The 72,089-nt window shown below is 39.9% G+C and overlaps 1 protein-coding gene and 1 long non-coding RNA gene across 2 annotated transcripts in view; one reads left to right on the forward strand and one right to left on the reverse strand.

Annotated features, from left to right (window-relative positions):
• The first annotated feature begins 8,564 nt into the window (after positions 1-8,564).
• KCNK1 (potassium two pore domain channel subfamily K member 1) lies at positions 8,565-41,964 on the forward strand. Its single transcript, XM_017817592.1, has 3 exons — positions 8,565-9,076; positions 35,964-36,359; positions 39,847-41,964. The coding sequence occupies exons 1-3, from the start codon at positions 8,722-8,724 to the stop codon at positions 40,104-40,106; spliced, it is 1,011 nt and encodes a 336-aa protein (XP_017673081.1). The 5' UTR covers positions 8,565-8,721; the 3' UTR covers positions 40,107-41,964.
• Positions 41,965-70,416: 28,452 nt separating this feature from the next.
• LOC108498657 overlaps positions 70,417-72,089 on the reverse strand; it is a 22,771-nt gene continuing 21,098 nt past the window's right edge. The window contains exon 4 of the long non-coding RNA XR_001875255.1: positions 70,417-70,846. This is a non-coding gene — a long non-coding RNA (uncharacterized LOC108498657). The remainder of the gene's footprint in view (positions 70,847-72,089) is intronic.

Here is a 72,089-nt window from a genome sequence, read left to right on the forward strand (position 1 = left end):
AGCAAGAAAAACAGATTCTGGTGGTGAGGGTGGTGGTGGGGTGATGTTGTTTTTAAATTGCTTCATGCATTTCTAAAAGTACAGGGGGGAAAACTTTCAGGTTTTTAACGGAGGTTCTTCTGGATAGACTTATATTTTAAGCCTTTTTTTTAATAGCCTGTAGGCCAGACAGCTTTTATATTTCTATATCCGTCAAATGCTGTAAGAGTGTACAGTGCACTCTGACAGAAGTGGATAAAACAATAATAATATTGTATTACGTTAAAAATTAATCAACCCAATAGTATAAAATCTCAAAGTTGTCTTACTTCACAGAAGTTATTCTCTTGTCCTGTGATATTCTTTCTATCTTAGCGTATCTTTTCAGGGGAGAGTGTAGAATTTGGGCCTGCTAAAATTGTATTTTTCTTAAACTTTAAGATATCTGACGACAGAAGATTTGAGAAGGTGACTTGGGCTGAGTGACAAAATCATTCTTTTGTACTTCTGATAGGTTTTTGGGTTGATTGAAAATCAGTGGGTGATAATAGGACTCAAACTCAATTTTGATTGATGAGTCAGATGACACAGTTGAGAAAAGTAGGACACTGCAGCTTATGCTCCCTCTAAGTGGATAAAAATAAAGGACTAAATTTTCAAAAGATTCAGGTCACTGAAATAGGCTTTGGTATTCATTATAGCAGGTGCATGTGGCAATAGTACCCATGGGCTGTTCCAGACATTGGTTCAACAAGGCAACGAATTGCACTTATTAAAATTTAACACTGTTGAGGCAGAAGGTGTGTCTGGAAAATGAACCTATCCAAACGGCATAGCCAGGTGGGAGTATCACAAATTAGATGGTTTTGTCTGTGTTTCCTCATCAGTGAAGAGTAACTCCTGCTGACTTCACTGTGATAATGTGGGCCTTCAGCTATGAGGAACAGATGCTGTGGCTGAGGGTTCCTGGTTCAGTATGTTGGTTTATGGTGCATTCCCAGTGAAGAACTATTATGCCTCAGAGCTATCAGGACTGACCACTGAAAGAGGTGGATTTGATCAGCAGGAACGATGAGGGAAGGGTGTCTGTTTCAAAGCTCACCCCCCACCAAGGGCTGGCTGTAAAGCCTGTGCCCAGGGAAGAGGGTTCCCTGGGTTCTCCCTCCTGCTAGGACAGTTGTAGGAAAGTAATGGAGCTTATGCCTCCCTACAGTTAAACATTAAACTCCTTTAAACTGTAGGATTCAATCAGCACAGGAAATACCCAAGGTCAGACACAAGGGTTGTTTTCAGGTATGTCTGAGTTTCTGGGTTAGAGTGTATTTTATGTATTAGAGACTGCAAAGATGGGTCTCTCATTAGAATTTAAAATCTCTAGGAGTCTAGAGCCCCGGAAATCCAAGTTGCTGTACATCCTAGCTATCAGCTATCGCTGCAGCAGGAAACAGATTCTTTCCCAGGGCTGCAACCCTACTTCTTCCAAGGTCCCTTACTTCATGGGCTGCATCTAGGCAGCATCTGATAGTCACCCCAAGAACTTGCCCTGTATAATCCATGTGCAGGCATCCACATCCACCACCAGACTTCCCTGCTTTAGCAAAGTATCTTGGCCCGGAGGCAATGTGTAGTTTCCACAAGGACTCAGATGGGCCAGGATCATTGCAGGTATCCAGACGTTCACTGTTACAAATGACAACTTCAAAAACACCTCCAGTCTCTGAAGTCCAACTGCCCAAGGCAGAGCCAAAGAGCAGACAGTGTCTGGACCAGGCTCCAGCACACTGACCCCAGTGCATGCAGTCCAGGTGTGTACACTGTTCTGTCTGAACTCACAGCCCAGGGCAGAGAGGCCTCAGAGAGCAGTGCTGTGCTGTGTACACATGCTGGTACGCAAGAACATGAAGTCAAATGGAGCTGAAGCTGAAAGCTATTTTGACAAGTTAATGTGACCATTCTGTGAATGGACAAGAGGGGTGTGTGGGCTGTCAGTGAGAATGTCACCACTGCTGGGTCCAAGTTTTTGTCTGCCACTGTAATACAAGTTCAACTCAGCTTGTGCATTAAATTGATTATACAAGTACACAAATTCTACAGAAATACAAACTGAATTAAAACAGGCTAAAGGACCTACCAATACTCCTCAATGACTGGGACTGGTCCTCAGTTAACCAAAATCAGAAACCACGGAAATATAGCCTAACTACTGGAAAAAGTTATTACAGAGAGGCAATTTAGTGTGTAATCCTTTCTGGGGCTGTGTGTGTTTAGAAAGTGACCCAGAGAAAGACGGTAGGCTTTGCAGACACTATCATTTCCTGAGTGCCCAAGAACCATCTCAGAGACAAAGCCAAGATTGGTCCCAGAGCTGGTAAGATCAGGAGGAACACCAAGACACCCACAGCTGTTTGAGTCCACCTCAGTTACTGCCTTATTTCCCATCATAGCCATCTTTAACAGCAGGCTGCCAAGCAGGGGGAAGAAGTACAAAAAATTCTACAGAGAAGATGGAAGACATATAAAATATTCTGTGAAGCCTTATTTTCAGTAAAAAGTATTAAGTATATTAACCATTTTTCTTCTTTTGGGCACTTTGAACAAGAGGTTAAAAAGACCAGTTCTGCTGGGTGACTGTCACAGGATTTAGGAGGGCAAGGTCACTTTATTTAAAACAACAAATTTTATTTAATGTAATGTTCCAATAAGGTCATGTTGACATCCTGAATTCTCTGAGCTATTACATTCCTTTAGCGTTAACACAATCCTACAAATCACAGGTAATTACCTTTCTACACAGATATGACTCAATATAATAGTGAGAACTTTGAGGAAGCATGTTATATATAAGATTATATAAAAACATACACTCATATACATGGATGCATGTATTTATGTACATATATGCAGCCCTCATCCCCACTGGACTGATACTTCTTAGAGCAACCATGTGCCTTTTTGGATAATGTCATTGGCTAAACCCGATGGCAAGTATACACAAAATTAATTTTTCCATGACACAAAACGATTATCTTAATAAAAAAGTTGTCTATCAGTTATTCTACCTAGATACCAAGATCATTGGTTAAATATGAATACCTATTGCAACTCTAAGGAAAATCACATTTACATCAAACAAAGATGACTCACTCAAGAAAGAAATTGTGCCTGATCATGCATATAAACTTCCTTGATTCTAAACACTACTACTTCATGACGTAAACCTTCCCCTAAATATAGCTCCAAAACAGGCACATTCATTCCTTCACTATTACAGATCAGTGGTCTTAACCTTTGTGGACAGTGTTGCACCATTAAGTTAACAGCATAAAATGATTTTTTGTTAGGAAACCACAAAATCTCAAGCCTTCACCCCTCCATCTCAAGTAGAATTCAGCCAGGCAGGATGTTGGAAATGGCATAAACATGGACAAAGATTTCACTCTTTTTCTTCCACAGCAATATTTCTATCCTCATCAGTTTGCTTGCTGATAATTTTCAAAGACCTAAATATTCCATACTAAATAAATAACCTATACTCTCCTATTGCATCTCCATCCTTCTGTCACATTAAGATGGAATGAATCCCCTCTTCAAAGATTACATCTTTTTTCTATAAATTCAAGCTGTGTTGTTTCAAATTCTATAAGATTTACATTATTTGACCCAAAACTAGATTATTTCATTTAGCCAAAATAGAACACCTTACCCACAGCAAACAGAACACATGGCAACCCATCTGACTGCTTCTCAACATAACTACATTTGTGTCAGTATCTGTGAGGATGTGATTCTTAAAACTTCATATCCTGCCTGCCCACAGGGCCATGACATTCAATCAGAGCTAGCCAACTTTATGTTAACTTCTGCAAAAGCTCACAAATTGAGTGTTCAGAAACAATTGCTCAAATATATTTACTTCTATAACAGGAAATGTATTATGTCCCAGCTTTCATTTAACAGATAGAGCAAATCTTGAAGGGTTCTACTTCTCCTCAGTTTCATTTTAAAAAATATTCAGTGGAACAGTTAAATGTGGCAGAAGCACTAATGGAAGTGAATTCAGAGAATCTTACATTTATGGCTCTCTTTCTTCATTTACACATAATTTAGGACTGATCAGTCAGACTTTAGACTTGTAACCACTGAATTCATACTCACACCAAATTTGAAGAAAAAATACTGAAGGACCAATCAGTTTCCTATTGCTAGTCAATAGTCAGCTGTCAGGGTGACACAGGTTTGATACTGTCTCATGTTCTCCCCACGTAACTGTTTATTGCCTCCCACACTGTCCTGGTTCATCCCACTGTTCCTCAACACCACCTCCTCTGTTCTCTGAACTCATGCTGTAGGTATGCCAGAGCAGAACAGGTTTGTCAGGACAAGTATTGCCTGGTAACTGATTTTATTTACTCACTTCTTGCGATTTATGCTCTTTAATATAATAACAGGAAGGACATTTTCTTCCAAGACTGATGTAAAAATTTTTGTGATTTGGCCATGACACTACTCATTTGGGAAAAAAAAAAAGGAAAATAAATAATCCTTTCAGTCAGCTTGAAACTTCTTGTGTATATGAGTCACTTTCAGGGTTTCCTTTGGTGCTGAAAATATTTTACAGTCTTGATATTAGCAACACTGCTAAACATGGGTGTTTTCCTTTTCCTCAGACTCATTCCTGCTCACAGACTGGAGCTCAGTGATTACAGCAGCCGAACCCCAGTGTCAAATCTCCTCTTTGGCATATGCCACTCAGCATAGGCTAGTCTCTGGGCGCTGAAGCACTGTTGTGAACTATTCTTGCTTTTCACTGAAGCTACTATTTTTATCTATTTTCATTTTCATTCACTGGACAGAAGACTAGAGTACAGTGGTCCCCCTCTCTGGTCCCTGTCTGCCACCAGGCTGCCCTCTTCCTCTAGCCACCATCTCCTTGTCTTCCAGTGTTTCAAGCCCCTCAGCATTTTATTGGAAATGTGTCAGTATAAAGATTCTTTTAGTTAACCAAAAATCTCAGAGGAAAACAGACTTGCCATGAACACAAAACCTTTTTACTCCAATTTCACTTCTAACAGAAAATGTCTGTGATTTACACAGTTCTCAGAGGGCCTTACACTTCTCATGTACAAGAGAGGATTTTCTCAGCCTCTGGACTATGCTACAGAAGCTGCTAGCTGAGGGATGTGATAGGGGAGTTGTCCTGTGTCCCTAGGAAGCAGAGTTAGAGAGACTAATAACTTTCTCTGTGGTTTTCTAGCACCCCGGGGCACAACTGTGGTTTCTGTCTCAGTTCAGTGGTGGATTAGAGTGTCTGTCTTCTCTTCTACCCTTGCAGACAGGCAACCTGTACTTGCATTTTCTGTAGCTCAGAGGGGAGTTGTGCAATAGAGAGCACCAGTATCTACCAATAGTGGGTTTCTTCACTCTACTTGCAGCTGGACTTCTCCAGCAGTTACTGAGCCTAGCTGGTGGAATGATGTGATGATGTGGTATACTTTATTAATAAACAGGATTCATGTTTTGTTGAGAGGGACGATCACAGTAGAATGAAACTTCTGCTGGGAAAAGACTGGTCTGTAACAGTCTCCTCCACAACTTCAGTCACTCCCTGCTGAAGCATGTTGGGACTTTCTGTTATATAGTACATAACACTGAATTCAGTACATTGAATCCTTGATTAGCCTGATCCTTGACAAGCAAAACAATGTGAAAATGGTTATAGCAAACTCTGGACTTAAACTGGAATGACATAATTACATTACATAGGATATTATCTATAACACGAAATGTATTATGTAAATACAATCACTTGAAGTCAGAAAAACTGAATATTAAGACACCTTTCTGCACACCTATCCCAAAGAAATCTGTAATTAAATTACCAGGTATGTTAAAGGCTTTGAGTTAAACATGAACATTAATAATGGTGGCTAAAACTCAGACCGTTTAGATGTTTGCTTTGGAAGCAAGAACTTGAATGCTTTGGTGACACAGCTGTGATGCTCTGCCATTGTTTCCCTCAGCCCACGCCTCCAAAAAATTGTGGGGGGAAATATCAAGTTAGAAGAGTAGTGAAGGCTCTATTCAGCAGAGTCCTCTTTTCTCTCATCCCAGCAAGCCTCTAAGTGTGAGCGGCTTCTAAAAATGGAGAATGAGTGATTCATAAAAATGGAAAACTGAAGGAGGCTGGTAAATAAAACTGTTCAGCTACCCAGCTACAGTTTCCTATGACCACTGAAGTGAGGTGTGTTCTTAGGCAAATATTTTCTAACCTTTAAACAAATATTTAGGTTGAAGGTTGGGAAAATACTGTTTTATAGCAAAGATATGACCATTCTCTATCACGAATGCAACTGTACCTACCAGATGTTGAAATAAATTAAAAATTGTATTATGAAACCTACCATAGCTAGTACATTTGATCAAAATGGATCCCAGTATGTCACATGTACTGTTTTAAATGTTTTTTCTATTAGAGATAGAAGTACTCAGTCATTTGGAATTTGAGGGGACAAGTGACTAACTAATTGGATGGAGTTAGTTAAGCATACCAAATCAATCAATGAGGTTCCTTGACCTGTTTTTCTGTAACAATGTTTAAATTCATGCTGCCTTAGTGCAATGCAATCAAACATTTGTTTGGAATACTCCCTTCCAAAGCTTGTCTGCATTACACTCTCAGACAGTATAATCAATTTTTATTGCTATTGACTGAAATTGCCTTTTTCCTACACATCACTAGTTTATATTATAAAAATACACTGGTGCTGATGAAAGGTGCTAAAGTGGTGATGTAGGGATGTGACATCTCTGCCTCTGTCTGTCCTTTTGTCAATTAACTTCTGGATATACAGCATGCATTTTCTTCAGCTCCTCATTTCAAGCCCTTGCCCTAATTTAATTATGCTGCACTTCCGTTGGGTGCTACAATTTCTACATAAAAATAGTTTGGAACCATTTGCAACAGTCGAGGAGTTCAGCCACGGGGGAAAACTTTACCTGTATACTAAAACACCCAAGTGTCCACAGTGCCCCCTCCCCAGCTGTATGATGCACAGACAGACACGTGTGGGCCAGCACATGTGTGCGTTCCTGGCACAGCATCGAGAGTCTGCCGCTCGGCCTGTCTCGTATGTACCTGCCACATCCCCCAAGTGCACTACTGACCAAGCATTCAAGCAGCTGCTTTTTGCATGTATGAACATATTTACATTTTGATCATAAAACAAGCCTAGTGGGAGTGTGGGCCATGTTTAAGTCTCTGGAATGGCTCAGCTATGGCTGGCAGTGGGGAATGGAAGAGGAACTGGATGAGCTGTTTTGCCAGGCCAGATTAATCCCACAGTTTCACGTAGCTGCCCTATAACAGGAAATGTTGACACATTGTTTTAAGTTTCCGGCATAAAACATTATTTTGTGCCTTTCATTTTTCTCTCTTTTCCCATGGTAGCCCTTACAGCTTTGAGGGGTACCTCAGAGCTTAAGATAGGTTGCTGGATTTGATTTACTCTGTCCAAACTCACTGGCTCAGCCCTAGTAGGGTTCTAATTAACAAGCTACTACTTTGTGAGTGTAGTATAAATTGCCATCAGCTGAGAGGTGAAAGGGAACTGGCAGAGCCTGGCAGGATGTGATCCGAGAATGAGAATCTCGTCTCTCTCCTTTACCAGAAGCTGCCTTTATTCACCCTAAGGGATACTTTAGGAAGCTCTAATTTTCACTGATCCTTTTCATCTGGTGGGGAACTTCATCTGGTAAGTTAACTGTGTGGTTGCTGGCCAGAGTTTGAGATGGATGAAGAAAGAAGCATTCAAAGTGAAACTTGCAAAGATCACTGGCTGCGACTACACAGTGGGATGGCTGAACAGTGCCTTTGTATTCATCCTGGACGCTGCTTTGAGCACTAGCTGGGCACTTCACACCATTAGAAAGTGTCTCCAGAAACCCAGCACAGTGGCAAAGACTCCTTTAGCTTGTACGGAGAGTTGCTAGTTGTATGGAGGTCAGCTAGTTTGAATTGCACGCCCTAAAAGGCCCCATTTTGAAGCTATGGACCTGAGGGAGGACATTATTGCCCAACATCTGAGTTTCTCCTTGAACTCATCACGTCCTGAACTGAATGAAATTCAGCCTACTGCTTCACACTGCGTCACCTTATTCTTCTTTGAAATGTGAATGAATAAATAAATAGTACTAATAAAACAACTCAACAGTGGAAGGAATTGCTGTTTTGGGAGTTTCCTACTGTAGGGGGTGGGGAACAGCGAGGCAAAGAAATCTCCAGAGACTTTGTGTGGAAATGGGAATAAACCGCCGCTGCAGCGCGGGGCCGGGGCGCTCTGGATCGGCTTCGCTGAGCGCCAGCGGGGGATTCCCCGCGCTCCCCACGCGTTATTCAGTGACAAGGAACAGAAGCGAGAGAAAGCGCCGGCGCCCTGGCAGCCGGCGGCGGAGGCGTGGGGCGGGAGAGCTGGCGGGACCGGGCGGCTGGCGGCGGCAGGGGCAGCATCAGCAGCAGGAGGCCCTGCCTCCCTCCCTCCCTTCCTCCCTCCGCCGCGGTACCTGCGCCGCGCGGCCACGTGAGCGCCACATCAGCGCCGCTCCGCGCCTCCAAAGTCAGCCAGCGGCCGCACAGGGGGCAGGCACCGGCCGCGCTCCCCCTTCCCTTCCCTCTGTCCCTCAACCCCCGCTCCCCCTCGGCATCCCGGCCCGGCCCGGGGCGCAAGCCGGCCCCGGCTCGGGAAGATGCTGCAGTCGCTGGCGGGCAGTTCCTGCGTGCGGCTGGTGGAGCAGCACCGCTCCGCCTGGTGCTTCGCCCTGCTGGTGCTGGGCTACCTGCTCTACCTGGTGTTCGGCGCTGTGGTCTTCTCCTCGGTGGAGCTGCCCTACGAGGACCTGCTGCGCCAGGAGCTGGGCAAGCTGAAGCAGCGCTTCCTGGAGGAGCATGCCTGCCTCTCAGAGCAGCAGCTGGAGCAGTTCCTGATGCGGGTGCTGGAGGCCAGCAACTACGGCGTCTCGGTGCTCAGCAACGCCTCGGGAAACTGGAACTGGGACTTCACCTCCTCCCTCTTCTTCGCCAGCACCGTCCTCTCCACCACGGGTAAGGGAAGGCGCCGGAGGCCTTCCGGGGAGGCCCGGACCCCCTCAGGGCCGCCGCGGAGATAAGAGGGGCTGGTTTGGGGGCAGCTGGGGCTGTGGGAGAGGGGCCGGGGCCCGCCGGCCCCCGGATGTCCAGGGCCGCGGGGACGGTGCGACCTCCGGCCCCGGGCGTTCGGGGGGCGGCGGCCCTTGGGCTCCCCAGTAATTGTTACTTCCCAGACTCTCGTGTGTGAGAGGCATGTTTTGTGTAGGATTCATCACCCGTATTTGAAACCCGCCCTAATTCGGCGTCAAAAGCCAGGTTGTCAGGTCCCCCCACCTTGAAATCATTGGCGGGTTCGAAAATCCTGCCTAATACCCATCTCTTTCTTTGAACTTTTAAATTATTTTGGGGGTGTCTCCTGTGCGTTTCTTTCAGGCTGATTTGGGCGGAGAGGGGAAAACTGCTAACCGGAGCCTACTGGTGAAGTTAAACTTCACTTTCATATTTTGCTGTCAATTTCCATTTAACGTTTGCATGTAAAAGACTAAAAGATAATGCTTATTTTCTTCTAAATAGCAGGTTTCATTGTTGTTTTGAAAAGCTTGAGGAAGCATTCATCTGACCATAGTTTTTCTAAGCACTTTTTTTTTCAGCAATCGAATTTCACTTAAGAGCATAGTGAACAGATTTCTAAAGGATGAGTGGAGACGTTTGTGCTGGGAAGCTGGGCTCTGGTGATTTGAATGCAGCTCACTGAAATAAATAACAAAGGCTTGTCGAATAAGAAAAGCGTTAAAAGAATCACCCTAAAATTTGTCCAACCAGAGGGCTTTGAGTCTTGGCAATACATTGATACTACTATAAAAGATGCACTGTTTCTTTTTTTATTCCCCCCTCCCTGCCCCCAAGTTAGCACTCCTTCTATTACGGGAAATGTAATCAGCAGATATTAATAATTTAATAATTTGCTTATTTGATCTTATTTTGATGCTTCCTGACTGATTTCAAACAGGCAGTGCTTGTCCTCTAAATATTGCTATAAATAGTTGTCATTGAGTCTAGAGATTAGGGTGTCTGCTTGTTATAAGGAGGTTGTGTTTGTAAAAAGTAAACTAGGGTTATGGGTGTCCACACAACACTTCCCCCTCTGCATATTAATAACTAGAGTTAAAGTTTGTGTGAAGAGAGAAAGTGACATGCTTGTGACAGTTGAATGCTCTCAGTGAATAAATTTCTAAACATTAATCAATGTATAGTAATACTGTGAGTGGAAAAAACATAGAATTGTGATAATACTTCAGCACTCAAATTTTTACTTTTTTTATTTTTTTACTTTCAGTAAAACTGTAAGGCACTTTAAACTTAAGGTGCCTAATTGACCTTATGATGCTTGTTCTCATTCCTAATAAGTTACACTGTCTGTTACTATAAAATGTAAATTATTTTGTCCGAGAGCTATTTTTTTATTCAAATTATTTTTTCTATAATAACCCTTTTTAAAAAGAAAAAGGTATTGAGGAGGGTCCTGGTCCTGCTTTTCTATATGTTCTTACACAGTGTACTGCATGTAACTTCTCTCTCTCTTTTTTTTTTTTTTTTTTTTTTTTTTTTAACCAGACAAATCCAATCCACAGTCCCTGCAGTTTATTATTTTTAAATCTGGCAATATTGATTTCAGAGATGAATCAATCAAAAAATGTTCACAATCAGAACGGTGGGGGTGGGACTGAGTTCGTAACACCTTAGTACTGCCTGGTAATACATAGCTGCATGTTTTAATGTGTTTGAATTCAGTAATACAGTTCAGGCAGAGATATCTCTTACCCACTGCACATCTTCTTAAGGGCAAGGCATAACCTGGCCCTACATGTGTGCCTGACTTGATCATAGAGACCCTACAAGAAAAGAAGACGCAAGGTACCATTGTCCAAATGGAAAACCCATTAGAGAACTCCACTTAAATGGCGTATCCTCAGAAAAGCCAGAGGTCTGAAATGCATGAGTTATCGTTATTTCTGTCAGTTTCATAAACTGAAGTTCATTTAGTCATCATTGATGTGATGGGTCAATATTATAGATCAAATGGTGGTACTTCCTTCTAGGTCCAATAGTCCTTTGCATTGGGCCCCTTTTAACAAAATCTGTCTGTTTCTTCTTTTATGTAGTAGTCTTTAGCTGCACTTGATTCCTATTTAATATAAATAACTTGTGCAAGGTAGACAGGTATAAATCCAGATCAATGTAGTATGACCAACACTTATTCAAATACTCCCCAGAGCCTGCAGATTTCTGGTGAGGTGCATTTTTTCTCCCTAATTAAGTCTGCACCTGTGCAAGAAATATTTCAAGGCTCTTGAAATGGCCATGAAAACGGAAGACAAGGAGCAGAACCTGCCTGGTCACTTCAAACAGCTGTTCAGAAGTGCTTGAACATTTAAAAAATGCTGTACTATTACAAACTGTGCACCTGAAATTCCCTCCCTTTGCCAAGTGCAGTAAGAATGAAAGCAGAAAAGAGTACTCTGGTACTGATGGTACCAACTGTGGGTTGCTTCTTGTGCATAAGTGAAATTGCAGGGAGCACAAGGATGTTCCATATGTTCAGCTTACTGAATTCGTCATTCATCATGTAAATAAATGCACACCTACTCCTTGCACAGAGGACAAGGCTTCTTTCATAGCCTTTTAGTTTTCTATATAAAACATGTAGGGAAAGTGTTTAAATATAGCATCCCTGACTTCACTTGTTCCTTCCTGTCCTTATTATATTCTTTGGCTTCTTACTCACTAGAGAAAATCCTTGAAGAAAGTGATAAAGTCATTTAAGAATTTGGAAAAAAAATCATAAATGGAGTTTGCAGAATAAAGACAGTAAAGGCAAATTGTTACTTGAAAGCAGTTTATGTTGCTGCACACATGGGCTGTCACAGGACTGTCACAAGCTGCCTGAAGGACGGGCAAACAAAGGGCAGTGAAATGGGCTGGTGGTGAGGCTTCAGCAAATTGTAGAAGTGACTGGCTGGAGGTTTCTCTTCTAAAGACTTTATTCCTCCCTATGCAACTTAAGCAGTCATGCAGAAGGCCATACAAGCCATGTGTAAGAGAAAGCAATTAGGTCACTAATAATTGACAACATAAACAGTAAGACTGTACGACTGTGTGCATTTAAATAATGTCTGTCTTGGAAACTCTCTGTGATTATGACCTTATACATATCTATGATTGTCGCTTGTCTCAGTGCTAGATCATCGTGAATCATCGTGCTGAAGCAGTTCTTTCTGGTTGGCTTTGTTGTGGGGCCATCTGTACTCATGTCTTTTATTACTAACAATAAAAATGAAGTAATTTTTTGCACTCTTCTGGGTGGTGTTTTCACTACTCTTGGCAATGTCTACGTTCTTATGCCATATTGGTGCAATATGAGAATACTGCACTCCATGAACTGTAAGCAGAATGAAGTAATTGAAGAAATTGATATTGCTTGATATTAGCTGTGTTGCAAAATATGAAGAGTACAGTGACTTCTTTTTTTGAATGAAAATAGATAGGGAAGGATAGGAAATGCTGATTTAGGAACTTGGGGCCTGTATTTTTATGTTTGTTTTTGGAAAGAGTCTTCTCAGTGCAAGGGATGTCCCATGGCACTTTATGTAAACAGACCATAAGTCTTATTCTGACTGTCCAGCTTTGAGTATTTTTGCCTTCATCTGAAACACAAACACGGCTGTAGATTTCACTTAACATTTGCATACCAGAAGGATGCTGAAAAAGATCCTTCTCTGTTGTGATAGGGTTGGCAAGATACCCACTAGAAGGAAGCTAGGATAGCCTTGCCCTGATTTAGGGATTTGCAGAGGAGGGGTGAGAAGTTGCATCTTCTGTGATGGCAGTGCATGTTTTAAATCTTTTGATTAAGGTCAGGTGGTCATTCCTCTGAGCCACAGGAGTCAAGACAGTAAGAGAACTGTTAGTATTCAACCACTTTCGAAGCCTGTAATGTAATTGTCTGCAGGGTGGTTCGTGCAAAGCAGCATCTCCTCCAGATTTTGGCTTGTACCAGTTTCATTGTTGACACTGAGGATGAGTGTGTTGTGCTCCACTGCAAGGAATGTCCCCCAAGATCTACGATATACTGAATTTGGGTTTCTGCTTGCTGTGTTATGAAGAGAGTAGATAAATGGTGACACTGGCTGTTAGTTTGAAAGTGCTTGGTTTGAGGGCTAGTAGAGAAGAAACATGGCTTTCAGGGAAAGTTTTGCATTCATGTTAAATAACTTACAGGAGTTTTACTGGCAAGCAGTACGAGGAGTTAATGCATATATCATTTGATTCATAAGGATGTTCTTGCTTAGGTCTGACTCCCATAAGCATTGCTACTGATGACTTGCCAGAGAAACTTAACTGTGCCTTTATTTATAAAAAGTAACAGGCTGTGATGTTGTGCTGGAGTAAGTGGATGCACTGCAAAAGAAAGTTCATTACAGATCTTAACGAATCCATGGAATATGAGGTAGAGCCATAAAAGCATCACAATGGAGCATTGCAAAGACATCATAAGATATGTAGTCTCTTACAGTAGAACCCTCAGATGGATGAAACTACCTGTGTCTCATACCTTATGGAAAAATGTGAATTTGACTTAAATAGAAAGAGGATAGTTCACGGAGGCTTTAGGGAAAGTGGATTTTTTTTTGTCTCATACTTGAATTCAATGTAAAATGCATATTTTGTGTTGATGCTGTCAGAATATGTGGGCTGTGTCCCTGGCGATGCCTGTAGTATCTCATTAATACACACTGAATAAATACATTTCATAATTCATACCAAATGTATGTTTAGAGACCAGTCATAAGATTCTCTGTTGCTTCTTATATGAAAATATGGAAACTTTGTGATGGATTAAACTCAGATTGGTCTCACTAGTAGTCACTCCTGACTCCAGCAGAAAACTGAAGCTTCACTGTACTGTTGCTCTGACTGTAGCACTCATAGATTATTTAAATTGGTGCGATGAGTTGCAGCTATTCACCAGGGTGAGGATGCCAAACTTTGGGAACTTTGTTTCTCTTTTAAGAGTTGTTTATGACTTGAAAACAACATCTCCGGGAAAAGGTAATTTGCTGTAGATGATCTCGTCGCAAAGCGAGGTTGTGCTTCACCCTGCAACAGTGTTTTTTATATTGGAGTACTTCTAAGAAAATCAAAGGAAATGATGGCAAGGTAGGTTGAGAAAGATGCCAGAAAAGAAGGATTACATTGAATAAGCCAACTGTTTGGATCTGAAGCCAAGTGTTTGAAGGCTACAGGGTGTTCTGGGACAGGGTAGTCACAGCTACTATCCCCGAGGCCGTTGGCCTCCAAATACATCAGTCCTGGAACCACTTATATTAAGTAGTATAAACGTGAAGTCAAAGAGTCATTCTGTCTGCCTGAGTGTCTGCTTTTTTCTCAGGGAGAATTCCTTTATTTTATACTTCATGGAGAAGCTCCAGACTTGCTTCTGTCATATTCTAGTCTGGCCCCTGGGTTAAGATGCTGCCTTCTGAGATGTGGGAGGTTTCAATTGAGTTTGGCTTAATGTTATTTTCAGGACAAGGATTTGAACCAGGGTTTTCTAGCTGTTTTTAGAAAGAGGAGACAAAAAGACTACTACATCTAGGGAAGGTGTAAGAGAAGTTGAGTATGTATGAACTAATACTGAGAAAGTAGATTGGATGCTTTTGGTATCTTTACCTTACAACACAAAATCATGGGAATGTTCAATGAAGTATTAAAAAAAAAAAAATTAAAGCAGAAAAGTAGGGGCTTAAGTTAAAAAAAAACCCAAACAACCATACAATGAATCCCCAAAAAACACAAAGCAAAACTCAGCAAACCCACCAAAAAACACAAACCAAAAATGTGTTGTATGAAGGTCTCCAAGAAACCTGCATGTGTCAAAAGCAATGATATAAACTTTTTGGGAAGGATATTAGGCTCTGTGCTTCAGGACATGAGCCACTCAGTTGCCAAAGATGACAGTTAGAGCTGGCAGATTGGTCACGTTATCTCTTGTGTGCCCAGGACAAAGGTCTTGTTTTCTCCATTGAAGCAAGCAATAGCAGAGAGGAAATCTGGGTCTGTCGTGTCTTGTGTTCCAGGCAGGGTGGTAGTTCCTGGTTTCTCATGGGACTGCAGCAATCAGCTGTGCCAAAATCCTGCTTGTGCTTGCTGTAACAAAGGATGTCAGGAGTCACTCTAATCCAATATTTGTGGTTTACAGGCAATGAGTAGTAAAAACCATCTCCTGGCGGAAACTGGATATGCCATGGAGTAGCAGGACTGTATTATTGTTTAGAGCAGTGCTGGCTGTTCATGGATGGAATGTCTTTCTTACAAAATCTGTCCTCACTTCTGTGTCATGCAGTTCCATTTGCCTTGCTAAATTTAATCAGTGGTGAGGAGCCATCCCAGCAGCTCTCAACAGGTGAAGGGCCGCAGCTGCTGCCTCAGTAGTCCTTCTGTGTTAGGCATAGGGTAATTCTTCCCTTGCTGAAACACACACCCACTATCCCTCCCCCCAAAATAAATAAAGCATAATCACAAAACAAGTCCATTGAACTTAGTATGATACACAGAGTTTAACTGGAGTCGGGACTGAGTTACTGGTGTTCTGCCTTGGGCTTATTAATTGACTGCTTTTTTTGTAAATGTTTACCTTTGCTATTTCTCTGGTTTTTCCTAATTGAGCTGTGTTACCATTATTTGCTGTTGTAGATGAATTACATGGTCTCCTGTTGCTCTGTTATTATTTCTAATCATTACTCTGACTTTATTCTATGATATTTACATCTTTATTAAAAGAAAGAGAGTCATCTTCCCCCAAATTACCTTTCATTAAATATTTTCTATTTTTAATCCTTTTGTAATGCTGGAATTTTTGTTACTATTCTACTGACATCTACAAATCAAATCCCAAGCTAAAAATCACGTACATTCTCAGAGCAAGACTTCTAAAACTTAACAATCAATTCCTGACCATTGTTTAGTAGGATTTTCACTTTTATCTGAATGTAATTTAAAATAAGTCTTCTTTTAAATCTGTTTTTTCTTCTGTTTTCATTTATTTGTTGGCTGTTTTTTTTCTTTCTTTATTTCACTTTGGCCCACTGCATCATCATTTTAATAGTCTGTGGAGGTCTTTTGGATACAGGAACATCATTCTCTATGGAGAAATGCCTACTTTAGCTGCTGCTCCAGGTTAATTATAAAGTAGGCTGCAAGCTACTTTGAAACCATATGAAGACCAAAATATTTCTTGGCATGTGCAGAAGTGGAATTTTAGCAATTTGAGAAAAATTAGGACTCCTATGACAGTTTGGATGCCTTTAGGATTAAAGAATAGCAATAAAAAGTTTCTTAGGAATTAGCTACCTAAATTCCTACTGTCTCTCTGGATCTGACCTCAGCTGCTTGAGAGTTATGATGTTTGTACAAAATTCAACTGAAGACCTAGTGTAGTTACAGATGTGACCCAGAATACCTGGGAAAAATGTGTCAGTTCACTTTTTCACTGAAGAACTTAGCTGAAACAGATTGTGTTTCTTGTGAGGACAAAACAGCAATGTGATTAAAAGCAGAACTGAAAGAAATGAATGAAGCAAAGCATTTCAAGTGACTGTGCTTCAGGAAAGTATCAGAGCACCTCTTGGAAGAACATATGGATTTTCTTTCCTTTGGAAAGAAAAAGATACACATTCGTCTCTGAAAACAGAGTATGCAAACTTCCTTGAACTAAAAGCACATATGAATCAAAGTGGTACACCAGCTGTCACCAGACTCCAAACGTTTACTAGCTGATGCTTCCTAAGTAGTACCATAGTCTGTACTCTAAACTAATTCTGTGACAGTTGCTTAAGCAGCTTCGAAGTTATCACATCATCTTTGAGGAACTGGGGAAATGCCAATGGGAAAGGAGGGAGATCACTTAGGCAGTGTTCCCTAGCAGCAGCTGAGGGTGGAGATTGGGTTGGGAAACAGGTTTTGCCAGTGGAACAAGCCAATCCAGTAGTCTTTTGAGTACAGCTCTGCTTGCGTGTGAGAAAGTGAAGCTATGTCCTCTGACAAAGTTTCATACTATTTGCTAGTAGAAACTTTTCCATCAGTATTCCATCTTTCTCCTGAGAATTCTGAGTCCAGGCTGTTGTTATGATAACAGGGAGTAGAGGCTTAGTGCGTCTTTTTACTGTCCTCTACTGCAAAGTGTAAACTTCTGAAGAGACCAGAAACTCTATATAGAATGTTTTCAAGCACAATTTAATACCATTGCAAGTGCAGCTTTTGAGAGCATTTGAGAGCATGGTACTATAAGAATGGGGGTGTATCATATCTTTTGCTCTTTTTGCTGTGCATTTCATGTTCCACACACTGAATGTTTTTTTCTGAATATGTTAAAAATAACTCCAGAAGCTAAAATGAAAAGGTTAAAATGTACATCTGAATTTCATCCTACTTGTAGTAGGATGAACCTCCTTCTATGCCTTTCAATTACTTAAAGACTGTTTAAATTTGCTCAGCTAAATAATCTTAAATTCTTTAACAGTAGCTGCTTCACAAAAGGTTTCCAAGAGTAGATACATAAGTTGGGTTAAGTGGGGAGAGAGACCAACCAGAATTAGATATTGAAATGATAAGGTTAAGACATATAGTTGTTTACATTTTTTTTCAATAAGCAGAAGCTTGATTCTAATGAGAGATGAATCTAGCTTCAGAACTGTGGCTTTTGCAAAAGAAAATACATTTCAGGCAGTACTTGAATTTTATGACTTATTGTCTGTGCTGTACTGGCTGTATGATATTGCTAAAAATGACTGTAAAAGGAATCCTTTGGTCAACTTTACTGAAAATGTTTTTAGGAGCACCTCACTTATGAGGAAGGGCTGAGAAAATTGGGATTGTTCAGCCTTGAGAAGTGAAGGTTCTGGAATGACCTATTCCAGTACTTGAAGGGAGCCCATAAGAAGGTTGGAGAGGGCCTTTCTATAAGGACATGTAGTGATAGGACAAGGGGGAATGGCTTTAAACTGAAAGAGGGTAGGTTTAGGTTGGATATTGGGAAGAAATTCTTTACTGTGAGAGTAGTGAGACATTGGCACAGGTTGCCCAGAGAAGTTGTGGCTGCCCCAAACCTGGAAGTTTTCAAGGCCAGGTTGGATGGGGCTTTGAGCAACCTGGTTTAGTACAAAGTGTCCATGGCAGGGTGGGTTGGAATGAGATGATATTTGAGGTCCCTTCCTACCCAAACCATTCTATGATTCTATGAAATACATACTAAAACTACAATTATTTCCAAGTGTGAGAAGATTTCTCAGCATTAAGAGGCAAAAGTGATCTTTCAGAAGACCTCAAATGATGCAGCACTCACCAGAATGGGACTTGCGTATGATTTTATTTTAAAGTCTGTATTGAATTTTCTCTTATGTGACACTTGGTGTTTTACTTTCTATGTTATTTTAAAACTACATGTATGAACACATATTTTGCTCGATCAAGCTTTTAAAATGTGATTGGCAGGCTTAGACATTGCAATGTGCAGTACTAGTGCCAAAGTCCAGAGGCAAGCTAGAGTAGATATCCTCCTTTGTTTACAAGATAATTTGAAAAGGGGGATGTTACTTTAGAGTCATCAAATGCAAACACAAGACGAAGATCTGATTTCACCTCCTCGCTGTTAGGCTGGGATTGTACTGTATGTGGCTTAAAGAAAGCTGAAGCGGAAAAATACCCCGTGTGTTCAGGAAGTAACAACATGTCCAGAGATCTGCTATAAAATTAAATAGCTTGGATGTTTAACTCCTGGGGACTTCATTATAGAAGCTTATACATCTCCCTTCACAAAAAGGGAAAAGAGCCCTAAAAATTGCTTGTTGTATTTAAGATTAATGTGAGAAGGCCTTGGAATCTCTCCTCTGTATATTATTCAAAATAGCTATTTTCCCAACTGTGTGCTGTACAAGAATGGCACAGACCCTTCCCTTTGATGGCTACAGCCGAAAGGAAATGAGAAAACTCTAAAGAACTTCCATCTCTTGCAGAGTTTTGGAAACTCTAGGCTGTATGATTTACTAATGGACAATTAAATTTTAAACAGTTCACAGCATGTCTTGTTACTTATTTATAGATATTACATATATTGATGATTGGACTTGATGACCTTAGAGGTTTTTTCCAACCTTAACAATTCTATGATTTTATGATCCTCATGGCTATACTTTTGGTTAGTGTTGGAATGCTGACTCAGCACCATAGCAAAAATTGATAAGGCTCAAAGATTTATAATTGTATTACTATTTGAAAGTCCTAGCTACTGTAAACTGTAAGTGGTGTGCAGAAAGTAACGCAAAATGCTGTAAATAATTTGAATGATTACTATTTAGCAATGAAATTAGCAATGAAACTCTCTTATGTGAGGATAAGAGGTTGTTTAATTTACCTATGTGCATTCGTACATCTGATGAAAAATCAAGGACTCCAACTCCTGCAACTCTGGTTGGGCAACCAAAGAACCATGAACGCTACATGATGTTGTATTGTGTGAATCAACAATTTATATTGATAAGAAAACAGTAAATCTAAGGCTGATCTCAGGCCTTAGGTTTAGGCCTTAGTTTATTATTGGAGTTGTTATGCATACCTGTAGTGCAAAGGTAAGTCTTTATGTTTCAGTCATATCTTTTAGTGCAGCTATATGTACCTAGTGAAGCCAGCTGAATGTTCAGGTCAGGTTTTCTGGGGCTAACAGCCACCTGACAGGATTTTGTATGCTGCTTCAAATGTCATTTACACTAGGAGTTCTTACTAGTCATGAATCTCAGCCAAAGCAAAAGATAGAAGCTCTCTCAACATCTCAAACAGAAGTTTGAACTCCAGGTTTTAGCCTTGCATTATGCCATATCCTTAGATGTCATGAGGGAGATGGTGATAATCTTTCACATTTCTGAAACACTTTTTATCAGAAGATCTTGAAGCGTGTGCATACCAGAAACTGTTTTATTGGTTTACTTCTATTATATTCTGCATCTTGTGATATTACAGTGACATTTCCGTATGTATTTTGCAAAAGAATGAACTCAGACAAACAGTTGTGAAAGGTCATGTATGAGCCATTAGTATGGTTGAGAATAGGAGCTTGTGAATTTTTTCTTGCAGTTCTCCATTCCTGCTGCTAGGCAGTGTTCCCATACAGTAAGCTGATTTCCCATCGCAGGGGGGGGGCACTTCAGTGTGCTTTTATTTTCTTGCACTGGATGTTCTTTTTTCTTTTCCTTTGGTAATAGTTTTTCTGCTCAGCAACATTAGAGAAAATTGCAGCTACCTGAATAAGGAATTACTGAAGCCATATCGAAGTGTGCAATGCACATTTCTGTATCTTTCCTTCAGTGGAGACTCCAGAAATATTGCCTCTCCCTTCTAGGGAATTGTTCAGTTGTGTCCTCTGTAGAAAACGAACTACACACCGGTTAATACAGCCCATTTAACTGACCAAATACACGAGTAGCCTTTTTGAGAAGAAGGCAGTATTTGTTCTGCTTTAGCATGCTGAATGCCTTTCTTTGCCTGTTAAATGTTTGCTCAGGGTGTTGTAAAACAAAATGGGCTGAGCCTACCTAACAGCTTTGCCAGCGGTAGGAAGATGTCTTGGATTCTTGATTCTCACCTGTGGTCCAACCCTGTGCTAGGTCTGTTGCCAGCTGAACCACAACAGTAAGCCAAGTCAGTTTGTCAGACTGGAAGAAACATTCATTTCCTGGTGGATTAGTTTGCTCTGAGTTATTGCATTCAGGTAAACTGCAACCAATGCAAAAGGGGGTAGATCCACATAGCAATTTTTTTCCTAGCAAAACTGGGTTTAAGTTAGGTGTTTCATGTAACAACTTGGGAAAAGCACAGAAAGAGTCAAAAATGTATGGACAAATTAACAACAGGTAGGAGCTGGCAACCTAAGAACATGTTTCCTGTAATGATAATGTATCTGACAATTGCTGCCTGTCCCTTGTAAAGGAGCATTATTTCAAGCAGGATTAAAATGTCAGCTAGCAAAGCTGAAAGAACAGGACTCCTGTTTGTTAATACAGATGCGACTAAAATATTTCTATCCTGTGTATCTCAGGTACACATATCTCAAGGGGAGCCTTATTTTTTCCTGCTGGGTAACTAGTGTTATATGATAAATTGCATCATCTTTGAAGTTAGCGAGGAAGTAATGCAGTCATACCACTGTAACTAGTTTACAAATTCTGATAATTGAAAATTACAAGAAACTGGATGCATTCATAGGACCAGACACTTACAAAGAAATCTCTCCCTTGTCAAGGTGGGTTAACTATCAATTTACACATTGCTGCCCAGGCTCTTTGATGCTAGGCCTTTTTTTTTGGAATTACCACCAATTTTACATTCCTTTTCCCATTATATTGAGGTCTGAGAGACACCACATACAGCATCACGCTTTGCTTATAGAGTCACAGGTCATATCAATCCAGCCTTTTTCATGTTGGTCATGGTTTGCAAATGCAAGCAGGAGGTGCCGAACATGAAACTTTAGTGTGATTCAGTCTTGCTAAGCATTTCTGATATGTGTGCTGCCTTACTAGAAAGGGATTTAAGGAAATGGGACTCAAAATCATTGGTCAGTGTTGATGGTCTTTGACTGACATGGTGGGACCAGAATTGTGACTGGAGAGCTGGAGTATTTTTTGATGAATTTTCATACTGATTTAATGCTTTTGTTTTATGCAGGGCTATCTTATTCTGTCCTGAGAGATTAGAATGATGTATTTTCACTAGGAAAATCATCCTATAGTTGTAAGAATTTCTAGAATCATCAGCTATCCTACCAAGAGTCATTTTTCTAACAAATTGAAGAGAGGTTCATTGCTTTAAAACAAATTGACATAAAACTAAACAGATACTGTGTGGTTTTCAAACACTATATTATTTAAGTTGTGCTGTGTGTGTCTTTACATTGCTGGCTAAATGTCTTGTATATGTAGTTTACCTTAGATGCTACATCCCTATTTATTTCTAAATAACTTCTTCTAGATAAACAAAATCCTCTACATTTCATCTGCTTGTGAAGATAAATAGTATGTGCAATTGCAATGCTATTTTTTTCTTTTCCCTTTTTTTATTGGTAGGATATACAGTTGTGATTGTCCTGAGTATCCTGATTCCAGTGTAACAAATCAAGTTTATGTTTCCCACAATTAGTATTTGCTGTGTGGGATGCCCTAAACATGTGAATGATTGAATATGACTAGTGTATCTATAAAATTTGTTTATAGTTCACTAAACTAGTTCTTACAACAGTTGAAGTATTTCTCCATTGAGTTTTGCAAATTCATGTTCTATTTTGAGCTTGAAATTGTGAGTATATTCAGGTGGGCTGTATTCAGATGGCGGAGTATCATCAAGCATCATATTTAGGACTGTGATTTAGAGTTTAGAATGAACCGTCTCATCCTTAAAACTATCTCACTTTGGCCCTTGTGTAAGTATTGTCTCCTAATCTATTTTAACTATTATTTTTAAGTTAGAAATTAGTATTCAAGATGGAATATGCTGTGTGTAAAAGTGGAGTGTGTTGCACTTCAGTTCTCTGCATTTTTGTTAGTTGCTTTAGTGAATTTTTGCAATTTGTGTTAAATTGTTTTGCTTCTGTTTTGCTTTGCATGCTGTTGAATTCTTCAACTGAGAAGTAGGCATTTACTGAGAAATTTTAGTAGAAATTTAGTAGAAATTTACTGAGAAATTTAGTAGGTATTTACTGAGGTATTTACTGAGTAGGTATTTACTGAGAAATTTACTGAGAAATTTCTGAGAAATAGGTATTAAAACAGAAGACAATAATAGGATTTATTCACATGCAAATGAATTATGTCTGATTGATTTACATATGAAATATTGAAATATCTTACAAAGATAGGTAAGGACTATGTGTCTTCCTCTGCCAGACAAAACAGCTGATGCTAGTAATTTCCCCTGTGTTCCACATGTCAAATCGATAACAAGATTAGAAGTAAATATTTCTGTTCCCCTGCTGCATCTAGTAGATAAAGCTTTCTTCTACATGAAGTTGCATTTTAATGCAAAGATGCTGCTTACAGATTTAACTCCACAGCATGAAATGGCCTAATTTTTTAATGTTGTGTTATAATTCCTTACTGCCCACAATACAAGCTTCATTCACTGTTTTCATGCTCAGTTCCTTCTGATGGTGCAATAAAGCAATTTTTGTTTCAAAGTGGAGGTGGGGAGCATACTAATTTGCAGCTGGTAGTTTCTTTTTATTTCCAGATGGTGGGAAGAAAAACTGTGGCTCATTTCAGTGCAAGAAATGATAACTTAACAAGACTAGATAGGTGTTCTTCACTAATTGGATATGTGATTAAAACACTGCAGTAAGTGCCACTGCAACACATTCAAAGCTTTTGACACATCCCAGGGTACATTTGGGATGGTAACAGGTGCGAATTATAAATTTTTAGAAACCTCCTTCTAATGAACTGTACCAGGCTTCAAGCAGAGTACCATAGTGCACAGGTGCTGGGTTCAGCAGTGGCAGCTGGCTCATCCCTGTGGCACACCGCGCATACACAAGGTCCTTCAAGTAGTGGAAGGCTGAAGTAATTGACAGAACTTTAAAACCTGTTACATGAAAATCGGAAGGCGTGTGGAAAGATAAAGTTGCAGTATGAAATGAATTCATGGTTCCAGATCTTTTCTGGAAAGAAAAAGCTCCATCTTCTGCCAGTCTCTTCGAAAAGTGTGTGTCCTCAGAGCTTCACTGTGAGTTAGATGCTAAATGTGTCTTAGCTGCTAAAAAGAGGTTTTCCATAGGTACAGACTGCTGTAACTGAAGACAAAATGTGGATGTGTAAAATATTTTGTGAAAGATATACCATCTTTATGCTGCAGTCAAGGTGAAAGTCTCATCATGCCTTTTACCAAAGAAATGAGAAGACCAATATCAAGCTACTGGCTAAATCTAGTCAATAATGACATTTTCTCTCTGCCAAAATATTGTCCATGTTAAATTTTTTTCCTACTTCGAATATTTCAGGATGTGAATCTCAGGATCTGCAGTTCTGTGAACTGCAGAAAGGCTTGTACCCTGCCCTGGTTTCAGCTGGGATAGAGTTCATTTTCTTTTTAGTAGCTGGTACGGTGCTGTTGTGGGAAAAATCCCTCTTTTAAATTTAGAAAGACAGCATAACTCGGGGAACAAAGAAACAAAGAATTTATTCAGCGTGCCGGGTCATTCTCTCACTGAGTTTTTCAGGGAGAAAAGATCTCATGGGTGTACAACTTATACATTTTATAGTTTTCCAAAATCCCACCCTTTTCAGATAAGTTTTAATGTATTCAGTTTTACCTAAAAAGGTTTCTTTTCTCTGAAAAGGGGCTTTCCCTTTATCACAATTGGCTGCAAGCCATTCCCTGTCAAAAGTGATGGATCTTCCTTTGTTCTTAGCCCAAAGAGAAGAAGAACCTCGTGTACAAAATGACCCTAAAAGATTTAATTTTTAAGAATTTTCTCATTTCCCTTATCCCACTGAAAGAGACCCTGATACCCAAGTTCAGGTCTTGGAACTTGGATATCTTACAACGTCACAATGCGCCTATTTATATAAAAAACAAATTTTAATTTCTCATATTGTGTTCTGGATTGAGGATGAAGATGAGAATAATGTTGATAGCACACTGATATTTTAGTTGTTGCTAAGTAGCGCTTACCCTAAATCAAGGACTTCTCAGTTTCCCATGGTCTGCCAGCAAGCAGTCACACAAGAAGCTGTGAGGGAGACAGCCAGGACAGCTGACCCCAACTGGCCAAAGGGATATTCCATACCACAGAACATCATGCTCAGCATATAAGCTGGGGGGGCTTGGCTGAGAGGGGCCGATTGCTGCTTGGGTATGGGATGGACATCGACCAGCAGGTAGTGAGCAACTGTATTATGCATCACTTACTTGTTTTGGTTTTTATTCCTATCTCTCTCATCTTCATTATTATTATTATTATTGTTGTTATTATTACAATTATTATTATTATATTTTACTTAGTTTAAATTATTAAACTTTTCTGATCTCAGCCCCTAAGTTTTGCTTTTTGTTCCTGGTTCTACTCCCCACCCTGAAGGAGGAATGAGCAACCAGCTGCATGATACTAAGTTGCTGTCTGGGGTTAAACCATAACAACCTCTTTCAATACCTTGAAGTTGGTGTTGAAGTTCTTAGGAAGGTTTTTAAAGAACCTGTTTCTTTGATTGCTTGTTAATCTTCCTAATCATTGGCTTTAAAACCCCGTTATTATAGTAATGTTGTTGTATTCATGTTGCTGAACATACCAGTGCAAAAACCTTTCACAAAAGACCAGCACAAACCCTCATCTTGTTTTCTAATGTTTCAGAGGTCTAGAAGTAAAACTTTCCTAATAAAATTAATTCACATTTCTCTTTTATCAAATTTAAGTTTCTGAGACTTACGTAATTTGTTATATTAGGAAACATTCATAATAAACTAGCCTGTTGGTAGAGCCCCTACTTTGATACAGATTTTTTGACCATCTGTTGCCTAGCAGGCAAGTAAACCAATAAAAGAATAATTGGAATATTCCTGGTTGAATTCTCAGAGGAGCCCTCAGGAAGTCTCACCTTTCTTTTGACGTGTTGGCTGGGTTTTATTCAACAGACTTTTGTAACTTTTACTTTTTTTCTCTCCATTGCAAAATGAATCTGAGATAATAGAAAATAACTGTAGAAACAAGATAAAAGTTTCTTTATTTATGCTAAATCTTTGCTAGAAGCAGATCTAAAGATGTGATGTTTGTGTTTTGGATAGGTATTTCTAGAAATGTGCGGTTATTGAGAGGTCTGTGGGGGAATAAATAGCCCAACACCAGATGGATTCTGGTTTGATTGCCGTTTAACCCTTATAGGATCTTAAATCCAGGATGACAGTAAGAGGAGCCAATTTCTAGTATAAAAACTTTGAGTTTAAAAAAAAAAAACAAAGTACTGTTAGCTTTTAAAAAACAATGAACCTGAACGGCAAACCAGAAATTCATGCATATCTTTTGAATATCATCTGTGATAGAAGTAAAGCCTGAATGCTTTGCCACAGAGGTTTAGCAGACCTCTGCCTGCTGAAATCATTCCTTAAGCACACTGAGGACAGGAAATCTTTAATGACACGTCATTTCAAAAAACATGACTGAAGTTTTCAGGGCTCTGTGGGAGTATGGGTCCAGCTCTCAAGAACTGCATGTCAGGCTGAAAGTTTAGCCTGTCGCAACCAAAAGGAGTTTCTCGATGGACAGTCTGGTAGGAGCTGTGTAGCTTACAGGCAGACTTTGAGAAATCTGCTCTTGCAGGATAAGTGGGAAAGCTTATTCTCCAGCTGAGTGCCTGGAGAATCCAAGCGCTTCCTGAGGAGAGCATGTCCTTTTTAGAGGCATATTTACTAGCCCTGGGATGGAGTATGTGCCTAACCTGGAGTCCTGCCACCCTGTCTAACAGGTGTGCTTTCATGTAGACTATGCTGAAAGGGTCTGACAGTACCCTTGGGTTGATAATACCTGTCTTACTCATACATAATGTATCCAGGCAGGATTAGCAAGATCTGGTGTCGGGCAGTGGCATGAAGGAATGCTATCGTTTTGCAGTTAAAGTTACTATCTTTTGAGCTGTATTTCTCTCTGATACTTTTGTTGAGAAGAGATAATGCTGCACCAAACACTCACTAATAATCACCTCAGATGTAGAAGGGACATGCTAATTTCTGTACTTAATATTTTATCTGCATTTGGTTCCTGTGCAGTGGATTCTATCTGCTGTTTTGCTGCTCTAGTAATGAGTACTTCCTTATACACCCCCCACACACCCCTCCCCGGATCTCAACTGCTGATACGGGAATGACTTCATCATTAGCATCACTGTTATAGGGTTGTAATGTTTTTCACTTACTTCGTTACATAGTTACTGTGGGTAAATACTGTCAAAACCAGCAGTCACTGTAAATGGACAAAATGTTACTGCTTGCTGCCATTCTGTATGCCCATCAGACTGTAGCCTCTGCCTCTGATGCGCCTTGCCTTGCTCGATGGTGTAAGCAATACATGGATGATCTTTGGGATGAGAGGTAGTGTAGAATAATATTGGGAGCTGTGCAGTTAAGCCACTCTGGCTGAGCTCTGCAAGTGGAGGAGCTGATGCCAGAGAAGTGCTGCTAACTTCAGCTTCGAACTCTGAAGGCAGCTGAAGTCTGCCAGATTTCTTGGCCCTGTAGTAGTGTAGCCCTCAGATCAAGAGTGCACTGCAGATCATTCCCACTTCCCACTTTGGTTCACACTTGTGGAGCATACAGACTGGGCTTTTTTTCAATTAAACAACGTGAAGCAGGCACTCCTGGAGGGCAGTGAAGGGTACCTCAGATATTACTGGGCATCCAGTCTTTGTGAACAGAGTAGAGCAAATCTGAAGCAAACCCTGGCTTCCCTAAATATAATGATGAATTTAGGTCCATGTACCAAGTATTCCGCACTATGGATCAACTTTTACTGTGCTGTAATACTGATGTAAACAAGGAGACTATGCAATTCTTTTTATTCCATTTTTTTTTTCTGTGGCTATACACTGCATTCCAATGGTCAAAATAATTGATTCTGGGCAAGAATTGGCAGATACTTGATCCTTTAAGTAACACGATCAAATATTGCTTTTTTCATTACATTCAGATAAGATTTTTAGAATAAGATCTCAGCTCCTGTTTGAACTATATTCATGTTTTAATGAACTAGTTTTGCTGACAGGCCAAATGCAAAAACATTTTCTTCATTGTGACATCATGGAATTTCTCCTACTGCCTCTGTGGTGTGTAAAGGGTATCAAAAATGATCATGTGTTGAATAGAAAATTACCATCTATAAATATGTAATTTCCAGGGGTCCCCCTGCACTGACCGCATCTTTTCTCTTACTGATTGAAATGACAACAAGGTGCTTGTACTTTTTTATGTTTTCTCACTTGTATTTGGTTGAAAAATGTTTTTAACATGCATTTTTATATTACTGTTTGGGGATCATGAGAGCAGCTAACTCGCAGTTGTAGCAAAGCAAAGCTATTTTTCATCAGTCTTCAAGAGTGTGGGATTTTTTCTATTTTGAAAGTCATGCTTATATTTTAATCTCTACATGAGAGAAAAGTATAATAATTTGTATGAAAGTATGTCAGAATTTGAAGAAAGAAATAAAAGGTTATTTTAATTCATCCTAAATATTTAAGATGACAACAGTTTCTTCTGCTGCATAGTTGGTACAGAAAAAAAATAGAGTTGGAAAGACATGCCCAGGCCACAATATTAATATTCCCAACTCCTATGCCTCATGTTTATATACAAAGGTGCACAGCAACCTGAATATAGTACAGGGTACAGAAATATCTCCCTTAACAGATAATTCTCCAGCATCATCAGCTAGGTTGGCACAAAGGCAACAACCATCGCAACGCATTTCCTAGCTGAGAAGAAAATATTCCTTGGAGATCATGGAAATGGGTTAATGGTAAATAATGAATAATATAAGGATTTCTGTGCCATAATTTTGCAATTCTTAAATGTTTTTTGGGACTTGAGAGTTCCCAGGACTACTAAGCTGCAGAAGGGGGCAGTATGTAACACTCTAGAAAAATGGAAATGGACTTATAATAGCAAAAGAAGATACAGGAGTTCTTATTATAAACAAATGGTACTGTAATTTTTCTCTATTAAAGAAAATTAATAGATATGTAATGTATGGTTTTATTCTGATCCCACTTGCTTAACTCATTTGAAAAGACTTAATGCCCTTTCTGTTTTCGTTGCATAATGCATAGCTGAAGGAGAACCAACAACATGCACAGGCAGCAAAGAGGGCTGATGGTGTCCTGGGCTCCTTTAGCAATGTTGCCAGCAGGCTGATGGAGATGATCTTTCCCTTCTGCTTAGCAGTGGTGAGCCACACCTGGAGTGATGGATCCAGTTCTGTGCTCCCCAGTGCAAGAAAAACAAAAAAAAAAAGATACTGAGCTATTGGAGAGAGTCTGTCAAAGGACTACTAAAATGATGAGGGAACTGGAGTGTCTCTCCTAGTAGGTGTGGGAGAGACTGGGACTGTTGAGCTTGGAGACGAGAGGGCTCAGGGGGAACTGATCAATGTATGTGGATACTTGAAAGGGTAGGTTAAGTAGCGATGTTGGAGGTGGTGTATGGGTGCTGTTGTGTTGCACACTGCCCAGTGTCATATCATCCTTTTCCACTTTTCCATTCATGTTCACTGGCTGGCTTATATTTTTTACTGAAATTGGACATTTTGAGGGAAAGGAAATATTTTTATTCCACATTGGTAGCACAATAAGTATAAAATAACTGAAAATAATATAAACAATAGTGATAATTATTGTGGGATGTATAAAATACTTCCATATCAGTTTTAGTTTAGTTTTAAACATTTATGTATTAAGTTCTAAATGCTTATTACATTTGTTTTAAAATAGTATCTAAAAATATTTGTTAAATACTAAATTTTTAATGTATTTCCATGTGGGTAATTATTCTATTACTATAAAAATGGTTTTCCACCAGAAGTGCCACTCTGTGCAAAGGTCCCAGTCAGTAAGATCCTTTGCTGTCTCTTCATGTTGGGCTCCTGGAAAAAGCACAGAGTTGGAATGGGCTTATTGCAGGAAAGGGGATGACTTTTCAGAGGACTAAGAACATACTCAGTGGGAAGTTGGAAGCATTAATTGTCATCCCAGTATATGTTGGGGTTATCTTTTTTTTATTAATAGTCACCATGTTTTTTGAATGTGAATGTGTTACATGTCCATGCATAGCTACACCCCCTTTCACACCAGTTATTTAAGCTGACTCAGAATATATAAGAACAGGAACTGAACATCAGTGTTTTGCCAGCACTGGTACAAATCCTTGAGCAGTTTAAAAAATACCAAATATAAGACCAGATAGTAAGCTGGCTTTCTCAGTGTATTCACACAAATATGAATAAAGTATGGAAGTATCCCTTGTCCTCATACAAACATTTTGCCGGTTTAATTCATTAGTATCCCCTTTTCCCAACATCTGTGGATGCAGTTTCTAGCTTGGTTTCTTTGGAGAGGTGAAATATTGCTTCCTGTGCATGAATAGATGTGCCAGACTTCATATGCTTTGCAGGATATAAGTGTTCTGGCATACAGCTGTTCTGGTAGAAATTGATTTTGAAACCGGTTTTGAACATAGAAGCCAATATAGTCACGCCTTGTTTCTTTGATTCAGATACTGCTGACAGTCAGCCAAATTACTCATACAACCTTATTACTAAACTGATTGTGTTAAAAGACATTTCAACCTTTCTTGGTGCAGCAGGTCACATTTGTGAGCTGATTGTATGAATCATATATGAAATATGCTGGTCCTTTCCAGGGCAACTCCAAACCTAGCTAGCAGAACATTGATTCTGAGGAATCAGTAGTCTTCAGCTTTGATAACTAATGGCAGCAGAGAACAGTCTCAGAAGAAATCAAAACCATGTACCATTAGTAGATACATGTAAATCACTGTGTTGGAATCTCTTTGGGGTTTGTTTTTGTGTTCATTTGTTTGTTTGGTATTTTTAAAAGAAGCCCCTTGATTCTAGAAATTGGCAAAACAAAACATTTCTACTCTGAGAAGTGATTAGGCAAGAAATTGTTACAGAGAAGATCTAAAACTCATGGTTAAATTAATTGTTTAAAGATGTTTTTACTACTTTTATTCTAGTGAGGTTTGAGGGATATAATATTATGGAAGAGAGCTGGTTCAGCACCATACTAAATCACCTCAGCTGGAAATTAAAACCCTTACTGGTGCTGAGTGAGAATTAATCTAATGAATGTTTTCTTTAGTGTCAAAACTGGTTTAAGAGGTTTTTGCCACACCCTTCGACACCTTCCTAATTATGCCAGTTCAAGTCTTTAAGGGCTGCCTTGTAAGCTTTTATTAGTGAAATGAACTCAGTTTCAAACAAATCTCCTCCTCCTCACTTTCCCTCTTTTTTATTTTCTTTTTTTTCCCCTTTAAACACAGACCATCATCTTAGTTTACAGCACCTCATCCTCCTGCTTCCTCTGATGCACACAAAATCGGTTCCATTAACTCAACTGAGGAGGTAGCAAAATGTAGCATCCAAATGGATTTCCTCTGCTTAAAAATGCCTGTCATAGTGGAAGTTTTCCTCCTCCTTTCTGCCATATAGGGTATCTTGTCTCAGTGTAGCCGAAAAGCTCGGATTTGTTTAGCAAAACTGTATTGGTGAACTTTTCCACTGTATGTAACAGTGAAATACATCCTACTTCATAAAACCGAGTCTCAAGTATTTTTTTTGTTTCAAGGAAGAGCATAGCAGCAACCAAATTCTTTTACCACATGGATCTACCATCACCTGATATTTCCTTTTTTATCTTGGAAAATATACCAGGTAGGAAAAAAGATGTTAAACATAGTGGAAAATGTGAAAGGTTTATAAAAATTAAAGTCTAGAAATTATGTAAATATTATCATTGACCATCTTCATCATCATCATGTTCCAGTGAGTCATTCCAGTTATGCTTAGGGTGAATGAAATATTTTTGCATAACTCTAAAATACGTAGCACATGATTCACTTAATTTATTGGGGTATTTTGAGATTATGAGCCAATTTAAAGGGCTGACTTCTCTTCAAGGACACTGACTCAGACCAGCAAAGGGATGAGTACACCTGTCATGTTATACCACCACATTGAGTTTGCGTGTTATGCTTTTGCCATCTGAATGGGTGTGTTGGGGAGGACACTGGATGTGCTGAGTAGAACCCTTTCCACACCCTGAGAATCTCAGTGGTTCTACATAGGGCATGGTGGTGTTGCAACAGGTCACCTGGGGCCAGAGGGAGCAGTGGCTTGACAAAACCTGTAGTAGAAGAGAAAGAGAAGAGCACCTGGCAGAAAGAAACAAGATGACACAAAACCATTAATTGATGGTTTAATTCATGAAAGGAGAGGAGTGAGCTTTGATGCTGTGGACAGTGGTGCCCATTCAGGGGACCAGCCCATGAGAGCAGACATGGATAGCTGATGCCCTGGGAGGGTAACAGAGGGGCAAGAGAGAGAGGCAGTGCCGCAGCCTGGGTACACACCTGCCAGGCTTCATCACCATAGCCTGGGAGAGGCTGGCTGAGGGAAGCTTTCCGAGGGCTATGGCACCTCTGTTTGCCTGGTCCTTGCCTCACCTGATGTCAGATCCAACATTCGAACATCCATTCTTCAGGGCAGCCTCCGGGGACTTCTGTGTGGAAGTCTAGGCTGGGTTGTTACAACACAGAATTGCGGCACCTCTGCACTCTGGCACTAAATGCTCAATTCAGGGTCCTGAAAGACCTGTAAGGCAGCCACTGCCTCTTAATATAGTGCAGGACCCAGTAATGAGCTACTGGAGGGACTGAACTATGAAGAGACAAAGCAGAGATAATACACAACTGCTTAGATTTGTCAAAGCAGTATCTGAAAAGGATGAAAGGAGAAAACACCAAGTGCCAACAAGTGCCAAGCTAACACAGGATGGAAGAGTAGGGTGAAATGCTCATAGGCTGGCTTTGACATAGGCTGTTATGAGTTGGACATTGTTGTAAGCTATTGAGAGACTCAGAAAAACAAAGTATGATGGTACGTAAAAATGGAGGGAGAAAATATATCTTACCTGGAATAAGTGATCAATTCCGTGTATTTATCTACAGAGTGATCTAACAGGAACAATTAGACACAGGTAAGACACAAGAGAAAATAAAAGAGGAACTTGCACAGGAGGATACAACCACTGAAGAGTATAGAAAAGTCATGACTGAGCCTGTTTAGAAAGATATAAGAGCAAAAGACCAACTTGAAGGACAGCACATGGAAAAATTTTTATTGAATGCATAATTGACTTGTATAATTCAGCACCAAGATAAATGTAAAAATATTTAAGTATTTTAAATGATTTCTAAAAATACACTTTTTTAGTATATGACAACATTCAGAATTACATCAGAACAGATAAAGACATTTTGTATATTTATATAAGTGTATAATAGTAGAAATCCTTCAAGTCATAAGAAAATAAATGACTTTTAAGGAAAAAATCCCCACGTATGAACAGAAATAAAACCCAACAGCCAGCATCTTGTGGGGTTTTGCTTTTTGTATGATCAGTCAAATATTGTCTATCTCAAGACATTGAGCTTACATGGGTCATTGATCTTATTTCATTTGGCAAAATCACCTGGTCTTGAATGTGTTCTTTTCTGTGATTCCTTTTTTTTTGAAGGAACAGTACCTCTAAGATATGAATAGACAATAGAAGAGATTATTTGTGGGTGATATCCTTTTATCAGTGGTGTCACTGTAAGTAACAGTGCTTGGACAGGTTGTCTTAGGGGTGTGGCTTTTCAAAGGCCAGTGCTTTTAAATGGGTGATTGTTATTTTGGTATTTGCATTATACAATATGAAAATACAGCATTCGATAAATCTTGTCTGTCTTCATAATCAGTAATAGTTATAAGACATGCTACACAGGCCATTTAATTCTGGTCACCCATAGCAAGTGTCCTTGATGGAATCAAAAAATGTCTTCATAAGTAGTCCCCTTTTGGTGAGCATTCATTTTTCATACCAAAATAATACCTTAGGATAGCAATTGTAAAGCTTCTGATCATGGTGGTTTCCACTGAGAAAGATGAGAGGACATACCACATCTCCCTGAAGAGGGTACAGTACAAAGAAGCTACAAACAGGTGCAGGAGCAGAGATGGGAGGCAATAGAACACAAGTGTCTGAAAGCAGATATAGAGTATCTCCTGCCTCAGATCCATAATTTCCTCTCTTTTAAATTATGGCTGTGTTGGTTTGTTTTTTATTTTTTTGATGACTTTTGTACAATGATGACTAAGATAATTGGCATTGTTAGGAAAAGTCACATAAAAGCAATTGCATTCTGGGGAAAAATAGGAATCCTTTTCTTCCCCACTTGCCATAGCCTCATAAATTGAAACTTTTAGCTCAAGCTTTTCCATATAATCATTCTCAAGTGACTCTGTTTCTTGAGTAGCAAGCAAACACAGATCACTCATCTGTTGTTTTTGGAAGATGTCATCTTACTGCTGCTGGCTGAGAGGAGCATAAACTCTCTCCTCAGTCTAAAACTATCAATGCTCTTTAGCATTATAGTTCCTGTATAGTTAAATGTAGGAACCTGGAACTTGCAGGGGACTTTCTGGATCTGCAAGCTCAATTTCTGCTTGTCATGTATAGCTTTGTGATATTGTGACATCCATAAAGTTACCAAGCTTCGTTGGGCTCCACTTTAACATAGCTGGTTCTTTTTTTCCCCAGTACTGGAAGTGTATGGCTGCTCCAAAGCTGTTCTCTGAAGCTTAAAAACCTTTTTCTAATTTCTAGACTAAATTTATGCATGTTACATCAAAGCTGTTTGTTTGTGTGGCACTATTATTCTTCTTCATCTAAAGAATTTCTTTTCCTTTGGTAGTACTTGTATGCTGATGCATTAACAGGGAGATACTCTTACTTTTCAACCTACGTTCAGTTGTTCCGAGCAAGTCAACCACTTTTATCTTCCTCTCATAAAATAGTCTCTATTCCTTGATGGTTTCAGTAACCTTTCTCTGCTCTTCTTCCAATGTGCATTTGTTCTTTAAGCATGGATATACAGAGCCATCGTGGAATGTCTGCACAGTCTAGTGCTGCACTGGGCAGACTGGGGAAGTGCAGAGTGAACTCAGTTCAGAAATCAGAAGCAGCATAATCCTGTATGCACTAGGGTCTGCCTGGACTGCTCAGGACAGCCAGTTGCAGTAGCTCTGGAAAATGCCTTGTTGTACAGCACTAACGTAACCCAAGTGAGCTAGCTGATTTGGGGATGCAGAATTGCGAGGGCCTTTTCTGCACTTCCTTGGTTTGATATCAGTGTAAAGGCTGCCCACACTAGATTTCAAGAGATTTCCTCTTCCTTGCTGCAATGAAAACAAAATACTCATTTTTTTTTTGTTGGCGAACAGAAGAAAGCATTCTTGTTTTATGCTGGATTTACTGTTCTTTTCTGTTCCTATGATTTACATTTAGAACCAAGCTGTCTGTCAGAGTGTGCTTTGGCAGTGTACCTATTGATACTTCCAGTGTGTAAATGGTGAGGCAAAAATCCAGCCACAGTGGATAGAGTTTTGATGTGAAAATGTTTGTTCTGCTTTTAGATATCTTTGGTGGATTATAATGTGTGGAAGAATGGAAGTAGATAGCATGGAATGTAGATTACAGTACTTCTATGTAATTTAATTGATTTTCACAAAAGGTGTTGGAGTGTGTTACTACAAAGTAGATGTAGGAACATTTTTCTGAAGTATATATTATTCTAATTCACAGTGTGGGTAGAAGAAGTTACATCACTTTGTAAAACTAAATGAAAAGGTCAGCAGGAAAACCCAGATAAAATAGAAATTTTCTGGCATAAGCTCCTGCTCCTGAATAGGCATTTCTTCATTCTCCAAAATAAACATTTATACAATGATGTTCACAATTTTGAAATATAAAAATATTTGGTTTTACTTAGTTATGACTGAGGCTTACGTAACTTAATGAAGCTTACTGAGGCTTTGTTTGCCTGCTTAAAACAGACCTTTGAACAGCATTTGTCAATAATAGCAGAATTCAGAATTAGCAACAGTGCAGCGCAGCTTATTTTTCTCACTCAATATAGCCATTATCAAATTGATACATGAGCTCCTACCTTTAACTCAACCTATGCCCTCTCTGCTTTGTTTCAGGTTATGGACACACAGTGCCTTTATCTGATGGAGGAAAGGCCTTCTGCATCATCTACTCAGTCATCGGGATCCCATTTACACTGCTGTTCCTGACAGCAGTGGTGCAGCGCATCATAGTATATGTCACCAGGCGGCCTGTACTGTATTTCCACATTCGCTGGGGCTTCTCCAAGCAGGTCGTTGCAATCATCCATGCTATGGTCCTTGGGTTCATCACTGTCTCCTGCTTCTTCTTAATCCCAGCAGCAATATTTTCGGTCCTGGAAGATGACTGGAATTTTTTGGAATCTTTTTATTTTTGTTTCATTTCCCTGAGCACCATTGGCCTCGGTGACTATGTGCCGGGAGAAGGCTACAATCAAAAATTCCGAGAGCTGTATAAAATTGGAATTACGTGTAAGTGTCAAACTAACCAGCTAAGGAGAAGGTATTTTAAATTAAAAAAAACCCAAACCAACAACAATCACACTGTTGCCCACAAACTGGGTATAAAAGAACTCTCTAAGACTCTTCGTGAGTATTAGGGAGCAGCATTCTTTTATTTACGATGTTGGATGCACGAGGAGATGGGATCCTCCAAAAATCGTGCATGCCAAGTTACAAAAGCTTCATATCTTTATTTAGCTATCTAATGAATAATTCAGGGATTCCACAGATCTGTCCTTCCCATTTCCCAAAACTGTTCCTCGCCTTGACATGCCTCCCATTTTGATTTGGTGGTCCCTTAGGGTGGTCCTTTACAACCCTCTGTTGGTCATTCTGTAGTTTTCCTCACACTGTCCTTTTCTCTTGCTTTTGGCACATCATCATGCCCTTTAAAACAGTGTCCATGCCTTTTGGAACAGTGTCCAACCAAAAGGGCAGTTTTGACTAGTTTGTTAGCTTTATGTTCCTTTTATCAGTTCTGCTTTACAGAATAAAGACACCCTCTGTCTTTTGAGAAATTCCTGTCTATTAAGAAACTCCTGACCTTTACATAGCTTAGGCTACACTGATAAGCTACATAGTCTTAAGTTGCACAGTTCTATATGGCTACAAGACTTTCCTTCTCCATCCTGTGGATAGTAGTGTTCTGTAAGTTGTCGGTTAGCAAACTAGCATTAATTTAGGTAGTTCTGTAAGGAGGAAACTTCTAAGTAAGGTTAGTTTTCTTGGTTAAGAAAAAAAAGCTAAAACCAGAATCCCATTATGCTAACCATAACTACTTACTTTCTTATTAATAATAGGGAAAAAAAGCTCACATTACTGTTACGTGAATGGTTTAAGAGCATCTTGGGCTAAGATTTCAGTGCATCATAGAGCCAAGAGTATGATCCATGTAACTAAAGGTCATCTCATAAGGTGATATGACAGGTGGACAGAAATTAATCAAGGAGCAGTGGGAAATGAGGCAGAATAACAAAGTTTTTGACTCCAGTTGTAACAGAAGGTAGTTGAAGATGGCCAACTGTCAAAGACAGACAAGTAAACTGAGATGATAGCAAAGTGAGACCATAAATGTTAAATTTAAATTGTTTCATTATGTTTGACACAGAAGAGGTCGCAGTGATCAGTGATTCTTAGAAAGTGAAGCTAAAGAAATTATCTTTATGTAGGTATTCTGAGTAAATGTGTGCTGATGGCAATATTTTCCAGTGACAGTGTTTTGAAGCATTCCATTTCAGAAACAGCTTCAGTCTGAGCAGTCCTTGGATCATCAGACGCACCAGTTAAAAAATCTGAACAGCCAAAACAAACCTTTCCTGTCAGGTCCGTTTCTTAGGCCAGTATGCATTTGACTGTGCTTCTGTGCCTGATCCAGCAATGGTAATGCAGGCAAAGTGTCTGTTGACTTGTTCTTTTTGTTTTATACAAAGGAAGATTGGACCTTGAATTTTCATTCCTTGAAGCAGGGCCTTGAACTAGCCAACAGAACACTTTATTTTATTCTCCTGCCAGGCCTGTTGGCATTGCAGGAGATTTTTCCTTTACCCATTGTATTTATCTTACGAGTGGTAGTTTCTAATTATTAACTTGCTGATCTGCTAGGTTGATTTGGGGGTGCTAGTTGATGAAGTGAATGGAAAGTCACACATAGCAAAGGCCTTGTTACAGTCCAAGCTATTCTGAAAATTCAAAATCAGTAGAAAACATTATGGCTCAGATTATCCTTTTTCAAACTTTAAAACAATTAGGAAATAAATTGCAGGAAATACTAAAAGGAAAAAGTAGTTTTTAGGCAAAGTGATGACCTTAGAATATTTAATTTCAATAGGTTTTGAGGTTGTACCTTTTAAATTATTCTTCTTCCTCTCATATGAACAATTCAAGGAACCAAATAAAATGTTTTCTCTTTCTGAACTTCAATTTTCTTCAAGGTGTTTTGGAGTTCTACATCAGAAAATGCTTAGTAGTACTATAGGCTTTTCAAGAATTTTTAAGAGAACACCAGTCCTTTCTAAATAACTGGCAATCAACTGGACTGAGTTTCAGAGATAATTACAAATTCTCAGTGTAGATTTATAGATGCCTTTTAACTGGCATAGCTTTGTCACTTCTTCCTTATGTTAATGCATAGTTCCCATTTGATATATGATATGAAACTTAAAAACAATTCATAAATTTTAGCTGCAGTGCTGATTTAGGTCAGTATTTGGTATTGCAGTATTGATTTAATAGTACTCCTGGAAGGAAAAGGAGAGTGTTATTGCCAGTAAATAATCTGTAACTACAGGTGAAATATTTATAGAACAGTGACCATATGTAGATTATAATTATTAGTCTGTGCTGATCTTTCAGCACATTTAATGTTCAGCCTTTGGATGAACATGTTATATGAATAGTTATACACTTAGCTTCTGCTTGATTTACTTCATTGACATGATAAAATAATCAAGTAGTCATGCTCCTCATTAAATGTCATGATTAATAATAGGTATCTAATGAAATACTGAGATTAATAAATGCTCATTATAACAGCTTCCTTTAAATTTTAGACGCATATGTTTGGAGAGGAAAGAAAAAATAGAGCACTGTGTTCTGCTTTTCATAGGAAGTTCCATTTCCAAATGTCTCAGTTATCAGAGCTGACTATTACCTTTCAGAATCAGAGTCAGTCAGTACATGGCTAAAGTCATCAGTAATATAATTTAAGTAACACTTCCAAGTTTTGGGTAGTTTATATATGTTAGAAAAACATTTAAATAACCTTCAAGGTGTCATCAAATATAGCAACTTTGTCAGGTTTTTAAAATTCCAGGAGCAATTTTACAGTAATTTTTCATTTTGATTTTATTGGGTTTGTACACATTTCTAGTTGTTTGGTTTTTCCAGTCATTTCAGGGTGTTGGATATCTTATAATTTTAAAGGAAAATAGTTCAAAAGTTTTCATGCAATACAAGTGATTTGTCCTGCTAAACAGGTACAAATTACCATAATTACCTGCTGTCTTTTTACCAACAAATTACTATAATTAGCTGCTGTATTTTTACTTCTACTTGTAACATATAGGAATATTGAGGGAAAAATTTCTTTTTGATCTTTTAATCAAAATGTTTTGTAGGGGACTTAATCATGAAGGTCATAAGTGGGGGAGTGTGCATGTTGTAAATTTTTATATTCTGTTTCATTTAATAGCTTTACGCATTTTTCTTCTGTACAATTGTAACAGAACTGAAGCCACTAGCATTGCTTTTTCAGATTATGTGTGATCTTGTTCCTTGTGGAATGAAAAAAAAAAAAAAAAGGATGTGACAGTCCAAAGCTTTGAAACTGTGTCATAAAGAAAATTAACATACTAGTCAGAGATGATATGGGTGAGAAAAGTCACAGGATTAAAACTGTTCCAGCCCCAACGTAGTTTGCTAATAATTAAACCACTTTTTTTTTTTTTTTTGTACTCAGGTTATCTGTTGATGGGCCTAATTGCAATGTTGGTGGTTCTTGAGACTTTCTGTGAACTCCATGAGCTCAAAAAGTTTAGAAAGTTGTTTTATGTGAAGAAGGACAAGGAAGAGGACCAAGTGAATATAATGGAACATGACCAGCTCTCCTTCTCTTCCATCTCAGACCAAGCCGCCTCCATGAAGGACGATCAGAAGGCAAACGAGCCTTTCGTGAATTCCCAGTCCCCAACTTCCAATGACAGCTCTCTAAACAATTAATACAGGAGTATATCCATACCATTGTTTTGGTGCATTTATGCTACTTACCATAAGAAATAGAAAGCCCCTTTTTTTTTCTGAAAATATAAAAGCTGGAAGACTGTGCTATTTTAACAAGGATTTATCACTTCTGACTAGAAGAGACTTTTGAGGAAAATGTGGGAGCTACCCTTGGAAAAAGCAAAAAATGTAGGATGTGGCTGGGAACATTAGGCCATTTTGCCAGAGGGATAAGGAATTAGTTGTATCACTTTCAGAGATGCCAGAGAGAAAGGCTTGCACAAGCTGAACATCTTTAGGAAAGTAGGCCTTCACTGACATCCAACTCATTGAGTTGCATGCCTCATTTTCCAACTAGGTGACAGCAATATTGAAATATGCACTTTTGATTGTCAGAAGTGTAGTCACAGATTTAATACAATAGCTAGCATCTTAATCTGGAAAACATTTTCAGAGCAATATCTATAGATCTGCTGAAGGGGGGAATATCTAGATCATCCCTCTATTATTACCTAGTAACTTACAGGTGCAAATAATAATTCTAGGAATGAAAAGACAAGACTGTGGTCCCTCCTTTGCCCATGCCATTTGCATTTAAATTTCTTACTTCCTTGAAAGGTCATCTGATCACCAAAAGAGAGTGTGCCTTCAGTCTTCCATGCTATTTGTTTTCTTTTCTGAGGGATAGCAAAAGGAATTCAAAAGTTCTGGGTGAGATGAGCTTGCAGGCAAGGAAGGCGGCTGCAATTCAGGCCTCTGAAATGATCAGGAGTGAGTTTTGAGCTACATGGAATGGAATGGAAAAGAGCATATGCCATGGCTGGCATAGTCATGTGCTTATGGCATTCTCCTAGTGGATGGTTGAAATCTGTTGAGCAGAAGAAGGGCTCGGTGATGTTTTTTCCACCATACAACTCAGCTCTCTATTGGTAGTGTGGAGGAACAGAAATAGGATCACCTTTGAACATAACTCCTATTTCTTCTTTTGTTTTTCTAACTAGTACTCCGACCACTTTGGAGGAGAAGGGAATGTTTCAGGGCAAAACAATTTTTCAGTTTTTCATATGGCAAGAAAAAAAGAAAAATTTGGTTCAGATGGAACCGATGGAACCGAAATTTTTTTCCCCTTGGGAAATGTCAGTAAAAAGTCAAGATCCTGCTCAACTTCTGAAGCTGGAACCTCTTTGGCTGTAACAAGAGAGGTGTTTTGGTCCAGCTTCCAGTCACTGTGCTGAATGCAGGGATCTCAGCATGAATTTCAGTGAGCATGAGATGAGACTTATGGGTTGTAGTACTTTCTCTTCTGGCCTTAAAAATCTTACGATATGGGAATCTTGATAATGCTTTGCAATGAACAAAAGATCTGGAGGACAAATAGCCATATTAGGACAGCCTCCCACATAGAAACAGTGTAGAGGAGAGCCTTTTTCCTGCAGTGCAAGCATGCCAGATTGCCTGTAATTTGGCTTTTAGTGTTTAGAGCTGAATAATATTTTACTGTAAAAGAAAAAAATGCAGTGTGTCTAGATTTAGCGCACATGGGAAAAATACTTGAAAGTAAATAACCCAAAATATACTGTGTTTGAGCTTAATTATAGATAGCATCAAACAGATTTTTATATCTTTACTGAAAAAACTTACTTTAAGGTTAAATCAGCTGAAAGTCTTCAATTAAAATTTATATTTATAGAAAATCGAAGCTAAAGGTTTTGGTTGTTTTGAGTTTTATAGATTAGGAGAGAGCATATTGTGTTTGCATGTTCCCAGGAAAGTGGCTATTTTTATACTGCTTAAGTTAACATGGTTCTATTTATAATGAATGTTAAACAATATATATGTACATATATACATAAATATATTTATATACTGTACATATATCATAAATCACCAGAGTTTAACACACTTAGGAATGGCATATTTTTTCCCTAGTCTTCTCTTTATACAGTCAATATTTGAAAACTATGGCATTAAAATGACACTGACATAAAATTGAGAGTACTGTACTACAAGAAACATTTATACTGGGTTTTTTTCAGTGGACTCTTATTCATTGTTTTCAGTACCTTAAAATTCAAGATTTCTTTCGATTTCCATGTAACGTTAAGTTCTAAAGGATATACACAGATGTTAAATGATATATAAAGTTAATTTCGCGGCGTGTACACAATTGCAAAATGTAGACACGTGAAAAGAAAGCACAAAATTCAAAGCAGAAGCGATAAACTAAGCAGTATACTGTGATGCAGGTGAGTATTTGTTCTTTTAAATAAAGTCTGGCTTTTGCCTGCCTGCACAATAAAGTGGGAGTATTTTCTTTAGTGGTGTGTGTGCGTGCACATACGTTGCAGAAATCCTGTCTGCATTTGTACATCCTTTAGTTAACTTTCCTCAGCTCAAGAAGGGACTATTAATTTCAGAGTGTGTTACGTTAACCTTGATATTGATTGTGGCTTAGCGATGTGCTGGTTATTACTATTAAAAAAAAGCAATTAAAGGTGTGTTTGTTTTTGATTTGGATGCTGACTGAAAATAGCAAATAAAAAATAGTGACATAGCATTTATCATGTCCTTATGAGCTAACTGCTCCAATATTTGAGGAAATCTGAAAAACTGTCATTGCAGGTTATCAGTACCACTGATGAAAATATTGGCCTTCGTTTCCTGCAGCTTTACATCTTCGCGTGAAACCAACACATAAGATCAGAAGAGTTAAAACTGGAATCCAAATCAGAAGGAGAAAGATTATCATGCAAGATAATGTAGTGTAAAGTGCACCTGTTTCCTCAAGGCAAACTGTGAAGTGGATGCATGTAAACCCAAACAGAGAGCATGGGTCATAAAGCAGTGGTCCTGAAACAAAAGTTGCAAGAGAGTTAGAAATGCAAGAAAATTATGTGTACATATAAAAGAATTGCCTGAGTCCTATCCTCACTCTCCTGTCTTGAGTTGATCCATATTTACCATTAATAGCTTATTTACCATTAATAGCTTTATTCCTGTACTATAACTGATATTTGCCATATTCTCTTTGTCTTTCAGTTATTAAATATAAACATGTTTTATTGTTCTTTCAAGGGAAAGAACTGGCAGGCCATTCATTGTGTTGGGGGAAAGAAAATGGAAAAACTGGCTTGATTTTTGATTTTGGAGTTGAGTGACAGCTATGTTGTCCCTTAGAGAGCATCTCCTCTTCCCTAAGAATTTCTTCTATGGTTCACCAGTGGCACCTCGTGTGGGTGCTGAAGACTTGCTGGAGATTGAAAGGAGTTATTTTCCAAGTAGGTAACTTCAGAGACTGGAGTTGTTTGCAGCTTTAGTGCCAGCACTACTAAAATTATCTAGTTTGGTGCTTATGTCAGAGTGATTTCTTAAGACTGGATTACATTAAGAATTTACTTTCATAAGTTCTGGATTACATTAAATGTTTGTCTAGCACAGTATTTTGTCTCTGGCAATGTCTGGGAGCCAACATGTGAACTTGTGTAAGGAGAAGATGGGCGTGTAGCAACAGTTCCCCAGAGTATTGTCCTGCTCCCAGCAATGTGCAGTTCTGGATCTATGGCAGTATCTAGGAGGCATGGACAGGCAATGTAGGTGTGGTGTGTAGGAGACATGCTGCACTGATGTGCGTGCTCTCCGCGTTGGTCAGTAAGAGGCTGTTCTGCACAGAACCAAATGGAGATTTACCTGTTATTTCCCACAAAGCAGTTTCAAGTTAAGTGCTTTGCAGTAAGCAGGTGTCTGCATGGGATGGGCCCTTGAAAAAGGGATGAAAGGCAGTGGAAGACTTTTTGTGCGCTGTAACTTGGACAGTGCTGTCCTCCAGGTAGATAGGAACTTGCACAGAACTTGTTTGCTAATGCCAAATCTCGCATCTCCGCATTACAATTCGTTTTATAAATAGTAGTCAGAAATGTACCAAGATGAACCATAAGTTGCTAAAAATACGACTGCCCTTATGTTAGTCCATTATTATTCATTCTTCTAGATATATAACAGGAAGCAGTGTTATTCCAGATGTGCACCAGTACAAAAGAATGGGGCTTTTCTTCTTTGCATGAGTAACTGTCATTGTTGTAGCATGTATCAAAAAGCTTATAGATAGCAAAAAAAAAAAAAAAGTATCGTCATGTTGCTTGTTTCAAACAGAAAATGTAATTTTTGAAATCCTGGAGACTAGTTCTCCAGCAAGCAAAGTCGCATGCTTGCTTAATGAATATTAGGTACTTAATCTGTGTCATTTTTAATGACTACAGTGTTAGTTTCATCCCTTCCTAAGTTACCATTCTACATGCTTTTTATCACAGATTTCTTATCACAATTATCTTCAAAGGTCATCATGTTGCCGCTGATTATGAGGGCTGTGATGCAGTTATTTTGCTGGTGATGATGCAGGTTTGTCAGAACAATTGCCTTACCTGATAAGGATAGGACCTCACGTGTGTCAGCTGGGGCCAAATGACGTTGTGGCTGGGAGCAGGTGCATTGGCTAACAGCCAATGTCAGGAAAAAATCATCCTGGCAAACTGCTAAGTGACCACACAGTTTCGCCAGGCTTCACTGCCTGTCACTAGGAGTTAGAGAAAGGAAGAGCAAGGACATTGCCAAAAGTCATCTAAAATGGAGTTTAATGGAAGTAGCCTTTTCACCTTTTGTCTATAGTCTGCAGCTCTCTGTTACTTCAGTTGCACCATATATCATGTGAATCAGGAAAACGGTGTGGCATTTCCCCACTGTAGGTAGTCCCTGAGCTCCTGCAAGCTCCTAACAGGCTCCTGCTTGTTATCATAAGTTTTCCTGTATCAAGTTTACTGAGCGTTCAGACCCATGAGCAAGAGTGTGGGTCAGTGTCACAGGGGTAAATGTGGCTCAAGACTCTGGCCCTGGGTCTGCCTTCCTTTTTAATTTCCAGGCTGAATGGAAAGAGAAGAGTGAACTCTCTGCCTTAAAAAGTGAGAAACATACTCTTCTGTGAGGCTCAAAGCTCCCAGAATTCATTTGGTGCTAATCCCAGAGGTCTTGCAGTCTTGTGTGTACTGTGTGTATATGCAAGTATCTAGAGTAGCACATAGAGCTGTGACTTCTTTTCTCTGTGCCTAATTTTTTGAGACTGGTGGACCCTTTCAACCTTCCGAGTTTATCTTCCCCGCAATATTCTCTGACTGTCCTTAAGCACTCTCTCATACCTAGCTTGGCCATTTCATTAGGCGGCAAGGTGAGATTAAGAGAGTAGAAGGAACTTTACCGTATGCCCTAAGGACTGATGATGGGACTAGGTGAGGGGACAGGCAATCCCTGGGAAAGCCCCATTCCTGCCCATTAACTTTAGCTGCAGCCACCACTAAGAATACCACTTTATTTCTAAAACCAATTCCAATGTCTGGTATATAAGGACTGTATGATTCACTTGTCTGCATTCTCTACGTCAGCCAAGGTTCATGCTGCTAGTAATGTAATGACTATAAAAACTAATAGCTCATCTAGAAGAATTAAATGGTTTTATTTTTCTTTTAAGTGCATTGCTGCTGGGCTTATAAGCATTAGTCTGGTTTTATTCTGGCCTGCAATGCCATTTTATTCTGCAACTGTAAAGCTTCCATCTCAGGCACACATGAGCAAAAATTAATTGGAATGCTTGCATAAACAGAAGATGGCAAACTGTAGTATCAGTTTAGATAGGAATTAGCAAATCCTAATTCTGCACTCCTGGGCTGGGTTCCTGATTATGGGCAAAGATCTGATAAATTTGTGTAGTGATTGCAAGCTGTGATTTGAGGAATGCTTTCTGAACAGAGATGCAAAAAATATTGATGCTGGTAACAAAGTATATCACCACCTTTAGGACAAAGTCCCGCAAATGTTTTAATGGGCTACTTTTGCAGATTAATGCTATTTGCATGGGGCAGTAAGTCCTTGTTTGAAATTTAGTATGCAAAAATTAAACCCCGCACTTCATTTAACTCAAATTCCTGCTGCACATTCAGCGAAGAGAAAAATCAATATGAAAGACTGATTGATCAGACCCCTCATTCCCGGGAGCTCGACCTGGTACTGCTGACCCTTGCTGAGAGCTGAGAATACTCCGTGGCTTTCCTGACCCATACAGAGCATGAAGGCAGGCAGTCTTTGCCCCAGGAAGGCTTGCAAGCAACATCCGCACCTCTAGAAGATGGAGTGATGAGGGGAGAGCAGCCTTAATGGGACACAAGAAGGTAGACCACAGCTGCTCTGAGACCAAAGGTAAACAGCAAAGATGTTTACCCCTCCAGTGAAGGGGGTACATGGTGAGTACTTGGAGCGGGCAGGGGCAAGTCAGCCTGCTCCAGGTGCTGGAAAGGAGCCTGCACACAAGGCAATGTGCAGAAAGAAGTAAAATAATTTGATAGAAGGATTATCAAAGAGGAGATGTTGCTTTTTCGGAGTTACTTAACTTTTAATCTTCCACACTGAGGTGTGGGAAGCTTTGAAGTACACTGCAAAGAGACAGAGAGAAGTAGGAACTAGTCAAGCTGTTAAAATTGGCAAGTGTGGAGGGAAAAGGTTCATTTCTGCATTTTAAAGGCAGAAATGGCCCTTGTGGTGCTCTTCCCTGACATCTTACAGGAACAAAGACATATTTGCAGTAGCTGTATTAGAACAGATCAGATTTCTAAATCTGACAGAAACTGTGTCCCAGCTCTCATTCTCTGTCCCTGATGCTAATTACCAGTTAAAAATTTCCTGTTTCTTTTGGCTAGCTACACAATTTCTAATTAATTGTTCCAAAAGCAGCATTTCTATAGGACTTTGTTATGTTTTTGTCTGCTAGGTGACAGACCACATTACGTTAGCTACCAGCTTGCCCTGAGAAGAAGAGCATCCCTCAATGTCCCCTCTAGTAGGTAAAGCATGCCAAGCTCTTCTGGGTGCTGAACACAAACATCTTGACAAAAGCTCAGCTCATTCCTGGTTCAGCATGCATTTTTCAGTGGAGCACTGAAAACAGGGTGCCATATTGCTGCCAGTACTCATGGTGGTAACTCTGCAGTGGGGCTGGGCTGTGGCCAGGGAGTAAAAAGGGAAGATGGCATTATCCACCGTTGTTCCTACTGCCATGCTTTCCAGCTCTTTGGGGACCCCCAGGTTTCCCTTCATCCCTCTCCTCACCCAGCCCCTGTAGGGCACAGCTGGTACTTGTCCCTACCCCAGCTACCCTGGGGGAGATGCACGGGGACAGGAGAGGCTGTGACAGCACCAAGTCTTCTGTGCCCTACATGGTCCTAAATGTCTGAAACAGACATTGATTTTTAACATAATCTGCTGCACCCTACAAGAGCCAGGAGCTTTGTAAACCCCTTCTAGCCCATCTGCCCAGCCTCCTGGGCAGAAGCTGTTTGCCTCTTGTGTTGACCCTCAGGATGCAAGAGGTTGTCAGAGCTCAGAGAAACATGGGCAGAGCTGCTAGAAGCATCAATTGCACATTTATTTCAGACAATCTCAAAGCACTAATTTTAAGCAATAGCTCATCAATCCTCCTGCTCTCGTGGCAGTGCCTGAGGCATCAACAAGATGCTGAGCACACATCTGAATGTATAAATGCTCCCTTGGTCAGGACTGAAGCACCTTGCAGGGAGGGCATTGCACAGAGAGGGGAGGTGTATTTTTATTAACTTCAGAGTACAGCTCAAAAAAGATCTGATATTAGCCAGAGCTGCTCTAGGGCTGTGGCATCCCTCTGTGATAGACAGTGACCCTGTGGTGTGCAATGGGGATACCTGTGCTGTGACTCCCTTAGTGAGGTCTGGTTGTGATTAAAATACAACCTATTAGAGATGAGGCAAGAGACCTAACTCCAAGATACTGAGGTGATCAAGGCACCGAGGCCCCACCTCTAAACAATCCAAAACCATGTGAATATCTGCCAAGCTACTGGTAATCTTGATGGTGAAAGCGTTGCTACCTCAATCTTCTCACAAAGGAGGCTAATAAGGGTTGCGGATTTTTCTTTGCAAGTCACGCATTGAAACATAAACTAATCTCAACATAACAATAGTTTTTTGAAAAGTTTTAGTCGTGAATGCCCTTAGATGTGAGTTTAGTGACTAAATAGAGTAATGTATTGATCTGTATGAGGACAGGGCTCACACTGAATGCTTGAACAAAAATAGAACCCCTGGGCAAGTGTTAACCAGGACTTTCTTTCCCAGCTGCAAAATGTAAGCCTGGGTGAAACTTCCAGAGATAGTAGCCAGAGCAGAAAAGCAAGAATAAATGGAAAGCACTAACCCCAGTTCAGCAAGACCCCAGGAAGGTCTTGCTGCATTCCAAGAAACAGAGGAATGTGCATGCACCAAACTGACCAAGAGGGATAGCTAACACAACCATTTACTTCTGCTATTTTTCTACCTTTTTATCACAACATTTTGGAGTCATCTTGTAATCCAGGAGGTACCAACCTTCTTGAATGCAATACAAGCTTATTTTTAAATGTTTTTTAGAGACATTGCATCAGCAACATTATGCTGTCCTAATACTAAGAACGTTTGCAGCTCTGTGAGGCATTCCCTGAGGTCATGTGGTCAAATCTGGCATTTTAAGCACATCTCATTATTTAACCTCACATCTTGCTAGTCGTGAGATATAAAAGCAGTAGAAAACCCATGTGTTGAGTATTACAAGGAGTCACCATTCCAATTTCAACCTGTATTTCTGCAGCTCTCTCAAAAGGAAGCCAGTTTATCTTGTTAATTGACTTTATAAACCCTTCTGCTTGGTAGATCATGGCTCTATCACACTCTAGAAATGCAACAAGATTCTGCCCCCTTCATATTTGTGGTACTATTTTACTATAGATGAAAGCATTGACACACACAGTTTATCCAAGAATCAGAATCATGTATGAGACCTGAGGCTTCTTCCTCCATTCCAAGAACTCAATTTCTGTAATGACAAACTGGTCTCTGAAAGACTATGAGGAAGCAGTAACAGGCAGTGAGATGGGATGTGAATTTCTGTTCCTCTCTTGCTTAGATTATCTTCATATTCTCACCCCCATGCAGCAGCTACGGTGCACATTCCCATGGGAATTTAGAAATTTTAATGTAAATTTGGCCTATTTCTCATCCAAACTTCAATGGTGTGCACAAACCGTAGCGTTAACAGCTACTCTTCCATATGATACTGTTTAACTTCAAGCCCAGCTAAATGGATTATAGCAAGTTATTTGTGACAGGCTTGGAGGTGCTGGATAAATACCATCTAGAGGGACAAACTCAAAACAAATAGAGATTTGGGCTTCATATTAGCTCTAGGTATGTGTTAAAGCCATGGCAAAACAGTATATGTTTTTAACAGGCTTAAGTTTTACTCCGTTATCAATCCTCTGAGAGATGCTGCTGTCAAATGGTTTAGTCTAAGTACATCTAGCAGGTTTAATGGCTGCTAAAACTGGTTCTGAAGGAGATTTTGGGTAAGCAGTGCCCCTGCTCAGGAAAATAGAATTCATGCTCATTTATGTTACAGATGAGTAGCTGGGAAATATTCTTGGGTAAAAAATATGCACTTTAAATAACAGCTCCTTTGGTTATATTTAAATGGGTTGTACCTTTTGGGTTATTTATATGTAATGTTTTCTATTTGTTGTCACTTAGTAGGATTTGGTTCTCCTGTTCTAATAAAACAAGAAAACCCGGATGAGTGTTCAGCTTGGGACCCGGATGAATGTTCAGCTTGGGAAGGGTACAGACTGAAAGCTCTAGTTTACAAATGGTCATGGTTTCTGTAGGTAAATTTTCCCCAAAATGAGAGGGTCTCTCCCAACCCAGATCTGCTGATCTGTGGAAATGCTTGCAGGACTGGACTCAGTCCAGGTCAGAGGAAAAAGCCTATCAGTTGCAAAGACTTCTCAATTGCAGATGGCAGTACCTTTCTTTATCATATTCTTTCTTTCATTTTCAAGCTCTGTCAGCTGCCAAACATGAGAGTCTTCCCCCATTGTGTCGAATACCTCTTAAAATTTCGTGGAAAAGAGCAAGCAAAATTGTCTCAGCTGACCTGGACCACTCTGAGGTCAGGGGGAACACAAACTGGTGGACTGCCTGATAGTGTTCTCTGTGCCACTGAGTCATCCATGCACCTGGACCAACACCTTACTGCTGCCTGCAAAAGCTGTAGTGCCCTAAAGAAGAGTAAAAATCAAAATCAGAATGAACAGCATCAAGTAAGAAAGAGAAAATCTGTCCTGAAGCCAAGAGATAACTAGGAAACTGGCCTAGCATGAGACTGAACAGCTAAATCTAGTATCACAAACACATGTGACTAAGTCTCTTTTCAACTGGAACTCTGAATAATACTAAAGGAATTGAAACTCCATATCTTACATTATCATTTCCAAACCCAAGAACCATCCCTGTATTCACACAATCTCTTCTGTAACATAATCCGACATTATCTTGTAACAATCAAATACCTTCTCCCAGCATCCCTGTTCAAGGTGGCTCTGGCACTTTATTTCTGAAAATTAAATTTCTTTTTCTTTCCAAGCCAAATTATTTCAGTCTCAGTGTATACCTGCTTAAGCTTATAGCAGCTTTTATCTGAATGGAAATAATTCCTCTCTCTTCCCTTATTTATTGCTCAAATATAATTCAACTCTCAGTTTTCTCTTAACACAGCTACACAAGACAGGCCTTTTGATCTACCCTTAAGAAACAGAGAGACCTATCTCTTGTTTCTGAGTAGCCCTTTTTCCATTTGTCTGTTTATAATCATCTTTTTGAAAGGCAGTCAATGAGAAATGCACACTGACAGCTCAGTGAGGCTGTTGTGGCCCCTATCGAGTGCCAGGGCCTTCCCTGCCACCATGGAAAGCTTCTCACCTGATACTTCTTGGATCTACTGTTACAATTTTCCTGGCTGTTGCATGCAGGAGGCTAAGTAGCAGCATATGGGTTTACAGATCATCCTCCTCCCCAGTAGCCCTTGATAAAATTTCAAACACAAGGCAACAGACTTTCTTCTTTGACCCCCGCTGAATTATGCCACACTTTTCCTCCATCACATTTCATGTGTTTACTAGCCCCAGGACTACCTAATTTTTCCTATGCCATAATCCAGTCACCCATTATAAATACAGGCCTTGTCTGCACCATAGGCAATAAGTGAAATGGGCTAATTTGTGATTTGAGATACCTCTATGTGTTGGTAACACCCCTACCAATTAATCTTTTTTTTATTCTCTCCTCTTCACTTAAGTCCTTATGCTGTTTGTAATTCTTGCAGTATCCTAACTTTACAAACAAATTTGTGTGAGTCACTAAACTCTTCTGTAGAGATGAGGCCAACCGATCTGTGCTATTGACTGGAATAACCCTTTTGGCAGGACTCCCCATCTGTATGCATTTGTACATTCTAGCCAGCTGTTTCTATGATCACATTTTGTAAGTCTTTTTAGCAAGCATGATGGGGTTTGTTGTTTTTCGAACTTTACCTCTGCCCATTAATAAAATGTAACAAAGGAGGTGAAAAATGCTTGCCCTGTGTTCTTGAAAGAAAAAAGAAGTGTCTTGATGGATATCAAAACACTGGCTTTAAAAATGAAATACAAGACTTAACATGGTTTAACCTATTAGGTGTTTCTTCTTGATGTCATCCCCTTTCTCCCAGTAAGACATGGCCACAGAGAGCCTGGATACGCCACTGGTTAGGAGAACAGTGCCTTTCGTGTGCACAACATCTTCCAACAGGTCCTGAAGTGCTCAAGAGTTAAATGAGACTCTCTGCATAAGAGTAGTGCAGATGACCATGTCTCATCTTCCCTTGCCTATGAGAAGGAATACTGGCCAGGGCCAGGGCTGGCCGGTGGCTGCATGCCTTCCCACCTCTTGGCAGGTGGGATCGCAGAGAGTCTGGAAATCAAACTTCCTTCTATGCTTGCTCATCTTCCTGCCATGTTCACTAATAAAAGCGCTTATGCTGGTTTTCTCAGAAAGGTCAAACATATGCTGGCTAACAGCTCATACTGATTTGTTTTCCTCAGTAATGTAAAGTTGCCATTTGCTGGCTTTCCCAGTCTGCTGGCTCTCTGCAGAATTTGCTTCCCATTGAAGGTGGCTGCAGCTCTGTGTTCATGCTGCTTTAATCATTTCCTCCTTGGGATGAGGGTTTGTTTGTATGTTTGTTTGTTTGTTTAATCATCTCCTGCTCTGTTGTGCTGAGCTCTTGCTCAGTGCCTCACACTCCCCCACTCTGTTCCAGTGCCTGCTGTTATTCTTGGCATCCAAATCAATGCTAACTGGTATATAATCAGCCTGTGTTTTACCGACCAACATTTGTTCCACTGTCAGCTTTCATTTCAGCTTCTGCTCTGATGCCAGTTACTGTTCTGCTCTCTGGTGTGGAGCTCTGATTGCTCTGCAGGGTGCTGTACACCACTCTTTGGGCCTCTGCTAATTATGTCCATATCCGTATCAGTGAAGCTTTGCTGCCCAGTGTCACATCCCTGCTTCTTACTAGTCCATATACTTGGCCCACTTCTACTCTATATCTATATGTCCTGTCCTATTGTATTCGCAGGTTCACGTGATTGCAATTCTGTACAAAGTATTTCTTAATTTTAAGCCTAATATGATAAAATATTAAATAAATGGCTCCTGAGAGGCATACTTAGAGATTATAAGATGACTGCTTGGGTGTTGTGGTGTAAAGCTACTTCATTGCAATCTACCTGTGATAATGAAAATGCTAAAAGCACATTTCACTCAATTCCCACCTTTCCAGATTTGTATTTCATTGATAACTGGATGCATGTGTTGTGCTGAACCAATAGAAACGTAGCTACCTAGGCATTTATCTACATATTGTCCATGCTATGGTGAGACTAGGTTGTGTAGATTGGACTTGATTTTTGTGAATAAGAGGCCAAAATTAAAATAAACTTAAAGAAAAGCTGGTGTGCACAGGAAAGGACCATGCTGTTTGGGCTGGCACGGAGGGGCATAGTGGGCAGGACATCAGACCCTGTGGCTAATGAAGCAGGAGAAATGGTGTAATGTAGACAGAACAGGTGGGCTCACGTATCACCTATTCTAGTTTCTAGGAGTCTTTCTCCTCCAACATCACATAGCTGATATGTTCCAGGTGAACTGGAGGACGTGGAGTTTCATCATCCAGCGTATGAGAAAAGTCTGCCAGAAAGAGCTGAGCAGCCAGGAAGAACTCTCACACCAGAGAATCGGAATATAAAGGGAAGCAGGATATAAATTCTTGTTTTAAAAAGTTTTCTGAATTTAAGAAGCAATAAATTAAAACTCCAATAATCAAATAAGAAGGATCAGAATTGTTTACTTTTAATGTTGTGGATAAGGAAGAGATACAAGAGTGAACAGAGGATAAAATATTCTAGTAGAGATAAGATGCAGCAGTTCATTTTAAAATAATTCAAGACGACAGTCTGGATCCCAAGATAAGGAAAACAACGATACAAAATGAATCATTAGCTCAATAAGAGTCTGGCAGCTCTTTTGTGTGGCCTGATGTGTTTTCAAAACTAGACAATATTGTCTGTTGGGCAAATACCTATGGAGAGTAAACAGAGCTATATATTTTTGCAACAGATAAAGTAGATATTATCTTAAAGGGGGAGTTAATATTCCTCAGTAGACCAAATCCTGCCCCAAAATCACACTCAATGCTATATTTAAGATGATGTCATTTTCTTTTGCTAAACATGTTTGCTAACTTTATTGGATGAATGTGAGTGAACAGTCACAGAATCATCTACAGAGCTCCTTAAAGAAGAAAATGTGTCCTCTGGGGTTCAGACAGCTTCTCCTTTAACTGAGACCAGGCAGCTGGGGTAGGTGATGGCAATCAGTGACTGGGTAGGGAGAGGTCTGTGGTTTGAAGGGCAGGAGCTTCTTCTCTTCAGAGGGTCAGATTAAGACTAGATAAAAAGGAGTATCACAAAAATCCAGCAACGTGCAGAGAAAAAACACCTGGTAAGACAAGTCCTGGCAGCTTTAGCTATGGAGTGAGGACTTGCAGCAGAGAGTGATGGTGGCTCTTATCAGTGCTGGCGGGTGCAAGAGGTGTGAGTAGCCTTGCGGGCAGTCTATCTAGGTCAGTGCATTCATGTATGTGCAATGGTTTCGGTCCTGGAAAAAGGTAAGACGAAGCATGTGTCTCCTGTTCACTGCACCTTTCCCCAGCTCAGGGCCAGAGGGGGTGTGCAGGGACTGGTGAGGGGCTGTAACTGCTGCTTAGGGTGGGTAAGGCTATAAAGGAGTGAGGGTGATGCTAGGGAGTGAGAAGCTGAGACTAGAGAGAAATGAGAGGGCTGTGCTGGGAGCAAATGTAAGCTAAGAGATCAGTTTTCTTTTTAGACTCTCACAGGTTCTGTTTGGAGACCTAGAGAAGAAGGCTAGACTGCCCTGGGACTAAAGGATGAGTTTCCTATCTGAGGGGAAATAGCAAGGCAAATATAAATAAAGCCCTTGCTATGAGAATAGCCAAATATATTCCTTTGATCTAGCTGGATTTAAACCTCATCCATATGTTTATTAGCCTCCTCTTATCTCAGCCATATGCCATCTTGCAGCTGCATTTCTCTTATCACACAGCAGTGGAAAAGACTCAAAATGCCTAAAAAGCGTGTCACTATTTGAAAGGCTTCATAAAATCCCAGCTGTCATAAATCCATAACTGCCTTAACTCCTCCTTACTTTCCCCTTGATTGCCCACTCCTTTCTACTCTTAGTCTTTCCTTCACCCCTGTCCCCCTTCTCTGACCACCTCCTGCTGAACCATCCCCTTCTGGGGATCCTTGGGCACTTCTTTCCTCTGTCCCTGCCCAGTTCACCGACTGAATGGCTGCTTTAAAACACATTGTCATGCAAAAGTGTCTTCCTGGCTAGTCTCTGGCACTTTTACAAACTCAGCTGCTCCAGACATTTCTCAGGAGAAGAAATCACCCAATTCTGATGGCAAGTGAATGCCAAACAGCTGACTGCTGTGGGTGGCAGAGGTTAGGGATGAATGCTCATGAAGTTCCAAAAAATGAAGCAAATTTCAGTAAAATGTAGGCTGTTAGAGACTGAAAGTCTGGTATGTCCCTACTATGCTTATCTGGGAGAGATTTTTGCGTGGGATGTCCCCTCAAGCCTGTGGGGAGGTGGAGGTATATGTTGATGCCCTAAAGCACAACTGTAATGATATGACCTCTGATCTCCTCCTAAGGCTGGTGCTTGGCTCTATTTAGGTTGAGTGAAATTACACATAGCAAATGTCTTTGCTGCATGCAACAATCAAATGCATTTCCTGCTTGGTGGTAACCCGTAAAAGTAGGACATGAGAAACCATAAAACTTGTGCAGAGCCTGTTAAAAGAAGATGATTGTCTAGGGCTGAGGCACAGGAGCGTACAAAGAAGCAGAGACCCCAGCCAGGTTGAGTCTGAGATGGTATGAAAACCTCACCCACACAGTGGCTTGTGGAGCATATGAGCATGTGCTGCAGCTCTGCTTGACCCCATAGCCAGGCAGGAGGCAGGAACTATAGCTGTGGAGGAGGGCACAGAACCTGAGTACCCCAGACAAGCATGGGCTGAGGACAGGACCCTTCTCTTCTTTCTGGAGAAATTGTATGTCTCTTAGCCCAAGATGCTTGCTCTGTCACAACATTCTGCCTGAGGGTGTTCTCTCAAGGCAAAGCAGCAAGCCCAGGTTCTGGTGCTGCTCCCAGGGGCCCAAAACAGGGCACAATGAAAAAGTCATTGGAATAGGGATTTGAGCCTTTTTGGAGGTGCCCTGCATGAAACTAGGGTTCGGGCACCTGTAGTTGCAAATATAGGCCTCCACTTACCTGTGACCCTTCTCTTTGTTATGTTTTCCTTAGGGGAGGCTCATGCACTGCCTACATCTCACACAGCCCCAGCTGAGGGCAGCTATGGCTTGCAGGAAACCATGATGGTGGTAGCACTCTCCTTTCTGCCCACAGGGCCAGGATGTCCTGGGTGGCACCTCGCAACAAGCATGCGTGGCAGAGGACTGAGGGTTTTTTAGTTTGGTTTTGTTGTTTGTTTGGTGGTTTTTTTAATTGTACCAAACTTCACTGATGGATTTGCCCAAGACATGCAGAATTGCAGCTTTTGTGTGATTGGTTTGTCAAACCCCCCCTTTATGTGACCAGACTGGGAAAAGATCACACTGCGTGGCTACAGCCTGACACAGCTCTTGCTTCTGAGTTTATTCTTAGCTCACTGTCAAACACATCAATTTTTAAAATTTTTTTTTCCCACATCTAATAGACTTTCTCTCTCCCAAAATTTCTTCATTGGGGAATTAACAAAGTGATCCACTGGTTCAAGTAGAGACTGTATCCCCAGGAGTTCTCTGTATTGCTGAAATTTAATTTCTAGTCTGCTAACCAGGAAAAGTACTTGACAGGGAATAAAGTGGGAAGAGGACAAGGGCACAGACACAAGGCAAACTGATACAAATTTCTGTGTACTACCTTAATGAGGGAAACAACTCCAGAAAGTGCCCAGTTTTGGCAAGTCCCTCAACCTTCCCTAAGCAGCGTATTAATGAAGGAAAACAAGTAGGACAGGGTACAGGCAGAACATCAAGGTGTGGCTGGAGCCTGGACATCATTCTCATGGCTATGCTCAGCCAAGGGCTGCTACGAAGGACAACATGGCAGAAGAGTACAAACAGACTTAAACCAGTGTTCTGCAATAACATGAACTACTTCTAAACACTTTTTCTTGCACTAAATCTTCATTAAAACAAAAATAAATAAACAAGTTTGGGTGCATGTTAGGAAGATTGCTTAGAAACACTGATGCTAAGGTGGTGTTCAGTCCATCCTCCAGCCCCATCTAGCCTGACATTCGAGGACACCTTCTTGACTGCTCTGACAAGGGAAGGAAGCAAGATGTGCACAGTATCATTACAACAGGTTTATTGTCTTGCTTCAGGCTGTGTTGATCAGCTGCATGGATGTTTGATGAGTAACCCACAGAGCCCAAATCATGAGTTGTTTCACCTAGCAACCAATCCCTTTTAATACCTTTCCTTTCCCAAATAACTGACCTGCCTCTATTTAATTTTTGCCCACAGGCCCCAGCTTTGTTGATTTGACCTCAGTGACAGCCAATAAATAAGCATCTCCCTGTCTCTTGAAGTTTCAGCTAAAGGGAGTTCCTCATGCTCCTATTTCACTCTCTGAAATGCCTATTAGTTTTTTCCAGTTCCTGTTGGCTTAGTGCAATCTCAGATATGCCCGGCCAGCTGCTTTCCCTCTTTAATCCTGTGCAGTGTTTGGCTTAAGGCTGGTTACCTGTACACCTTAACAGCCGATACTTCCTTCTAAAGACTGTAGAGTATAAACCCTTTATGGCTGTATTCAAGCGTTTTGCTTTCAAACAATGGTGTTTTCAATTTCTACCAGAAAATAAGGCTGAGTGAAAGACAAAAAGGCAAAGAAATACTGAATCCTCTGAATTAAACAGGTAGAAAGTTACTCTCTTCCAAGCCGTTCAGCTGGCATGAACAGTACACCCAGCTTCAAGGTTTCACATCTTTGTAACTTTTTTCACTAAAAAATACTGCCTTCAGTATTGGACTGAAGTCCAGATTGGACTTCATAATAAATGTCTGATGTTCATTGGGAGAAATAAAGCCTTTTCAGACACTATCAGCTCTAAGCTTTTATCACCTCAGTGGCTGGGCTGTTTGCTTTTTGTGCCCTGTATGGCCTCACTTGTTCCCTGTGCCCTGTATTTGGAGTGGGACTAGTTATACCTCACTTAGCAGAGAGATTGCCAGGGTGCTTGGACGCACTTCACAGAAGAATCAATTGTTTTGACTTTTGGTCTTGAACACAGCAAAAGAGAAACACTCTCATTGGGCTTTCTGCCCTAGCCTGTAGCAACCTGGAATGTAGATTTACTTTCTAATGTGTTTGGGCACAAGTGTTGCATGAAGGGTTGGGAGAGCCAGGTGAAGTCCTGTGGGAGAAGATGGTGGAGGAACCTTCAAAAGCCAAGCTTGCAAGCTGAGCGAGGCAGGAGAGGAGAAGTAAGGACATGGAGAAGGAAGGAGGGGGCACCAAGGGAAAAAAGACTAGAGATAGAGACCATGCCAAAAGGGACCACAAAGAACTAAGGCACATAGAGAAGGGGAGTTGATTTAAACTCTTGTAAGTCACCTGGAGAGAAAGATTTAATTCTCTACAATTTACTGTTGCTAGTGACAGTTTCTTGAAGAAAAGTGCATGAATCATATTGCTTTTCTTCATGGGAGGATGCAGTTTTGAGGATCAAGCCTTGCAAACCCCATGTTCTAAGCCTCTGTGAGAGGGAGCTGTCTGGCAATGAGATGCTGACATCAGTCAAGCAGGCTGTATCCATCCACTGAGCTCTCACATGAATCACTGCTTTGAGACTGTGACGGCTCTTGGAAACAGACAATGAGTGGCCTCATTTTAGAATTACCATGTATAACAACTTAGTAAATGTGGTGTATTTGCTTCTGCAAGCCACAAACAGAACCATAAATAAAAAGCTTTGCCTGCGTGCATGGCACTATAACTAGTGAGCATCCACCATCACCTGGGTCCTTCCCTGCAAAGCCTGCTTGAGTCTCCTTCATCTGTGGCATGAGCTGTGCCAGCTTGTTTGTGCAGAAGCAGACACACCTCATTTTGCTGAGCAGACAAATCCTGTAATTTATTCCCGCTATTTTCTGATGTAAGACATAGACACTCAAACACACCACTTTCAAACAGCTAGGAACTGGGCTTCAAAGCTAGAGTTCATGCCTAGATGATGTTGCACTGGGCTATGTGAGGGATGGTACTGGCTACGTGAGGGATGGTACTAACTTACACAATGCAAATACTGCAACCCTTGTGGCTCTTACAGCAATTCTAGTTTGGCTAGAATATCTGAATTAGTTCAAGGGTCACCGTGTGTTATGACCTACCCCAGAAGGAGAGGGTAGCCCAGGTTCTTGTTAACAGGTCCCTTGGGGCAGATTAGAGTGAAACAATGCTAAATGGTCAGTGTTTCTAAATGTATATATGTAGGGCTTATTTTAAAACAATTTTGGTGGCAGAGGAAAACAGGTAGTTAACAGTTTTGGTTGTTATTGCCTATAGTAATATAGCAATATAAAAGCATAAAAATAACAATTAAGAAAACATATAAGAAAGAGAAAGAAAGGATAAAAATAGAAAGCTATATAGTCACCACCTGTTGGATCCAGTGATGAGACTTGGTAGTTGCAATTTCGATGTCTGTTGGTTGAAGTGATGGTCTTGATCCGTGGAAGAAGTCCACAAAACTCAAAGATTTCATGAGTTATATACACTCGGGATCCTAGTACCTCCCCTGGGGCAGGGAATTTTACAATGGATGATGTAATACTGGATCACGGGACATGTCATAAGCGTCTGACAACTCCTAAGATGTTACAGCTGCCTATTATGTCAGTGTAGGTGAGTCCATTATGGCCCATCAGCAGAGATGAATACCTCCAGGCCACACATGAATGTCTTGGTGCTTCCCTCGAGGGGAGTTATCACAGCTGAGTAATTTGTGTAAGGAAAAAGAAACACTACCCCACCCTGCAGGGTTTTCCTCTTTCCTCATCTTGTTTAACACCCAGTTTGTAGCTTGAGGTGTTGGATATGCATGCCCTCAGCACCTGGTCAGCCACTCTGGACATTATTAGCATAGCACCCTGCTGGTTGTTTGAGCCATTAGCATTAACAGCGCAATCTTTCTCGGGAGGGGGAGACTGTGTGAAGGAGCCTGTTGCCTGTGGCCTCCTCCCAGCCTTGTTTACTTCTCCTTAAACCTGAGATGATTAGACAGTAGTATCACCTTTATCTTATCTCAAATCCCTGTCAGGAGACTTAACTCACATTCCAATTCCCTGAAATCCAGGAGGCATATTCAGGTGGGGACTGGGCTTTGGTGATCTTAACGGTGTTTAAGCCATAAACCATTTCAGTCTCTTAACCATGTCCCCAGCACATCTATTATAGAACTATATAATTATAATGTGTTACAAGTTTTTATAATGTAATTGCTTCCAAAGGAGAAATCCCACCTGAAGTGGGACCTGACCATGCAGTGAATGGATGGTCTGACATTTCAATTTCTCTTGATCCTGTAAAAAGGAGAGAAAGTAAAAGTCCCTCAACACCAGATTGCTGTGGCAGTAAATGAGCATCTATTTATTATGTATTCAGATATTGCAGTGTGAGTGTGCAGAAAAGTGCAGGAGAAGCAACAGTTTTCCTGTCACGAAAAGAAACAGAAATACTGTGTGGTTTGACAAGACAATGAAGGTGAGATAAAACACTGAATAGCTGTATTAAGCAAGCTCCTACTTTCTTCAGTGTACAAATGGGTCCCACAGGGAAAAGCAAAACAAAAAGCAAAAAGAAACCTGTGATCCAATACATTGTTTGAACAAATTACCTCAGTTGCAGTGTCTCCTAGCATCCAAATAGTTCAACCAATATTACAAGACCATTAATGTCATAGGCTGTGTTTTATTTCACTCATAATCCAAGAAAAGGGAAGGAGAAAAGAGATTTGTCACGTATTTAGTAGAAATTCTCTCCAGAGGTGAACGGCTGATATGCCAGGAGATGGCCTGTCTTAAATTCATAACACTGACCCTAGAGCACAAATAGTGTCTGCCCTGCCAATGCCATGCAGTATTTGGCACAATGGTTAAAAGACAGACTGTATATAAAAATGATGCAGCTGAAGCAATAGATAAACACCATTTTGGAAACTGCTTTCAGTGTGGGAAATCATATGATTTGGGTGACAGGACTGGATCAAAGAAGGGCTAAGGAAAGAGGGAAGAAAGAGTTGCATATAGTTTTGGTTTGTCTATTCATCACTTGCCTCCTCTGTACCGTCAGCATCACTCAAGGCGCTCTCATACCATGGATTATTCTCTGTTACCTACTGTCTGGGTAGGATTGCTAATGGATTGGGCTTCTTCCTCCTGGTTTGATGACCAAGCAAAAAAGGAAAAGAAAGAAGTACTTTAATCTGAAAGGAAAAGCTCAGGTTTGTGGGTTCTTGACAAGACTGTTTGGTATGAAAGTGTTGTGAGGGAGAGCTCTTAATCACCCTTTTCTTTATCGTGTTAGCAGAGATTAGTACAGTTATAAATTTGATCTTTTAAAAAAAATTTGCAAAATTTTTAAAAAATATACTTTTCAAAGAAACCATTCCTGAAAAAAAATCCTGTTTTTAATCCCATTTTTTTCAGCGTGTTCAAAACTAACCACTTAATTTGATCAAAACTCATTGATGAAGTTCTCCTGAGGCATCCTTCAACACTGGGAGGGTTATGTAAAGTATCAAATAGCAGTTGCCACCTCCATTCCTATGGTATTGGCCCACTTGACTCAAAAAATGAGTATGAATGCCTCTTCCCTGGATACAGATACGTTTTTTTCCAGCTTTGTGCTAGGAGCAAGGAAGCACATTAGTTGAGCATGGCCACACTCTTGAGGGAGGGCGGTGTCATCAGACTCTTTTTCAAGCTTTCCACTGCAACAATGTTAGTAGATATCACCCAAGTCTCACCTGATCACTTTGAACACTTTGCTGTTCCCTGCCTCTAAAGGTGACATATGCAGAGGATAGAGGCTTGTTCTGCTGAGTGCTTTCACTGTCTAGTAAGTCCTCAGTACTATTCTGAGACTAGAGCCTTCACACCTTGACTTCTCTCAATTAGTTGAGCATACATGATGCCAAAACTTGCTTCCCAAGAAGAAAATTTTACTTCTTTAGGAAAAATAACTGGTATGCTGTTCTCATCACTTTGGAGGGAAGATGTTTGTTCACCTTCACTTCGCTCAAGTTTTGTACACATTTTGTTATATAAATGTGTTTTTTATTTTCAAGTAATCAATAGGCTGAAGTTTTCAGCTGCTCTTAATCTATTGATCTTCATCAGTTACATACGTTCCATTTTAGTTTAAACTTTGGAAGGATGATTCTTGCCAAAATGATGGCTAGCTGCTCAGTGATTGTTCTAAAAAATCACATTCCCAGGTCAGCATTGTCGTGGTTTCACCATCACAGGTCCTCTGTCCTTCTGCTGCTCAGGTCATGTATCCCAGTGCTCCTTTTCAGTTTTAACAGGATTTTGCATTCTAGTTTGACCTCCTAGCAGATATTTCCATCTTTTAGTTGCAGCTAAGAGACTCTTCTTCTCAGGTTCACACAGAAGCCCCACCCTCCCCATCTGTAGGCTGAGCAGCCACCTTAATTTTCTTTTTTTCCAGAAGAGCATGGGTCAAAGTCTATGGAATATGGAAGTAACATGCAGATCTGTGGAAGTCATGTATTATATCTAATTGTTTTCTGTCTTACTTTATACTCATAGATGAGGTGCATCTACTTAATAAGCACAAAGAAGTTCTCCTACTGGGGAAAAAAAGGAGATGAAAACATACAGATGATGTAAAAGGCTTGAAATAAATAGCCAGAAATTGTGCTCATGTGTATCTATCACATAAAAGTGGCATGTGAAAATACGATTTATAAATCTCATTAGCTCTTGAAAGGAAGATCTTCTGGGATTGCAGTTTCCATTGCAAATTTCATTTTATATACATGTATATCACATAAACCTGTTTTCAAGTGCCTCAAGTGAGAAAGCAGCCTGAACTTCAAAAGCTGCAGACCACTTCTGGTTTTCAGAGTCCAAATTATCTATTGAGTGTCTAATGAAGATTTGGAACAACAAACTCCAGTAAACAATTTTCTCTGTATAATATGTGGAAATTCTTTCATAAGCCTCCTTTCCACTGATATGAAAAAAGAAATCCAGCAAACATTGCATGTGGTTTCATAACATGCTGGGATACCATCTTCAGTTTGGCAAAAATCTGGATCTATTAATGTGTTGGAATTTTTTTCCTTTTTTTTTTTTTTTTTTTTAATATACACTCTCCAAGTTAAAAGGAAAAAGATGGGCCTCCAGTGAACCACCAGCTTGTGAAAGGCATTTTGCACAGGTGTGATGTTATCTGCTGTAATTATTGACAAGTAGAAAGGGAAAGCATGGAATACCCTTGGTTCAGTGGTGCGACTTCCTGCTGGGGAGTCTGCAGGCATGCCCAAATCAGGGGAAGGACTTCGATAAGCAGCTCCTTTGTATGCAAAAAGGATCTGCATTATCACCCAGAATTTCAGGTCACATACCACAGGGCTATCCCTGCCAGTGGCAAAACACCTGCCAAGTCTCTAAATATTACTTTTCCAAACAAGGTATTGCCACAGGCTCAGGATTATTCTGTGTCTGCTAGACAGAATTATCTCTAAAAAAATGTTTCTAGTTTAAAAATTAATTCCTCCAGCTACATATGAGAAAGGCATGATCACAGTACAGCTTCGAGGAGAAGAATGTGGTTCTGGAAAAAACCAAAAAAAGCTCAGGGGTAACACTCAAAAGGCAAACGATTCAGGAAAACCGAGTGGGGGAGGATTATGTCACAAAAAATAATTTTTTGATATTTAAAAATTGTAGGGTTTTTATATCTAGAAATTGTACTTTTTTCATAGTGGTTATGCCTAAAAGTACTTATTTAATGTCTATTGATATACCTATTAATGTACATATTTTATGTATGTGTATAAATATATGTCACTACTATTTTTTCTTTCATTTAAAGACATTTGTGTAATGGAAGCATATTAAACTGTCAGGTGTAGATATGTACCTCTCTCATATTCTGGAAACAGTTTTTTAAAGAACAACAACAGTCTATGATCAATAAATATTAAAGATAAAGAGAGGGACTGCAATCTGATTAATTCATGGATTTGTATTTTGCCCCCTAGGAGAAAAGGAATCACACTGTTACACTGCTCTGATGTGTACTGTAGCACTATTCAAATACCTATTTGTGACAATAAAGAATCTACCTAGCACTGTGCCAAAGGCTGTATAAGCAGGGAATATCACACGAGGAGAATATACTGTTTCTCTGCAGGTTAATAATACCACCACTGCAGGAATAAAATAACCTCCTCTAGAGCTAATACTCTTTTGTATCATGCTTTGTGCAAAGGGGTTCAAGGAAGATTTTAAAATGGGAGGAAAAGGACATAAAATTTAATCTCTTCACCTACTGCAGTTGAAGGTTAAGAGGTGACTTGATCATGGTCCACATGTATGGGAGTAAGAAAGGGATTTGAATATTTAGGAAGAAAAGCTCACGCAAAAAAAGAAATCTTCAGTGCTTTAGTGATAAACTACCACATCTCTGTATTCCCTGATCAGTTTGAGTTCAGAGAACTTCTGCAATTTAGCCTGTAATCTACCAATACAGACATGCAGTAATTCTGAAATCCTCTTCTTATCTCATGATTGTTCAAAGAAATATTAAGCTGTTAAGCTAGAGACATCATGAATAAGATAAACAGAAGCTTCCAAGTACAAAAGTCATTTATCTGTCCAGTTTAAAGAGTCTCCAAAGACCATAGTTTAATTCTTGGTCTTGTTCCAGCATCATAAATCAGGTTCATTTCTGGACAAAGCTAAGCTGTCATCCTTCTGGCTGAAGTGTTTCCCTGTACTTTCAAAAGCTTCATTTCAGGGATTTATGAGGAATATCCTAGGAAAGAGGAAATGCTGGTATAGAAAAGATACAAGTAAATTTGTATATTTGTAAGCTCCATCAAGAAGTAGCATTTTCAGAAACCTCTTTGGGTCATAAAGACCTCCTGTTTACAGTCTCTTTTGGAGTTGTATAGGCAAATGAACAACATACAGATAAAAACCTGGATTTTTTATTCTCCTGAAGGCTGGAAGCTGATGAGAAATCCCCAGAGACATGCTAGTTGGTTCTGTAAAAACTGGATGAAGAAGTAATGCAAGTGTGTTCCCTAACTGGTGTCTCATTTGTGTGGAAATGGAAATACTTACATGCTCTCACTGACACCAACAGCTTTCCTGTGTTCAACCCCTTCACTCTCTTTTCTGTCATCTTGGCACAAAAAGCCAAGTAACTTTAAAACCTATAGCAGTTAATAGAGCTCTACAAAATTGTCCCCATAATGTACAAGTATAGATCCTAAACATGACATGTACTTCGTCTTAGTCAAATGGAAGGAAATAAATGCAAGCAATTTGAAAGATTACTATAGGTTGTTTTCGTTAAATGTAAACTGCATATCTCTGATGTGGCTGGGTCTGGCAGAAAGTCTTTTTCTGTCATTCTGTCATGTACAAACTACAATGTCATTGAAGGTAGATTTTAAGATATTTTAGGCCCAAAGGCAGGTCTGCAGCAGCCAGTGCGTGATTATTTGTGGCCAGGATCACTTCTCTAAATACATAAATGTTTTGTGAAAAAACAGAGCAGATTATCAGCCTTGTCTCATCTGAAAGTGCTACCTATTCATTACGTATTTGCAGTCAGATACACACGATCTGGGTCTAATTAAGCACCCGTTATCTGTGTTTCTGTTAAAAGCGACTCCCTGATGTTCTACTGTCTTTCACTTGCAATCATGTGAACTCAAAAGGAATTGGCTTTTTCTCTCCCCTTTGATATCATACAATTGATATTCTTATCTCGCACAATGGTTTTCTGCAGAATTGACATGATCGCTCTGGAAATTGCACCTAGCTCATGTAAGCTACAATTGATTTAAAAGTGGAGACTATTCTCAGTTGCAATCTCTGAGCAGGCTTTAATACACCGAACTTTGTATAAATTTGCTGGGCTTCTCTGTAGAAGTGTTTCATTAATGGGAAGCTATGGTTTTCATTTGCAAATTTTAATGGGTCTATGACCTCCCATGGTATCACTTTGGGTCTCCTACAGAAACTAATGGGAGTTGCTTTAAGAGAGTAAGTCTTCCTAAGAGTGCCTATGTGCTAAGACTTTCATGCAGCTTTGAAGATGGCTGTGAATTGTGTTAACACCCACAGTGCACAAATACTGTTCAGATAGAGGGTTTCTGTACAAGTTGGCTCTAATTCCCACTAGAAGCAGTCATTGCCTGCCATGTTTCAGATCTTCAGCCTTCATTGTCCTATTCTTGCCTCCAGTCTCAGCAGCTATGTACAGCTGTGAGAAAGCAAAATGTATTAATCTAAGCCCACCGGGCTACTTAAGTCTTGAAGACTTTTGCAGAAGAGCTCAGGCCACATACAAACTAATTCAACATAGCTCTGTGATGTCTTGTAGGGAAACCTTATCAGCTGAGTGAAATCTGCCTGCCAGGAAGCCCTGTGAAGTCTTCCATCGTCTTGTATCTTATACTTCAGGACCCCAAACTGGGGCAAGGGAGCAATTAAAAAATCTGGACTCATTATGCAGCACAGCCAGTGATACTTGATCAAAACCTCCTGGCAAGCCAAGCTTTGCTGTGTTTTCCCCCCTATCAATGCATGGCAAAATGCTTTAGCTTTGCTTCAGGCTTATTGTGTCTCTAGTAAATGCTATGCTGCAGTTGTTGCCTGAGCTACAAATATGGTGAGTGCTGTTCTGCTACAGTTAAGAAAATTCTACTCCAGTGAGTTGCACTGATATTTTGATGCAGAGTGCAAATGTGCAGTGTTATGCTGCTTGTTGTCTTCTTGCTGGTTGTATGTCTTCTGGGATGGTTATTTTTTTGGTCAGCACCTTCACAAAGGTCAAAATAGCTTTTCTCTTAGTCCCTTTAGAGCTTGCTGTGGCACTGTTAAAATAGCCATACATGTGAACGCTCTCTTTGCAGTGACTATGATTCTTTGCTTGCCAGCCTTGATCAGCTGGCAAGAAATTAAAAATGGGCATTTTGTGTTTGGTACAATCAAGTCCCATTTGTGCTCATAATGTAATGGGTGTATCTGGAAAAATCTGTCCCCTTTAGTCATAATTACAGTTACACTGTTAGTCTTGTACATAACTTTGCTGCAGTAGGGTCCAAACATTAAATTGATGGGACCATATGACAACAGGTACCTCCCTTCCTGCAATGTAGGTAACATGAGAGGTCACTCTACAGAAATGTGAGGTATTCCAGACAGGTCAGCAATACCTAGGCATTCAGAGAAGCAAAATTATTGCTGCAGTGAGAACTTTGGTAATACTGCAGATCTTTTCTCTTAAGATTATGAAACTTACACTGAATGGACAACCAAGGTACTGCATGAACTTGACGAAAAAACCACTTACATAATACATTAATTACTAGGAACATTAATTGTTCATAACACAGAGGACCTGGTTGCCTGGTGAATCTGCACCTTCTAAAAGAAAAGCATATTTGAAATTAGCCAAATGTCTGTAAAGATTTCTATTAATATTATGCATACAATATTCTACAAGAATCACGCAGAAATAATATTTTTAAAAAATGTTTCTCAAATGAAAGTGTTTGCATTTGAAAAGAACTTTTAAATCATAATAGAGTTTCTTGCTTTTGTGAACATACTGAAGTGAAATCAATGATGTAGCTCAGATTTCTGCTCCTAGGGTGAATGAATATTGCTGATACACCTTTCAGTGATTTGAAACAGAGGACTGTTCTGCTACAACAAAAATACTTTATTTTAGAAATATATTGTGATTATTATAAAAATAATGTTGCCAGTATTGTCATCTTGGACTCAATATTTTTGTAGCTTGTATTTACTCTTTTTTGAATTAACGCAAAATGACATTAGGTACTTCAGTCCAAAGAAATAAGTAAGGAGCTGTGAACTTCATCTGCTTAACCAAGTTTTTAGACAGCTTTCATATCTTCCTCTGTTTGCTTGTCCTTAAAATAAGATCATTATCTTCCATTGTCTTAAAAGACTTGGTGGTCTTGTAAATGTGAAGGGTTGCATTCAGGATAGCTGGAGAATGTGTACTCTCAAAAAGACTAATGAGAGAGCAGTACTAGAAAAACCTACATATGGAGGCATAATCTTTCTTTCTGATTCAGGTTAAGGGTGACCAAAAAGCTTCAAATGCAATTTATTTTTCTCTAGATGCCAGTTGGACTTACAGGTTATATAAACCTGCCTTAGCCACTGAAGACAGTGGAGATTGTGCAGAGCTTTGTATGGAATAGGGAATCATGGAGATAAAAATAGTATCTGACATGAGTTTGCCATTTGAGCACTATAGATCTTGCAGCATGGGGTGCAATTTGTTGTTGTACAGTCCCCATATTTTCACCCAAAGTGCCATTTGATGAAGGCTACATTAAGGCACCTATAGGCAACTCAACAGTATTGCAATTTCACGATCTGTCACAATGCCAAGGCTTCCTATATGCCGGTGTTTGGTTTGCAAGAGTAATACTATCTGAATGCATTTTCTAGCATCAGAGAGGCTACTGATGCTGGAAAATAGCTGAAGAAGATGAACTATGGTCTACCTTAAGGGTGGTTTTCATTGTACTGCTGGTCTCAGGCTAGATTAGAGATTAGAGTGTTGTTAGGACAAAGCAAAATAGTTAGCAACTATAGCAGCTCCTGCATACTGCACACATCAGTGCCTTCAAAGTGAAAATTCATACATTTGTGGCACCAGAGAGCTCTAATCCATAAGCTCTGTGTTTTCACAGTCATAATATTAGACTGATGAAACATGTGGAAGGGCAATCCTGAATACAGAGGGACCTCTGCACACTGTTACACACAGGGTTTTTCCAGTTTGAAGGAACACTTAGGTCAGTATGACTAGCCTGGACTTTTGGGAGCACTTGTTGTCGTGGGTGCTAACACCTTCTGCAGCTTAGCTCTTGGACCAGCCCTGGGTCCCACCAAACGCAGCTTACAAGTGCGTGCAGAGTTACATTTGCTGATTGCTGGCACTTAAAAGAGTTGTCTGTGACTGAGGCAATGATAGGAAAACTATATCCTGGGCAGAATTAATCTGCCTTAGCCATGAGCTCATCCTTTCTGACTCATCTGCTGAGTACTTTCCGGTTCCTACAATGGGCACAGGAGTTGGTTTTAGCCCTTCCCCTTGCACAGCCTTGATTCATTCTGCAAGCAGCTTCATCCCATGATCTGAAGGAGGAAGGTCTTGCGCAGAGCACTGCCTACGAACACATACCACTGCCCACAACAGTGTGTATATAAGCACACCATGGTAAAGCTGCAAGGGCAATAGCAACTCTCTCACTTCTTGATTTCCAAACACTTTACTTTCCAGCCCCCTATACTTTCTGGGGTATAATACTTTTAAGTGCAGCAGCTACCTTTATCATATTGAAAAGTCACTGCCACGTAATTAGTCCAAAAATTAATTAAACTGTGCTTAATAAAAAAAAACACCCAACCCTCACTGTTCAGGATATGCCAGTCAACTGCTTCATCTATTCTATTTCTTGCTTGGATGATTACTGTGTCTCCAAATTCCTGCTACTGCTTCAGAGAATGTAATGAAGAAAGGCAATAAAATGCATTCAGGTATAATATCTTGTGCTATAGGCAGATGATTACCATTATACTTTTAAATATCTTTCGGTCTTTATACAGAATGCATTACACTCAAAATTAAGCATTATTTTTATAAAATGAAATTCAATGAAAATATGGTACAAGTATGACCTTATATAGGCATAAAATAACTGAATGAGTCATAGAAGACTCCTTTTGATAATGTGACTTCTAAATTTTTTTTTTACTTCACTCTGTCACAGCTCTTTAACTTCATCCTCCCTCATATAATGCTATTTGAATAAATGGCTGTTTTCATGAAAAATCTCGTGATAAGGAAGAGTTACATTAAAATAACACCATTAATAGAAAGGTAACATAGTCCTTTATTTTGCATGTGATGTTGGCAGTTTGAAACCCTTGACCTGGCCATATACTTTGGAACTGCTTTTCTTCACAGCTGAAAAATTCTGGCATTTTGCTTTCTAATACCTTAAAAGAGATGGAATAGGTTAGCTTACTACTCCCTCAGAGGCTGATGAGTATTCAGTTAGAGCCAGATTCAAAGCTAGATCCTAACAGATTTCAGGACAAAGTGGGCTGGGATGTTCACTATTTGAAAAGCAGCTGGGATACCCTTCCAAAGAGTCTGCTTGACCCAAAACTCAGTTGGGATAGTCTTGAGAGAAAAAAACACACCATAACTTTTCACAAAGTTGCAAATGGACCTGTAGAAAAGAAATGCTGAAAGCATTGATTTTATTTCAAGCCTCAAGGAGAAGTTGACAGATAACATAGAGATCATGTATATTGAACAATAAATACTTAAATACTCTTAAGAATACTAGTAAGAGCCAGTAAGATCTTCAAATGAAAATAGATTATTTTCTCAGGAAGAAACCTGTCTATTTCCCAGGATTTCACTGGTACTTAAGGTTTCTATCCATATCAGTATGAATGCCATACTTTGAATAGTCATTGAGAATGTGTCCCTCCACTTGCCCACCTTATTTTATTATCAAAATATAGGTATAGTTATGTTTCTTACATACAGAAAAATAACATACACCTTCTACATTACCTTTGTTTTAGGAGATAAGAAACTTTCACATGTATTCCAGTTCAACGAAACTGCTGAGAACAAATACAGTTCTTCAGCCTATTTTATGGACTCCAACACAAAAGATGCTGAAGCTGGAAAATCCAAAGTCTTGGAACATACTCAAATCATGTGAAGAAACAGATAGATACTGTAGGCTTCAGCCTTCATATCAGTTTTCAACCGGTCTTCAGTCTTCATAAATTTTCAGTTGTTATGTACTTGGGTTCAAATACCAAAAAGGTTGATCTGAAAAGGAAGAAAACAGTTTATTAGACTGAAATCTTGCACACTGCCAGTTTAGAAACAAGTAGTACATAGAGGATTGGGCATATTTGGAAGTAATAATTGAAATCATGACAGAAATTATATTTTCTTTGAGGTGATGTAAATGTGATTGGCAGTCTCTGAGCATTATCCTGAAAAATCTGAAGAGAAAAATACTTAAACCCAGGACAAATAGTTCCATGTTCTCTTACATGGAGTTAGTCCCAAAACTGTATGCAAAATCACCTCTGCAGAGCTATTTGGCTCCACGTGTAGCAGCCATGACATTGACATCTGCCATATCCGCAAGTGCTTCTCCCATGAAGAGAACAATTTTTTATTTTTTTTTCACTTTCCCAGATTTCTTGTCTCTTAATATTCATTATGACAGTTTTTGGTTGCCCAGACTGACACTACTGTCAGAGCATAAGTCAAAGTATTTACAGAGTACAAAATGCAGAAAATCATGGCATATATTGCAGCTGTAGCTGCTCTTTTGCCCCAGTTCAAGTTCAGGCATTAATGCTGTCTATGTTCAGAAACTACACCTTTCTGACTGCTCTGTGTTTCTTTGCAAGTTTAATACTCTTGATTAATAGTGGAAAGGTTAATATTCCATTAGTAATGCTTATTCCCAGGTATTATGCAACAGTTTGATGATATTTTTTTCAAGTTGGTAAAAATATGTATATTTATCAATGTATGTATCTGTTCAGATAAATCAACCAACAGCTATGTGATATTGAAAACTGGAGACCAAGAGCAAGTCAACAGTGTTTTAGGAGGATCTAGGATATCAGAAGATACTGCATCTGACTGGTAGACCTTCTAAACCCTCCTGATGAGTCACCTCAGCCTCTGCTGTACCTGTTTCAGATCCCTGAAGGAACAGAAGATGGTACAACAGCCCCAGGGCTACCTGAGTGCAGCCGTGAGGTCCCACAGAAACACATAGCACATCTGCCAGAGCTCTGCTGCTCATTTTGCAGCCTGTTGGATGTTAGCTCTTTCCAGTAATGAGGAGAATTGTGTTTTCCCTGGTGACTTCTACATATCCTCTGTAGTATCTCTATGTGTCTCTGCTTGCCTCCCACTAGCTGACAAGCTTCTGTCCCTTGTGGCCAGCATTGCACAAAAAGGGCATGTGTAACAAGAAGTCTTGGCCTGGTCTTACAGCTTTGAAATATGTGGGAATGCTTCTGCAGAAAGCTGCGGCAAGGCAAAA

The sequence above is a fragment of the Lepidothrix coronata genome, unplaced genomic scaffold, assembly GCF_001604755.1.
Source record: "Lepidothrix coronata isolate B3197 unplaced genomic scaffold, Lepidothrix_coronata-1.0 Scaffold61, whole genome shotgun sequence".
NCBI classification, from domain to species: Eukaryota; Metazoa; Chordata; class Aves; order Passeriformes; family Pipridae; genus Lepidothrix; species Lepidothrix coronata.

What these genes read in the sequence shown, in the direction of transcription:
- KCNK1 (XM_017817592.1), top strand. Translation starts at nt 8,722, where the DNA reads ATGCTGCAGTCGCTGGCGGGCAGTTCCTGCGTGCGGCTGGTGGAGCAG. An exon ending in CACCGTCCTCTCCACCACGG is followed by an intron (nt 9,077 to 35,963) that starts GTAAGGGAAGGC and finishes GCTTTGTTTCAG; the next exon opens with GTTATGGACACACAGTGCCT. An exon ending in GTATAAAATTGGAATTACGT is followed by an intron (nt 36,360 to 39,846) that starts GTAAGTGTCAAA and finishes TTTTGTACTCAG; the next exon opens with GTTATCTGTTGATGGGCCTA.